The sequence below is a fragment of the Aulostomus chinensis genome, chromosome 15 (assembly GCF_037954235.1).
Source record: "Aulostomus chinensis isolate RoL2024-O1b breed Wild chromosome 15, RoL_Achi_v1.0, whole genome shotgun sequence".
NCBI classification, from domain to species: domain Eukaryota; kingdom Metazoa; phylum Chordata; class Actinopteri; order Syngnathiformes; family Aulostomidae; genus Aulostomus; species Aulostomus chinensis.
In genome coordinates, this window is record NC_141334.1 from 20,950,191 (window position 1) to 21,022,279 (window position 72,089).

Here is a 72,089-nt window from a genome sequence, read left to right on the forward strand (position 1 = left end):
TTTCAAGGCAATCTCAAGTTTCTGCTCAATTCTTCCCAGGAGTGGCTTTTGTAAAGCAATTTACTGCTTGAAGTACACCAGAGAGAACCCATGCAGGCACAGGGAGAACATGCAAACTCCACACACTAAGATCCCATGCCCGAGCTGGGACTCAAACCTTCTTTCTTTGAGGCAACAGTGCTAACCACTGCGCATCCTAGTATATTTTCTGCTATTTCAATTTCTTTTATGTTACATGCATCATTAGGTGTAAAAGATGACAAATCGAAGAAATCTAATAATAAGAAACATATCCACAGAATGATGGGAAGGGGCAGAATTAGAGTTAATTCAACTAAAAAAAATGAGAGTGACAAATAATTATTTGGAAATTTTTAACAGGTCCAAAATGTCATTATATTTGTGACATGAAGGATACTCTTAAGGATATCTGAGCCAGTAGCATAAACACATTGATGTCATGCATTATGTAAGCTAACGTTTGCTACCTAAAAATAGCAATTGCACAAGTGAACAACTTTAGCCTCCAACAGATTTATGTTGTTTTTGTCAGTGTGTGATAAAATCCTGAAATATATTGTGGTAAGATAGCCCACATGAATTGTCTGTCTTATTACTGCTATTCCAACTGTAACCATATGTGGTTAAATTGTGTCAATCTGGCAACCAGTAGAATAGATTAGTGCAGCAAAAGTGGGTTCAACATCTACTGACCAGAAAATGTCAATGCTGTCCAATGCACCTTTGAAAAAAATTACCAAGATATAATTTATTGAGATGTGACAAAGTTAAAAATTTGACTACATTTTCACTGAAACACATAATGAAGCAACGGTTTGTTACAACGATGAAACTACAATACTCTGTTGATGGACTTTTTTGATTTTTCACCTAATTTGTAGTACAAAAAAAGACAATTATCAAGATGGACCTTGAAATAAAAGCTTTTTTTTCATAAATATGAAATGAGCTGATAGTCACATTGTGAATGTTAGCTCACATACATCCTGCCCTGCTATCAATCACATTTATCACATCAATGCCAGAAACAAATGTATGATTCATATATGTACTAAATACCTGCAATGATTCCCTGCTCCTTAATGCGCATTTATGCACGAAGCTTCATTGCTGATTTCATCTTCTGACACACTGCAGTAAAACAACTGCCTTCCTTTCCAGCTCATTTATTTGCTGTTGTTTATTGTTAATGTTTGCTGTTTATCAGGTGATGTCAAGTCAAGTTCAGAGAGGCTGTGTCCATGCGAGCAGTAACATCCCTGCAGACTCAAATATTGCTGGACATTAACTGCAGAAAATAAAACTGTAGTTCTAAAAATGCCCGAGAAAACTACGGCAGACTTTTAGATTCTGAGATTTGTGTGAGATTAAAAAAACATTTTTTTTGTGTGTTTGATTCATTTATATTACAATCACAGATGAACAGAACATGGATTTACATTTGTTAATTGACAAGAAAAAATGCACCTCCCAAAGTCCAAAGACATGCAAGTGGGGATGAGGCTGATTGATACTCCAAATTAACCGTAGGTGTGAGTGTGAATGGTTGTTTGTCTATATGTGTTGGCCCTGCGATGGACTGGTGACCCATCCAGGGTGAACCCCGCCTCACGCCCGAAGGCTGCTGGGATAGGCTTCAGCCCTCCCGCGACCCTTAACAGGATAAGCGGTAGAAAATGGATGGATGGACGGACATAATCATAAATGATTTTATACAAAATGTCCAATAATTCACAAATACTGCAGGAGGACAATCATTTATGAGCTCAACCAACAGACTGACTATGTCAGATATTTATTGATCCCTCCTGGAGTGACTAAAAGCTCAATGAAGAAAACATGAGTTATGTTGACAGTTAGACAGCAATTATGATCTGGATCTTTCATGCTGCTGTTGAGTAAATTTTAAAAAATACCAAAATCATTTATGCCCTCAATCCTCATTTCATGCCCTTCAAAATTTGCTTATACTATTACTTGTATGTAACATTCTTCAGTATATGTGACCCATATATATTTTCTCTGAATGCCTGATGTTTGAAATGCTTAATCTTAAATGGCCTGGTCATAAAGTTAGCAGGACAAACTGGTCACCCTTAAGTGGATTTGTTGACTGAACTTTCATATTCTACTGGGAATTTTGAGAAATGCATTCTTTCAAGTTCATGACTGTGCTGATCATCCACAGAGACAATTTGTAACTCCACAGTCAAGAGACTAATAGTAAATGCCTTTCACTTTCTGACAATGAGGAAGTTGATGTGAGAAATCACTGAGATGACTGTTGATGTCTGTGGGTCCAAACAAAGGACAGAGGGAGGCCAGGTGACATGACTTGCCTCCAGAAGCAACTCTGACCACAGGGGGAGATCCAAGCAGCTTGTCTTAGTCTCAGAAAAAAATGACTTCCCTTTCCCACAAGCTCTTCAGAGAGGGAGGGCATTGGCAGTTGGCAGAGTGACACTGCTAGTTCTCCCCAGCCAGTTTGTAAAACATTTACCCTTGTGCTTATCTGACATGGTAAATATCATCCATGTTCTGTCAGTGTCAGCCAAGATTCCTCAAGCTGAGACTGCTCCTTGGACACCAGGGATTGACACTCATCATGAATATTACATCCTGCCTGCTTACATGTTTACACATAGCCATCTTAAGTATGCTTTGCATTTGCTTGAGCTTCACTGCTGTACTTAAAATGCATGCGTTCATATGACTTATTTTGCAGCACTCCTTCTACAAACAAATCAGTTTTATTAGTCACTTATTACTGAATATGTGTTAAAACTACAAGGAAGCAGTCAGACATGAGAACAACTGACTTAGGTTGTGCTGCTTCTTCACTCCTTTACATAAAACAGTGGATGAAAAACCTTGTGATTGTAATACTGGGGAGGAAGGTCAGTGGTGGGGTACAGCTGCAGGGTAACAGTTGATCCTATCCCCAGCAACAGGATCAGCTCGGTTAGGTCAAGGAAAAGGGGGTGAAAAGGTTGTGACCCCTGTGGTTAAAGAACTGACTTCACAAAAGGCACATCTTCAAAAGCAATAGTCTCATCAGGACAACTGATGTGCAAGGCTGGAAAATAAAGTGACCCCCTTTCTCAGAAAGGAGGTTTCCCCCAGGTGTGTACCCTAACATGTTTGTTGTTGTTCAGCGTTAAGGTGCTTCTCTGTTTGACACTCATCCAGCCATAATAGTAGCACTACTTCAAGGTAACAGATTTTTATTAGCGTCTTTCAGAAATGAAGTCAGCAATTTTGCTTTTTCATTCATATTTTATGCCTATATAACATTCCAGAGGGGACTACACAACCCATAAAATGCAAATTGCATTATCTGTGTGTGTCTTTAAATGGCCCTTTCTTTCAAATGGTGTATGACTTTATTGTGATTAAGCTTAAAATTAGGGTTGAGGGAAGTGGACAGGTACTTTATGTCCTCCAATTTTGTATGTGTGGGGAAGGGTTTTCCACATTGTAGTGTTTTGAAAGCAATACTTGTTCCCTCATTCTGATAAAAAGTTGACCATGAGATCCAAAATATAGCTTGTACTCAATCGATTTTTCGATGCTAGAAGATGTAACCTCTTTCAATTCAGTTAGTTTTCATGTTTGAACAAGTTATCTCTTGTTGCCCCAAAATAAGTAGATTCTGGAAACAAGTTGTTTCTTTTGGCCCCAAATTAATTAAATTGAGGAAATCAGTTATAAATGAAGGCCTAAGAATAACATAATCAAGGGATCAAGTTGTATCACATGGTCTCAGAGTATTTTTTTTTTTTTTTTTACCCATAGCCACTCCAGGGCTCATATTACATGTTTTCATGGAGATGAACTCTCTGAATATATTCAGCGCAGCTAATGAGTTGTTTGTGGGAGACTGTGTTTGTAATGCTGGAAAAATATTTTTTGGAGGCCTCATCATATCCATGTTGTGGGACTTCTGAGTTCTTGGACTGTAGTTGAGTCAATGGCAGTCTGGTGTGCAGGGCTCACATCCTTTTGGCCTCAAGTGAAGGTCAGAAAATCAAAGAAAAAATCCACTGAGACAAATAGCCGATTGTCAAGTTTTACACGTTGACCTCAGGTTAAACTCGAGATTTCTCCCTTTATGTTCGCCGCCGCTTCATTAATCTGAGGAAATCAAGAGGTTGCTGGTGGTTCAGCCTTGATAAGAATTTTGAAATAGAGAAGTTCACAAAGGGGAAAGGTTAGCAAGAGTTTAAAGACAGTGCAGTCAGTCATGGGGAGGATTAAGTAAAAAAGAGAAGTTAGGGCTGAAGGAACTGTGCTGTGATTTCAAAAGTGCACCGCAGACAAAAAGCTGTCTGTTCACTCAGTGGATTTCATATTCAAACCCAGTGCAAAGGAAGTTGAGCTCTTCTCCCTTAGCAAGTCTCACAATACAAGCTCTTTGACTCAAGAAAATAATCACAAAATTGATATCTTTCTAAACTGAACACAGTAATTAAACATGTAAGGCCTGTACAATTTTGGGGTTGCTAAATAAGAGATATGCATTCCATTTCGGAAAAAAAAAATCCTTGGGCATTTATTGTACATCTGGTGACCTCCATGTGTCCTGTCTCCCTTTAGTGTCTTTCCTGCCTTTGTTAAGACTGAGCAGCTAATTCAGAAGCAGACGTTTGGGGCAAATACAGGACAACCTCCCACTCTACTCTAAAAGAGAAATGGTCTTTGAGAACACAAAGTGCTGCTTGACTGTGATGTCTTTTAAGATTACAATAATCTTTCCCATGGATGCAGTTTCCATGTGTACTAGCCTGTCTATGACGCTTAAACATGAACATGTGGCTCCATATTCGTAAATTGGTTGATGGCAATGTATGATTGAAAGCCTCGAGTTTCACATTTCAGTCCTATCAGACAGGGTTCACATTTTTTACCAATACAATTCCATTTTCCCACACCTGTGAGGAAAAATTTCATGACCTGAAATGTCTGTTGTCAAATATGAAAAATCAACCAAAAAAATCAATTTCTATAAAAGCATATATTAATTAAATTATATATTAGAGCAAATCAACATGAACAAGAGCAATTTTTCCTAGTTTATCTTTATTGAACTGAATAGAGTATTTAACTGAAAATATGCAGGTATTTCAAAATCAATTTTCCTAATTGTCTGGCTTTACGAAATTTTTCAAAAATGAATAAACAGCAAACTAGACAAGGAGAAAGACATTCATACTAGGTCATGCATTTTAGTACTTTATTTTTGAGATATCAGTGCAAATGAACACCAAAAATGAAAACATAAAAAAAGAAATTATGTTTCAGGTCTTCACATGAAACACACATTATATATATATATATATATATATATATATATATATATATATATATATATATATACTGCTACAAATGTGTTTTTTAGATGCACAATGCAGATCTGATTGTTCGTCAATCCCCCACTATAGCCCCGAGCTCTTTCACAGAGCTTTTGTTAACCAGTAACAGAAAAAAAAAAAAAAATCACAGATATATTCAATGCACGTTTATTTTTCACACATTTTTACCAACTTGCTCAACAGTCTGTGGTTATTTAAGGACTGTTCATATTCTAAACAAATCTCTCTGTGTGATAAAAAAGAGACCTATTTTAAGACTTGACATTTTTCCCCATCACCAGTAAGGATACACAGGTAGTTCCCATGCGTCTGCATGCAACAGGCAGCAGTGAGGAGATTCAGACATTATTACACAACACAGCGCAGGATAGATTATCATTTACCACATAGAGACACATGCAAAGAACAAACCAACCAAAAAAAGATGGGCATAGCATCCTCTGCGTTTGTATGTACACTTGTATGCATATAATTCATATTTACATATCAGGGCATTAAAAACTAGGGTAATATCTTTGCTTAAACATTACAAAATAGTCATCTTTCATACTGAAAGTACTATTTACACAAATATATTTTACCATTGTGAAAATGTTTTCAGAGTTGAGGACACATACGTCATAGGTATATGTATTAAAAAGATCACAAGACTTAGTGGATAAAGCGGTGTGTGAAATTAAAAGAAAACAGTATATTCAAAGGAAGGAGCTAGACTGTAGATATCCCCCGCCAGACACCATGTCTAAGTGATTATTGGGGGGGCTGGTACAAGTATCCAGTCACTTTAAAAGCAAAGATGTATCTGTGGTCGTATCTTCATCATCATGCAATTATTTTGACATTTTGTGAATTAAGGGATTACCACAAAAATAAAATGTCCATAAACCACAACAATTAAAAAGTCATGGAAAAAAATCACAAACGGTCAGAAGTCTCAAACGGATAACAACACTGACATTTTTATCACATGCCATTGATTTAATTTGAAAAGGAAACCAAGAACTCCAGGAATTCAGTAGTGCAAACACTGGGTGCTCCTTTTTTTAATGAAATGAAAAGAACAAGCCATGTGCTTCATACTTAAAAGTTTTTCCTGTGCATGAAGAAAAGTGGTGTGGGGGTGTTTAACCAGGGTGGTAAGAAAAAATTTCTAACATACTGCAGCTGTTAAACTGTTGCTCTATAAACCTATTTCCACTCTGCTGTAAACACCATACATGGTCTGTTGACCCATATGCTCAAAACTGCAGGATCTGCAATATGTCCCTGATTTTGCACTGTCAAATTTTGGCTTTGAAATTTTACATCAAATGAAAGCAAAATTCATTGAATTATCATCATTTAATCCTCTGTTGATGTTTTGTATCTTCACTGGTATTTATACTACAACATACCACAACTCTCACTGGTAAGTGATTAGTGAATATTGTTTCAAGGTCCTTTGAATGACTCTCTCATGCATATTGTTGTGATTGACCACTGTGACTGCCCTAGAAAATGTTATTAGCAATATTATCTAAAATTGATGGGACTCTATCTGAAAATGTTCAGATGGAGAAAATAAATACATGTCCACGAACTGGGTGCTAACATTTTGGGAATCATAAATAATAAATGTTGCTTGAAATGTTCTTTCTAAATGTTTTATGGCAGGCTACAATGGGGAATGTGGAATAGTGATATCTTAGAATTCACATACAAATTGTAGATGTAAAACAAAAAATGCAAAAGAAGACTTTAAGACAAGCAAAATGAAATACTTAGTAAACAATTATCAATGATGGAAAAGTTACCTTTTAGCAGTATTTATGAGTGATTTAGACCTTTTTTGCACCAGTCATGACCCAACTATTTAACTTTGAGAAAGCAATGCAAGTAAAACTTCTGAATTTGAGCTTCATTTTGTCTTATCTTTTGCAATCTTTGATATTCATCTCTTCCAACCAATTTGGCAAGTCTTTAAAAAAATGAATTGATTATTTTCCACATTGTATTTGTCTGCAGTTGATATAGCTCCTACTCAGATGACTGTCTCAGCCCCTGGTGTTCATGGCTGTGCTTGTCATTGTGGGATGGTGATTGTGGGTTAGAGCTCAGACTTTGATCATAGGCATGCATGTCACTGATTGGTTCTTCTTTAACTCTGACCACAGAATGAGTTCCCTCTGCATGATCCTTCATCTCCCTCCTGAGCTGAAGGCTGCCCTTCTGCAACATGTAGTAAAGGATGGGGTTGGATCGGGATAGCCGTGGAGAGTCTGGATTTGAGTCACAACATTCCTCCTCCTCATTCTCCTGACTACTCCATCGCACAGGGCTCTCAGGCTCCTGTTTGACTAGAGTAGGTGGGTCCCGTTTTTGAGTGACTGGCCATGGTGTTGGATGGTGGCTCCAGGGGCTACAGATTGGGCTGTCACTTCCAGGGGGGGTGGGCAGTGTTCTGAGATTACTCGGAAGCCCTGAGTTGAGTGAACCATGTGGGTGCCAGTGAGGGAGGTGGAGGAAGCTGTGATTATGTGGAGGCTGATTGAGAATACTGCCATTGGCCTTGCCATTGGCCTGCAGTATGGAGGGACTGGGTACCCCACGGGGTTGTTGGGCCAGCTCCTTAAGACAATTGTCAGAGAGTAGTAGCTGCTTGAGCACATTGAAGCCCCTACTCTCTCTCGTGAGGGCTTCTCTTGGTGGGCTTCTAGGTGGAGCCTCCTCCTCCTTCAGACTCCTCTGTTGTTCAGGCTCTTCCTGAACAACAGAAGAGGAAAACAAGTCACCAGTTTCAAATGCTCTTGGAGAGCTGGCATTATTGAAATGATCATTTGGATCAGAACAGAGGCGTCTCTTCTTGGGACTTGGATACTCTCTCTGTTCCTCTTTGACATGTCTGGGCTGGGACTCAGGCGGCACAACAGCACTGGTATAGTAGGTAGCAGTCTGTTGTTTAAGAAGCTGGCTAAGGAGACCATATTTTGCAATGACTTCTGCAGGCCGTGCTTCTGTTTTTAAGTCTGGCTGTGTATCTGACAGGGAGCTATTTCTCTCAAAGCTAATTAGTCTCTTTCTGTTGCTTAAGTCCTCAGAAACAGCAGAGGACGGCCCCACATCTTCAGCAAGCTCTGTTTTGACCCTAACATCTAAAGCAGGCCCATCAGAGCTGTCACATGTGATCGAGGCACCGGGGCTCTTTTGATAACACCCACCTGGAGCAGCCTCCACACTCCTCCTGCCACTACCACCAGGCCTATCATTGTGGCTTATTGCAGCATTAGTTGAGCCTGCTCCTAGAAGGAGCTGCAGCACAGTGCGCCTCTCCAAAAGATTCTCTATCTGTGAGGAAGGAGCAAAAGGTTCCTTCCGACTGAAAGGTGTGCCACTTCCTGAAGGTCCATCAGAGACGGGCGTGGTGGCTGTCTTGTGGATTGGAGCATTGAGCCTTTCCAACAGTGCAAGGGGCCTGCTTCCTTCAAGCTCCTGGCCTAGCCCTTTGCTGGGGGGGCTGGGGGGGGAGGAAGCAATGCCACACTGAGCCAGATTCTGTAACAATTTACTGGCACTGAAGGCTGGCTCTGAAGCCTTCTCAACAGGGAAAGTTTTAGACTTACACAAATCCAATGGGCTGGACTGGACATGAGGGGAGGGGTAGGAGAATGGAGACAGCGCACCACTATTGTCATGACTTAGTGAGTAGAGGGGCTGGGCTGGGGCTACAGACCTATCTATTGGACTTTTTGTCCTGGTCTCCTCCCAGTGCACCATTCCCTTTGGCTGGCCTCGAGACACATTGGCCATGGGTATCTCAATTGGTAGATCCTTGTTATCAATGTTTTTATTGCCTATGTCATTACTTCTGCGCTCAAGAAGAAGCTGCATAAGTGTGACCTTGGAGTGGGATTTTAAGTCTGGGCTCACATCATGCTCCTTGTTCTTAGGCGCCACTGATGCTGATGGCTCTGGCTTCCACTTTTTTATTAAAGATTCGGTTAGTTTGTCCAGGGAGGATGTAGAAACAGAAGAGGAGGAAGATGAAGAGATAGGAGTAGAGACAGAGGAGACAACCATGGAGGCTGGTGAGAAGGCTGTAGAAGTGGGTGGAGCAGAAGTATGAGGACAGAATGCCACTGCAGAGGAGGAAAACACTGTGGTGGAAGAAGAGTGAGTAGAAAATAAAAAAGAGGCAGAAGAGGAAGACGGGGGTGTTGTTTTTGGCCCCGTGTCTTGTGTATTGGCCCGGTTTCTCATGGACAGGTCAATGGGAGAGCAACTTGAATAGGAACTCTCTGCATCACTGCTGTCCTTTGCTACGCTCCTCTCCTGGGTGGAGCATTCGCTGTCTGATGTAACTGAGGAGGAACCACTTTGCGGCAGAATACCACAGCTGTCCTCCACATGTCCATTCTTGGTCAGCTGCTTCTGGTTGTTGTGGTTGTTGAGAAGCAGCAAGAGCAAGCTGCTGCATGTCTGGGGGGGGCGGGTTGGACGTGAGTCTAAGCCTCGTTTCTCCCGAGGTGTTTGGCTGTGAATGTGGCCTGGAGCATGTGGGGGGGTAGGTGAGGAGCTTTGTCTTTGGCCACACAGCAAAGAAGGGCTCCGTGCACTGGACAAGGCTGTTTGGGGGAGTGTTGTTGTTACTGTGGTGGTTGTCATTCCATTTTGGGTTGTTAAGGAGCTTACTGTGTCTTGGGCTCCAGGCCCTACCACACTAGGTGGCCTTTTGTCCTGGCCATGTTGCTGGTTTGCCATAGCAGCAAGTCTTTCACTGGCAGATCGTCCAGTGAGCTGGGCTTTGAGTGCATGCTCCCTGGAGTACTGCTGGAGGTGGGCTTCACTTGACAGCAGCAGAGCAAGCTGACTGCAGGCAACACTGGGCTTGGGTGAAGGTGCTGGACTAGAACGTATTTTCACCATGTTTGCCACTGCCTTCAGACGCTCTGCACAGGACACTGATTCAGAAGCTGTCGGAGCAGAGGGAGGCGTGGCACTGTGTGCTGACCGAGGTGATTCTGGGGGTCTATCTTGACTGTGTCCCCGACGACTGTATGGTGTGTTACTGTGATTCTGAAGTTTGCTCTTTCTCATTAAGCCCTTCAAATGGCTTGAGGCTGTCCCATACACAGGAAGTGGCTCTTTGGCTACAGGTGGTGCTGTGGAGGGAGAGGAGCACTCATTAGGGGGCTTCGTAGAGTGCTGAGACATTGCCACACTCTGAAGCCGTGAGCTGAATGACTGAAGGAGGGAAGCCAACAGAGTGCTCTCCCCAGCATGAGGAGATCCTTCTACTGACCCATTTTGCAGCCCCCCTCCCTGGCCATTCAGTTCCATTGGGGGTGAACTCATCCGCTGGTTCCCTGGATCATTCCAGGCCCCAGAGCGCAGTAGTCGGGCCTTCTTCAGGTGCTGCGAAGACCCTAGGGATGGCCCATTGGTTCCAGCCCTGGGAGCAGTAGGGCCATGACTAGGCAGTTGGAATGGCCCACCCACCTTGTTAGCCTGCTCTTGGTTACTGTGGGCAGCCTCAGACCTCCCACTTGCCGTGGCCCCAGGCCCGGCCACCACTGGATGCATCAGTAAACCTTCCAGATAAGTTAGAACAGCTGAATCCTTGTGTGTCTCAGGGCCAGGCTCCTCCCCATGAGTCATGTTCAATACTAGGATCCCCTCGTATGGTTCAGCACTGCTACAGGGAAACAAATGTCCACTAGGTCATCTGGCTGACAATGGCATACAGTTCCTAAATATTGAAAGGAGGCCAGGCAGTTGTACAAAGTGAGTCTGCAGGGGAGTTTAAAAATGCAATGACTGAATGTAATCCCTCTATGCCAAGGGCACAGTCAACAATTTGGTAAAACACCCACCATGGTTGGAGGCAATCCAGGACAGGTGTGCCTCCAAGGCATTGTTGAATGCCTTTAAACACAGTAGGTTCCCAGAATGACCAGCACAAGGCTTATGTGAGTTGAAGGAGAATCAGAGGAGTGATTTCACCGCAACAATGTTTATGCATTCCCAGGCAGTGGATGTTTGAGATGTCTGACCTAGGGCCCGGCTATGGTTCTGTCAGTAGCTCCCTTCAGCTTTGCAAATCTCATACCTACAGGAGTGAGTGAGATAGAGGAGGGTGTAAGGGAGGGGGAGAGAGAGAGAGAAAGAGAGAGGGGGGGGGGTTGGTAAAGGAAAGGGAAAGAGAAGAAGAAACTGTGAGAAGCAGGGATTTGCACAGTAATATATCACATTCATTTCCCCACCTTTCCTGCCATCTCTGTTACTTAGCAACATTTCAGATTGACTGCACACGGCTCGTTCTCCTCTCTCTACTCTCTCCTTGCAGCCACCAAACAGACGAGAAATGTAGATTAGGTCTGATTGGATCCAAATTGAAAATTCAAGCCCACTACCTTGAAAACATTCAGGTCTTGAGCCGTAAGTCCCTTGTAGCGATGTCTTTCCAAAGTGAAGGACCTTATGATAGCTGTGAGTAATTTCTTATGCAGCTTGTCATTTCAGTGGATTATCCTCCCCTCGCCACCTCCAGCTCCTTATGCACTTGAGCAGCATCTCACAAAATGTGGCACTTGCTTGGTCTATAGAATGCCAGAACCACATGCCAACTCACCCACATGCACAAAAAGAAACATTTATGCTCGTACGCAAATGTGAATGAGTGTATAAGGACCTTTATATATGTGCATTCCTATACTTAAACATTGACATGAGAAAAAATATTTTTAGTGGCTAAACACTATCCCACATTATCATATCAACACCTGGCCCACTGGGAATCTTACATGACAGCAAAACATGAGCCGCCTAAATATGATGAAAATCTTGTGAGTAGCTAAATAAACTCGATTACCAAGTGTGTCTATGTGTGTGTGTGTGTGTGTGTGTGTGTGTGTGTGTGTGTGTGTGCATTGAGGGTAGGAGGTGGCTTTAGAATCAGGTGCACCTGTCACATCACACCACTGTCAGGAGGGCAGAGACAGTGATGCTGAGGTGAGCACTGTGCCAGTTGCCATGACCCTGTCAGTGGTGCTGCCTTAGGAGACCTCTGCATTGAACCCTGTCAGCACCGTTTCCATGGATACAGTACATCACAGACTGTCCCTGGTCACATCTCACAAAGGTTAATGAATACAATATTTCCACCTTGCCTCCTTTGCTGCCCATGTCCTTTGCTGGTGCTGTCCTCACCTTTGGTGTTCGCTGAGTGGACAAACAGCAGGTCACATACCAGGACAACGGCCCTTGATAATGACTTAAAGCTATGACAACCCATGCAGCCTAAATATTTAACAGAGTTCTAGCAAGAGCCAAAAACAACCAGGCAGTGGGCCTCTAATCAGGTTGAAATCCACATCCATGGTCACAGGTTGTCATGACCATAAGGTCAACAAGGTTGTCCTTTTAATTCCACCTTGAAAATGAGCTGGGATTACACGATGGATTTAAGTTGATCAGTGTACAACTAAGTCTGAGCAGCAATAAGAGAACAATCTGGTCAGCCATTTTAAGACCTCTCCAAACCTAAATTCCACAGATTGTTAAGAACACAAGAACACATACTACTGTATAAAAACATATAACTTAACTAACTACATTGGGCCCATCAGCATCAATTACCCTCCAAGGTCATCTTTAAGCTGCTGACCTAAATCTGATAACCACAAAAGCCAACCTGGTCACACTGGGCCATCTGACGTCTGCTTTCATGCTAATCTTAAATGTGCAGGATTAGAACTATTTAACTCCCACTGATTTTAACAAAATTTTAACAAAATTGATTTTAACAAAATTTTAATATAATGCCTAGTAACACAATGGCATTGGCATAATAAACATGTACGCACGTATAATTTACACAAAGCTTGGAGATGGAACCAATAATATGCCATCCAGCCTCACAGTTACTGGGATATAAAACACTGACATGCTTCCAACATCGGAAATATGTTAATCCCTTTGTTGCTGGCAGTGAACCTTTGGAATTACTTTTGACCTTGTCTATGTTTCTGCCCAAAGAGCAGAGTGACACTCTGACATTGCAGCAGTGTCATACTTACATACAACAAAGCTATGGCTTTCTCTAACATAAATATGAATAACACTCCAAACAAAGTAGAGACCCTCGAGCACTTCAGAGACATATAATGACAAAACCACTGTCAGAGAGCCCTGCTATGGCAAGGACGATAGAAAATGGGTTCTCTTTAGTGATATAGAGCCCTCCCTTTCTCTCCCAGATTGTGTGATGTGTGCATTAGTATTACATTATCTCCCCTAGTGTCTATATTGAAAATGACCTTACACATCCGTTAACATGTCAGCTCGGTGGTAGTGGCACCCAAAAAGCCTGACCTCCACCTCCTCCTCCACTGCGGGACACCACATGACCATTGAGCTGCTCTATGGTTTCCGTGGTGATTATCCATTATCCTTGACAATGTCAGCCAATGACAGAGAGAGCAGGCACCATTCTAAAGTGAATTTTACCCCTACAGTTGGCCACGTATGTGCGAGAGGAAGGGCAAGTGATGGGGAAGGGTGAAAGCTTTATCATCCCTGGCTGGTTGACTCTTCATCCATTTCTCTGTCTGTCTACTCTTCATTGCACCCTCCGTCCCATGTTAAGACATGAGGAATTACCTAAACAGCAAACAGGACAATGCCACAGGCCAATCTGGACTTCCTTCATTTCCCCTACTGATCTCTGCATTGCACAAGGAACACAATATCTAGTAATTTTCGCCTCAAAAAATTAAGTTGCAAATGACCTTCATTGTCAGGAAAGTTTATCCATTCAAGCCATTTAAAATGTATGAAACCAAACAGAAGAATAAAAGAGGGTAATGGCCAAAGGAAAGGGACTTGAAGTCAAGGTCATTCATGTCACCAGGGCTTTTCCACTTGATGCAACAGCTGGTGTCCATGCAAAGCTCTGGGCGTTAATAAAAAGTGACAAAGCTGCCTGAGCAGTGTGTATTACTAATGTCTGACACTAGCCTGGCAGATGTGTTCTCCCTTCTTTTTAGGAGAGTCAAGGTTAAAGGAATTTAAAAAGGAAGAGGCAATGCCTAAACGCTATTATATCATGTAATCTGCAGCCCACCCCTGCTTCACATACTCAACGGGATAGCTCACTTACACAAGTAGTGTGACCGCTATTTGTAAATTAGATATGACATGACATTATTAAATAAGACAAAGCATAAGCTTCTTGACCAAATACAGTTGTTCTGAGCTCTTCACAAGTGAATGAGCGCACCAGAGGAAACTTGAATTTAAGCCTCTTGTTCACCTTGAGAGTGGTAAACAAGAGAACAACATGTAGAGCAAGCTGCAAGAGCAGCAAGCAGCAGTGAGCTGGAGCAAGGAAATGTTTTTGGAGATAAGTCAATCAGGACAAAACAACACTGAAATGCAATACACAGACACATGCACGCCTACACAATGAGAACTAGGGCACTCTGACCCACTTCTCAGGATGCATTGACCAAACAAGTCATGCATAGTGCACACGTCCCGATGTGTGATCACAGGAGCCTCTGGAAGTACCCCACATAAAAGAGATGTGATACACTAATGCTGATAACTCAGAACTCCTGTGATAAGTAGCGCAAGTGAACCATGGGATGATCCATTGTGCTCAATGCACTTAAATTTGGGGAACATTGTGTCTTGAATGAATGCTGACATTACAGACTTAAATGGTACTTAAGTACAGACATTCTTGGCCTGCATCTGCCCTTATATGAGGAGTAACGGGGTGGATGTTAAATTCTGTACTTATCAATGCAAAGAGTTCTTGGGATGAGGTTTTTATGCACATACGAGTCATCGAAGTGATTTAGAACACAGCTCAGTAGGGGGGGACCCAGCCAAACCATCCATCTATACATCCATCCATCATCTACCGCTTATCCTGTTAAGGGTCACAGGGGAGGGCTGGAGCCTATCCCAGCAGCCTTCGGGGTGGGTCACCAGTCCATCACAGGGCCAACACATATAGACGGACAACCATTCACACTCACAGTCACGCCTATGGTCAATTTAGAGCATCCAATTAGCCTTGTCCCCTCTTGCATATCTTTGGACTGTGGGAGGAAGCTGGAGTACCCGGAGAGATCCACACAAGCACAGGGAGAACATGCAAACTCCACACAGAAAGATCCCGTGCTCGAGCCGGGGCTCAAACCCGGAACCTTCTTGTTGTGCCGCCTCCAGCCAAACTAGCAACAGTGAAATGGCTGTAGTGTATCACAGCCTTCACCTTTCATAGCCAGGATTGCATGGAATGCTTACAAAAATATTTGTGTCCATAATAAATATTTATTTGCCATTTAGAAAACCCACCCTTGGCCATTTCCTGAGTTGCTGTGAATTAGAGCATCAATTAAACACACACATTCTTTGTTAATGAGTCGTGGCTGCCATAAATCTGTACCTAATTCATTTCTATTGGGCTGAGAGGTAATCTTCTGCTAACATCAGCTATCCAAAATGGTGCTCATTTCCCTGCCAAAACAACACACATTTTCCATTTGTAAACACAAGAGCTGGAAATAGGAACAGCTGATTGCCCCATAGCCAGCACGCCACAAGGCAGAGCTCAGCTTCTGTTGTAGACTGCAGTGGTGATGTCTCAGGGAAATGGGCCACTTTGCAATTGAGATCAAATGTCCCACTGCCAGGCTGCCCTGAAAGCTGGATAAAACCAGCTAAAAAACCTTGGCTTTTAATGAATCATTTCCATAATATCCTTGGCATCAGCCCTAAGAGGGCTATTGCCGTGAGTCAGCAAGATGTCTGTCTTTATTGGGTTAAAAGAGTATTGCCTTTTTTCTTATTACTGTGAGTAATTTGAGATTCGGTGGGGTGATATGATGTATGACAGAGGTCTAAGAGGCAGAAAATGTGGAGGACATATCTCTGCTACCATTTTGCCCTTGGTAATGCTCCCATTGACCTACTTTTTTAGCTTTTAAAATCATCCTAATGCTGTCCCTGAATACGTTGGAAAGTGATTACAGTTGACGGATAGTGATGGCAGATTCCAATGGACTCCTGAAAAACACAAAGTCCCTTTACCAAAGCAAGAATACAGTCACAGTTACACAACTAAAAGAATCTCCTGCATGAATAGAATAAAAGGCATAAAACAATTACATGTAACATTTTCTCAGAAACTGTCTGGTAGCACCAATCCAGTTGGCAGGGCAGAGCTGAGTACATGCCAGTGAGCAGGAGACTTCAATAAGATTAGTCCCGCGTCTGATCCTGATGCCTGACCCAGCACTCACAGAGCAGCAGCTGTTGCCACCAATAACAGCTACACACTCCAAGTATTTCTGACATTTTGAATCTAAATTACGCACCAGGTACATAAGTCCACGTTTAAAGGCAAATCCGTCCGTAACCTGTAGACTCAATTAGTACCTACAATAAGTTTCAACATTTGGAGGAAAGGGTGTATGACAACTAAATAAGAAAATAACACCAGACACACTTTACCCACAATACATGGGTTTTATTTAACACTGATGCATCAAATAACAGTATTCTTTTCATCCCGTCACCTCAAATGAACTCACTCCACCCTGTTGTTGCACAATTTGGAGAAGATCCAAATGTTAGCTCTAAAAAGGCATGTTAGCCATCTCAGCTGATATTACAAGCCTTATATGAGTCCTTTTCAAGCAAAAGACGAGACATAACACACAATTATTAAGCTCGGATAACCCAGGCCAATTACATCAGAGATTAAAATGGAACAGTTGCCAATACATTGCCCTGTGGATAAGGAAATGCATTGTTTAATGGTCAAAAACAGACCTTAATTTTCCTAAATAAATGTCAAATAAAGCCAAAACAACACACATGATTTCCTTAGATGTGACTAGTAAGACTACAAAATCCATATTTAGTTTTCCTTTTCTGTACATTATTGGCAAGGACGGTATCTTGAAAACATTACAATGTCATAGTTAATTTGACTTTTAGTATAAAATTTGTGTTAAATGTCATTGTATGAATGATGAGGAATACATAACAGTGGGTTTTGCGGAGGTCACAGATACCTGTATATAAGATTTTCCACAGATGCGATGCTTCGTATCCACCAAAAGAATTTTATGATTTTTTTTGAAAATGTTGTAACATTTAGAGCCAACTTTAATATAGACTACTCTATAATGTAGTATTTCAAAATAAGCAAAAACTCAGTGATACAGAAGCATCACTAGACAAATGCTCATTTTTACAAAAATAATGAAAAGAGGTTGAGTGTTGCAGGTGAAGTAATAACAATAAATATATGATGCAAATACTTGCATATCATTCTGAGACTTGAAACAATCTGAGATGCATATGAGGTATTTAACAGTAATGTGAAGAATGTATGCAAAGTTTTCTACAAGAATTAACTACAGCAAGAATTTAGGGTTTGAAATGTTTCAGCTCGATGTACTCGAGTCTATCCTTTCTTTTCTAAATGAAGAAATCTCTGTCCGTCTGTCCAAGTCCACTCAACTCCTTGCCGGATGGCCGAATCCAAATGACATTTCACATAGCCACGAAGACTTACCATACACAGATATTGACGTGACCCAAATGTTATTTACTCACTGCCCTTTTGTCTAACAATACTTCATGCATGGTGCCTTTCTATCACAGCACTATACATTGTAGTCAAAGGTTTAACTGTAGTGGATGCAAGAAAGCAACGCAGGCAGATCTAGTGGCTTTGCTCTCAATGTGGTTTTGTTGTTTTGTTTTATTTGTTCTGTCGATCAGCAACACAACATATAACGGACCTGCTAAAGATTGGGACATTGGGTAGTGCTCAGGAACTCACCAGCAACTGCCATTATGCACACATCCCAACATCACAGGAGATCTTTCCGCCAGCTGTGTTGCTGTGATTTAGCATACCAAACACAAGATGCAAGAGGCAGCATTCTGGCCAATGGACGACATGGAGGCAGTGTTATGCCTGTTGCTCAGTCAGTGGTTTTTGCTTAAACTGAAAGTAAGGAATGACAGACAGGCAAGGCTTCAAGCAGTGAAACAGAACACCCCAGAAAAGTACAAAAGACTTTACCAAGCGATGATCAGTATTCCGCAGAGGCCAAGATGATACGAAGTACAGGACATAAGCGGGTAAGCTACCCAATCAATGTTTATGTCGCATTTTAGTCCCCGCTCAGCTTGCTTGGACCCCCAGCATAGCAGGGACCAAAATGGTAATGGTTAGTACCGTGTTGGGGCCAGTGGAAACAGAGCAAAAATGACCAGACCCGGGCCGAAATTAGCCAGTGGAAATGTGCCCTTTCTGACCACAATAAAGAGTGGGGAAAAAGATAAAAAAGCTAAAACTGATCAATGGGGAACAAACATCTGTCCAAAACTGCTCAGTTAAGGTTATCTTCAAAAAAAGTTCCTTATAGATATTGCTTCTCCATACCCTTTAATCCCTAAAATCCCTAAAAAATGATTGACCTATCTTTTTGCTCTCATTCATTTATCTTCTCATCTATCCAGGTTAATACTTTTTTTTTTACACTTTTTATTTGCAATTTTGCTAAAGTCTACTTATATAAAAACATAGGTCTGTAATCTGCAAGTTTGCAACAAGCATATTTCCTCAACTGTGTTTTCTCTGGTCCATATTCGACGATTTGTGCACCACCACTAATGCAATTTTCCCAGTGATAAATCCATATTCACTTAAGATTCACTTTATTCAGCTTGACCTACTCCTTATATTAAAACCACCAAACCAGGAATCCTAGGAGCTTACACACAGCTGCCTGTACTGACGACAGAGGCCACTTTATAAGGAAGCTGTCCATCTCTTAGGAACGCATAATACACAGGTTTGTTCAACTTGATTGGAGAGAAAAATCAGGCTCATCTAATTTCCATAGATTATCATCAACTACACATTGTGCACTTCAGGTTTAAAGATACACCGATCACTATTTCAGATTCTTTCTAATACTGAACTGCTGATTTCTTTCTTTCCGAGAAATACAGCCCAACTGACAACATGCAGAAACATTTTTGTAAGTTTCTTAAAAGTGCCTCTGGTTACTGGACAGAGTTTATACCACTAAAACTAAATGAATAAATAAATTAATAACTAAATATGTGATGCCTATGTGTGGCTGCAGTGCTGCTGTCTGTTTCAGTTTGTTTATGGTGGGAATCAGTGTATTGTCCATGTTCATAAAGTTAGACCAGCAACAAGTTAGTTATCCTGAGATATTCTAATGTCATAAGACAATTACTGTCCAATTCTGGTCACAAGATGATAATTCAGTGCATTTCTTGTCATGTTTAACTGGCCAGAGAATTTGGAATGAATATACATTTTTATAGGTCAAATAAACAATTTGGTACATATACATTTATTTTTGTAACATGCGTTGTATAGCAGTCCTGAGGGGTATCGTTCTGCAGTAATAATCGTATTTGTGGTGTACAACATAAGTCACAAACCGGACACTAGAAAGAATAAAGCTATTTGTGTATTGCGAGACTGGACCCTATCCAAAACAGGTGGCAATAACACCACCCTTAATCAACTTTCAATGGTCACATTCCATCAGTGAATGGAGGGTGCACGATATGGGTCAGGCTGGGGATTACCACTATATATAAAAAACCTTGCAGTGGCTGCTCACTGTTGACTAGATGCGTGCACAACATATAAACTGAATTGATCATGATAAATGGCTTTGAATTATAATCTCGCAATAAAGCGTGGGCTTGAAAAAAATCTATACACATTTAAAAGTAAATATAATTAAAAACAATAGAGCATCAGATATTTAAATCAAGTTATTGACATCATTCAAGGTTGGACTTTCACCAATTTAACTTGTAGTTAGTCAAATTTGTCGTTCAATACTTCATTCATAGTAATTAAGGAAGAAATTCTCTTGCTTGTGTATTATGTATTTGGCTCAGTCATTAATGGAGCTCAACAGTAACTCTTCACCTTCAAAACACATCACACAAGTAAATTCGTCAATCGGTTGCTCCACTGACCTTTGTGCCATGTCTCCCCAATAGTGCTTTACACCAGAACCAAGCAAAACTGTCAGCAGATGAATCTTAATCACAACATATTAATTTCAGGTTACAAAGACTGTGCACTTAATTATCTTAAAAGTTAAGGACCTATTTCCCTGTTCTGTCCATCTCAATTCTGGATTGCATTACTCTAACTCCAGCTGACTTCTATTTAAGCAGGAGTTAACTGCAATTGCACACCTTCACCTGGCCGTTCAGGTATAATCAGTCTCTGGCTTGAGTACCAACCGATTTCAAGAGCCTGATAAACAAAATTCAACCCTCCCTTTTAAACTAACATTTTTTTTATGGAACTTGCTATACAAAACAAACTAATTATTAGGTTTTTTTTCATGCTTATACATTGATCAAGTTGATCTCATTATAGGTAGGAGTCATACAAATTGTCCGCCGGTAGATACAGACTTGTACAGAGCCAAGACTCACAGGAAATGAGTGTGTTCCCTCTGTCAGTCACTGACTATTAAATCAGACAAAGAGGATAGACAGGGCCAGCCCCCAGTTGCAACCAGCCTATTATTTTGTTGTAATGAAGAAGACTGAGTGGAGAAAGAAAACTATCCAGTAGTAATCATAGTTAAAGTGCTCAATTGGGGGAAGAGAAAAATCCATACTAAGCCAAAATGCGAACACACCTATTCTGCTGTGGTTGGGAGGTGAACGGAGACACACATCATGCTCCCATACCTTGTCATCCTTAGCTGTGGAGGCTGATACAGGTAAAGTGCAGTAATCAATTTGCTCTACTGGCAGGAGTGCTCCTTTAGAATACTAATCAGACTTCCACCCTCCCCTCTTCCCTTGCCAACCCTCCACTAAGGCCCCCTCTGCCTTTCTCCTTCCTCGTTCACCTTTCTCATGACTTGACACCGCCTGGTGCCCCAGACCTGACCAAATGCTAAAAGAGGGCGAGCTGTCTTCTACCCAGATAACTGCTACCACTAATCAAGCCTACGTGCTCCAGAGCATGGGATTAAAAGAGCTTGCACAGCTTGACTTAGGCACTGAATAGTGTTAGCATGCACACTCGCACATGCACACGCACATCCATGCCCCCCCCCCCCCCACACACACACACACAGGAAAAGTAAACCTATAGGGAAGGCAGTGGAGTCTTGTCCTAGAAACCACACATACTAGCATCCAAAAACAACACAAGGTCAACTGAAAAGTTGATGTTAGGTGAACATTCTCGGGCTATAAAAGAACACACACGAGAAGATTACATCTAAATATGCTCTGCCACTCAAAACAAGAGTGAGCCACCCTTCTCTATCTATCAGAACACATGACATGCAGCAAGCTGCAGTGTTTTGAGCATCTGAAGCAAAAGGAAAAACAATTTCAGCTGAACTGACAGGCCTTAATTCCTGTTCATTGTTCATTTGGAGAGATTGGGGGTGGGGGGTCTGTGCACCATATCAAACAAACACCGAAGTTGCCTGGAGGCTGTAAAAGAGCGTCCTCAGTGTAACACAGCACACACACATAAATACAGACAAGCAATAGGAGTGTGTCAGACGGGGGGGGGGGGGGGGGGGACAACGCCACCCTATGCATCAGCAGGGATATTTCATTATGTACATAACGAGTGCCATTAATCGCTCTTAACAAGAGGACACAACCTCACCTTGGCAGTCTCACAGAAGGCGGGTGGGTGGGTGTATGGGTTGGTGCGGGACATGGCAATATCTATAGTGCGCACAGAAATTAAAATGCACCACACTCAAGGATCTGCCGCCTCCTTTTGAACGACCACATCGCAGCCCGGGGGTGTATGTGTGGAGGCAAGTCAGCAGTCATACAGAAGCTGCCTGTCTGACAGACACATAAGCACACATTAAAGTACAGAGGGGGGGGGGGTAGATTTATAAATAAAAAGGGGGGGAATGCCGCAGTGGTGGTTGGTAGCGGGGGCTTGTGCCCTTGACATACTGACACGGGCAGAGGGAGGGGAGAGAGGGTACCGTCATGTGACACTTGTCATTTGCCTGATGACCCGCATGCCCACCTAGCCACCTGGTAAACTCCACTCCCACCCAACTAACCCATCACACCATCTCCCCCAACTTTGTACAACCTTATCCTCCACTGGCATGATGCCGCTTGCCCCCCTCACCTATGCTGCCAGCTACCCACTTCCTCTGGCTCCGCCCCTCTGCAGTCCAGGCACCCCCCCACACACACACACATACACACACGCACACACACACACACACACACATAATATCCCCCTTCCTCCCCCACGGCTGTGCAGCAAGGTCAGGCGGGTCACTGTGTCCTCATCTGTAATCCGCTGCCATTCGTCAGCAGCCCCGGCCCAGGCTGGAGGAGAGAGAGAGGAGAGGCAGGCGCTTCGACGAGGGGAGAATGCCCAATTAGGCAGCTGTCACACACACACACACACACACACACACACACACACACACACGTCAGCACAGCAGAGCATTAGAGAGAGAGAAGGAGAGGAAGGGAATGAGGGAGGGAGGCTGCAGATTCAGCCTACTGTCCACAGACGGGGGAAGGGATTGAGGGTTTACATGAATACTTTCTACTGTGAAAGTCTGGGTATTGTTTTGCTGTGTGTGTGTGTGTGTGTGTGTGTGTGTGTGTGTGTGTGTGTGTGTGTGTGTGTCTGCGTGTGTCTGTGTGTGTCTGTGTATATGAGTGTCAGACTGTAGCAGCTGAGGGGGTCAGCTACAGTTTAGACATGTATGAAGACCACTATCTGAGATAGATCTTTCACACTGAAACACACGTGTCAAAGCGGGTTTTTGTACCCACGTTTGCTCGGCATTAGGGCACATTCAAGCTTCCAGAAGACACGTGCCTTTGTTTTTCTCTCTCATACATCACACTGAATACGTCATCATTACACATAAAAGTGCACCGGAACACTGCGAGTTAAACAAACAGCATGGACATAGTTGAGTCGAACATTAGTGTTGTTGTTGCTCTAGGGGTCAGCGCCCCCCGCTGGCGTGCAGGTGCACTCCGGATGGTCATCCCTCTCCACCTCGTGTTCTGCATCATCCGCGATGCTCGGCAACAGAGCGGACAACGCTAAGGGCAACGGAAGCACAGCCAGAGAGCTGGAGACGGTCAGCGGGTTTGCCAGTGCTGAGTGGCCAAATATTTGTTGGCATAGTTTATAATATGGCCAGAAATCTCCCACCAGATCTCCTCTTCACCGCGGATGATGAGCAGCTCATGGACTTAACAATCTTGCCAGTGCGCTGCCATGATTGTTATAAAAAGATGAGCAAGATTGCTATACAAGTTGTTTATAAACACGGTCGCGCTTGCGCAGTTCACGTGAGGGTTCCCCGATTGGTGGAAGTTCCCAAGCAGAGATTAATTCCCGTAAGATCATGCACATGTGAATTGTTTGAAAAAAAAAGTGAAATAGAGTCTCGGGGACATCAACATGAAGACTAATCTTATGGCAGAGGGCCATAACTTTATTGAGAGTGAGTGAGCAGCTCTCGCAGCGCAGCCCAATTTTTTTATGTTTCTTTTTTTCCTGGAGCTTCCACAATGACAGCCTGACAGGCGGCATAGTGACAAAATCAGAATTTGACCAGAAGGTAGATCTACGTCAACGGGTAATATCACAGGAAACCTGAGACAACGCGGGTTGCCTTTTTCACACTGCTGCTAAACACTTGGGTCGCTTGGAGGGTCTGTGGACGCAGGTTGAAACACCGAGTAGACCCTTTCAGAGTACCCAAACACCCATGTTCATCCCCGTTTTTGGTGCAGTGTGAAAGCAGCTTGAGAGGCATGTCAACTGGAGGGGCAGTGAGGTGCTCACACTTTTATAGGCACAATTAAAAAAAACTGTATGGCAAAGTTCCCATTCCAAAATGAACTGTTGAGATTTGTCATGAGATCAGGGTGGTGTGGTGAGCCCTGGGACAGAGACACACCTCTGTCTAATGGCCAGTTGGTCACATAAACAAATCTTAAGGCTGGGGCAACAACTATTTGACCAATGTATCTGGTGACTTGTATGCAGGAGCGCCACACTTTACACCATGGGACTAGAGCAGCAAATATCTAATGAGTGACAAATACTCATCACTTGTGAATAGTTTTGAGTAATGGGAAAACTACTTAACAAAATCGATACAGAAACCACCCCATGCCAGATAAAGGTAGATGTATCCCCAGACAATTCATACCTGGACCTATTTGTTATTCAAGTTTAAATTCAGCGCAGCAAATACAAAGTGTGATGGACTATTCTGGGGCAAGAGATATCGAGGCATGTTTTTCCCCCTCTGGAAAGACTGCTCTTCTCCAGAGCCCCTCACCCACTGAACCCCACTGTACTTGCTAAGGTTCATCAGGGTTCAGTGGTGCTTCAAATCCGGCTTTGAGTGGTTGGTGTTCAAGAGGATTGCATCAAAAGTGCAAGGGACACTTATCCACTAAATCCTGTCTGAGTAGAAAGTACAGTTCATAGGGACTTAGGCTAGATGTCATACCCACTGGATACAGATGTTCCTCCAACACAAGAAAGATTTCTACCATGCTACAGGTGTTAAAATAGATGCAGGCACAGAAAAAAAGTCTGTGCAGCATGCAAACTTAATGAACAATAAAATCTCAAGAGCCACACTGCATTGTTCAGAAATGTAAATTTATTATTCAATACTGGAACTTCATCCAATTTAACAACACTCACATTTCCTATTTGGACATGTCACAAAATGTAAACCATTTTACTAGTATTGACATGGATTATGTGCAATATGAAGTGACTGATATTTCTACAAATAATATTACCCTATTTCTGGACAAACATAAAACATGAACTGTTACCCAAGAAATCCTTTTACAGTATACTAACATGTTACTTGCAAATACCAATTACAGTTACTACACTAATGAGAATTCCAGCATTAGGTGCAGCCAAATCCAGAGCTCACTGTGAAATCCTTATCAAGCCTATGGGAATACTCTGGCCATGTGACAGCAACTCCACCCATCTCTGTGATTGTCATTATAATGACTCAGTGTTTTGTCAGCCAGTCCTCACAGCACTCAACCAGGACTGAGAGTACCTTAAATGTTGCTAAAATCTAAAAATCATAATCTGTGATGCTGTAATAATGCTTGGCCTTGCTGTATTAGTGGTCTGGGAAACTCTTTTGTGGACTTGTACAAAATCTGCTTGTACTTTTACATCTATGATGACATTTCAGTGATAGGAAAGCAATCAGTTTTGTTCCAGAAAACATAGCCTTATCTCTGTCTCCCCCATTACATCCACCTTATACTCCCCAAATTTTTTGCTTATACACAGTACATTGGTATAAAATCACCAAGGTGTTTCAGGTAACAGGTGATAAACACTCAGGGAATCACACATACATAACAGCACCATTAAATGATTTGATAAAAATAATAATTGAGAGATTACTGAAGAAAATCCTCATCACTTTCCCTTTCACTGATGTTAGAGGTCAAGGGGAGCTACAGAGCTGGTAGTAATTCTGCAATTCCTCCAATCTGCACAGCAGATATATGCTGTTTCTAAATGCAGGGAACAGACAGCAGGTCCTCATGCTAAAGGGTAGCCTCTGGGCTCCCAACACCACCCTGCTGCCCTAAGAGCATCCCTGACATCACTGCACCCCTGACAAGATAACATTCTTGCTATGCAACCTCAGTCAGCAGCCCGGGCCAGTTTCATGGGTAACTCAAGGTGGAACAACAATGTAAATAAAAAAAACTGGACTAGCTAGTGAGCTATGGACACTAAACATTTATCTGAATGATATTCAGTCATAAACTTATTATGATATCAAAATGATTAACACTCCTGTACATTCACAACAGATAACACCAATACAAGGTTTCTAGTGATGATTAGATATATCTTTTTGTCACTCTTTTTCTTTTTTTAAGAATAATATCATTCATTGTTGTTGTTTGCAATATTTTTTTTAGGTAACATCATTTCACTGTCACAGAACGTATTATTTAAAAAAAGGACAAAAATACATATAAATGCATTTAATGTGAATGTATTCATTAGTAATTTATGTTAACTGTATGCTACATAATAGTGGTGTCAAGGTCCAGAGAGAACCATGGAGTACAACCTCGATCAGCACTATGGTTCTGATATCTGATCTGAGAATGCCTCTGTGTGCAGCTGATTCAGATATTTCCGATCTAATGACCTTTTTACATATACATAAAAAACAAAGATTTGTCACTTTTTTCCCCAAATAAAATGTAAAATGTAAAAGTGGCTGTCTTGCAACCAAAGTGTCAATGGTTTGATCCTCACTTCCACCGGTGACCATGTCGAAGTATCCTTAAGCAAGATAAGCAAGCCTTAAGTGGAAAAAACCCTAATTACTCCTAATGGCCCTGTGACGGACTGGCAACTTGTCCTGGGTGTACCCCGCCTCTTGCCCAATGTCAGCTGGGATAGGCTCCAGCCCCCCCTCATGACCCTTAACGGATAAGCGGTATAGAAAATGGATGGATGGATGTACAATATCTGGAGAACCCTGACACCCAAGGCAGCAGATTGGAATCCAGCCTCAGCTCATTTTGTTGTTTAGACCTGTGTTTTCCCTGCTTTGCTAAACTCCAGAGTGCATCATACAGGTGAACACACCAATGAGCAGCTCAGGGCCCCACTGACATGCAAGATAACATAGCTTTATGGGCTTGTGATCATTAAATGCAAAGAATTGTACCATACATTTTTACATTCGCAATGCAGCTGTGTAGCTGTCACTGCTACTCATAAGTTTCAGACTTTAACTGCCAGCAACTATGACCACACTTCTACCATCCATGTGAAACCACATTCTGATGCATTAAAATTGTCTTGAAGAGTTCAATATCCTTTTTTTGGAGTGAAGACTGATTGTTAAAAACAGTTCAAATATACTTAACCTATACTGTTGGAAGCAGCTGCCATTGGTTCACTGTCCCTTTAAATAGCTTTAAAACCATTTTCTCTTCTCTACCTCCCTCCTTCCCTGGAGGTTTAGCACTGTGACTTGTCTCTCTTCCCATCTCTCTGTGTCACATGCGCATGAGCTATGTTGTGTGGCTGGCAACTACAAAGCAGCTAGCCAAGCATCTCTTGGCTCTGTTCAGAGAGAATAAGATGCTCTCATTACTTGCTCTCTCAAAATCTACCCAAGACCCTGACACCAGTGAAGAAAGTCTCAGGACAGATTCAAGAAGTTAAAGGCTACCCCCCACCCCACCCTTTCAACGAAGCTTTTTCTGTGGTTGATGGTTTTCTGCCCCTGTCTCTCTCTGTTCTTCTTTCCTATTTCTCTTTAATGTCACAGGACTGGCTCATATGACCTTGAGCAGAAGCTTTGGCACAGCAAGCACAAGAGCTACCTCGCCTGCAGGCGCCCTTGAACTGGATCTGCAAGACAAAAAAAAAACAAAAAAAAAACCAAAACAACCTTCACGCAGCCTGATAGACGACATTTCAGCCTTCCCCCTAGTGCCTCTACCTATCACTACCCTTTCTCCCCAGCTCTTTGATTCAATCTACGCCACTCCTTATCTGTTTCCTTATCTGGGAAGAGATTTATCAGGATGCCATATCTTTAACCTCTCTATCAGATTTGAGATGGAAACAGAATTTCAAAATGTCTGACTATGTGTTATATTTTCAGAAACTAGTCAGACAAGTGTTTCATCAGGTTGACGTTGACCTGCTGAGTCCCAAAGAGGACCTCTGATTTTCCAGAGTGGCCAGTCCAAAGTCTGGCTTGACACTGTCAAACACTTGCATTTGGGGTCATTGTCGTCCACTGTAAGAGCACATAGAATGTCTTTTATCTGCTTGGCAGCAAGGTTCAAGTAATACAGTCAATATTTGCATTGCTCTATTAAAGGCAATGCGTTCAAAACTGGGTGTCTGAAAATTCCTAAACAATATCTGCTTTTAAACATACACATATGTCCTAACTCTGTGTATGCAGACAACATTGGACATGTTGGAAGACCAGACAGTTAGGGACTGGTCCAGACGACCTACTGCTTCTCTTTATGCCTGACCTTTCGAAATCGTAATGTTATCACATGTCATACACAGGCCTGCTGGAAACCATCTGCTAAAGGCTCGGTGGTGGCCCTCCATCATCAAAAAACAAAGACACAAACACAATCCCCACAACACAAGTCAAGTACAGGTTCGGACTGGTTTACTCTCACTGGTTTACACTCACTCACTCACTAACACACACACACACACACACACACACACACACACACACACACACACACACACACACACACAGACTGTTGTTGTTGAGCGACATGAGCCATGAGCAGTCTCCTCAATTAGCGTTAAGGGGCTTTCACACTGCCATGAAGTTCTGGAGCTAAGAATAACATCAGACAGGTCGGCTGCCTGGCAGTGACAGGGCTCAAGAGCTGTGGCACCAAGGAGAGTTGGGTGTGCGGACTAACCTCAGTCTTGCTGCTAATCTGATCCCCCCCACATATTTAGCCCCGCCCAGAGATATTATGTTTGCTAGTTTGACACCTTGACAAATAAGGTTATTTTTATACCGAGTGAAAGCAATATGATTAACATTAGATGAAAATTAAACTTATAAGTATTTACTATGAAATTCAAAAAACTTGTTTTCATATCATGTATATTTGCTGAAATATTAAAAAGGATCACCTTAAATCCCTCCTCATTCTCTTCACTGAGGTTGAGGAGGCACCAGTGTCCAGAGAGATTCATCACAAACAGATAAAAATTGCATTCTCCATAAGCAGACCCCCATGCAAAAACAATCCTCGTATTTTCAGTTCTAAAAGGTCTTAGCTCAGAACAACAGCCATAGCAATTATATATGAGGAAGAGGTAAAGCCCAGTGTTTATCCCACTTTGTCGGTCTGAGACCGGTAGGACTCATAGAGTAGAACAAGCCTTTATCACAGGCTCATATCAAATCAATGTCAAACATCTAATGATACAAATATATTATTTATTTCTAAAAAAAAAACAAAAAAACAAAACCTCAACATCAGGACATAAACATCTATAAAAAGTCTGTCGAATTTAAAATTTTCAAAAAATTATCAAAACCTGCCCCATTTTTGGTTTGGAAAAAAAGAAATCTCTCATGGAGGCGTATGTAAAAAAAAAAAAAAAACTATTCACATGTCTGGATGTCTGGTTTTAGCACAGATGATATGCAAAGAGGTCATTGCAGCTGAATAAGCATCTGTATTGCTCATTTCTAAACCACAGTTGAACTTGGTACAGTAAATAACCTGACCTGAATAAAGTTGAACAAATCTGTGAGGAAGCTGACTATATTTAGCAAACAGCACCCCACGTGTCAGAGAAAGAGAAATGTGAAAAGATCCTTTACATAAAAGAGTGTATGTCTGACTGCAGTAATCAAATGCTATTACTGGAGAATGAGAAGGGCAGGAAGGCACTTATAGAAGGTGGCAGTGCTTCACACACCCTTGTGCAACTGCAAGGCTTCTTGCACTGTTGTGTTTTTGAAGTGTGGGGCTGGGGAGTGAGAGGAGACCTCAGTGCTCAGCTTGAGGCATATAATCTATGGTTCATTTGCAGATTTTCTCCCCAGTATGACAAGCCGTTTACCAGACGTAGCCTCTGCTGCTGACCCAGTTCTGAGTGGCTGCATCTAGCGACAAGGCCCTGCCTCCCCATCAGGCCCTGCTCCTCGTCTAACTGACGATAACACCGCCACCCTCTGCCTCCATGAACTGTGGGAAAAAAATAGGTCACCCTGACCCACTTTTCCTCTCTTCTTTTTTTCCTCCCCTCCCTAAGATCGTGCAAGGAGTTCTATGGAGCATGATCAAGGGAGACAGTAAAAGGGAGAGACACAAGGAGACAAAGGAAGAAAAGAATTTCAAAAAGACAGGCGATGAGACTGTATTTTGGCGATGTTTTCTTGTGGCCTTTGGAAGAGCGGCAACCCTTATCAGCAGGACCGCTGTATGTTTGGCAAAATCCCTCCCACGCCTTAATACAACAACTGCTCACGAGGTTAAATACCTAGCTACAGGAATCACCCCACCTCCCTAGGTCTACATCTTCTTTTCTTGGTAGCCATTATTTCATCTCTTTCTCAGAATGCAAAAAGGGATCCTTTGCCATATTTAAACACAGATGTACACACTGGGTTTTGCAGTCATTTAACACCCATGAAGATATGAGATGTCATCCAGAAAGAAAAGTCTTTCTTGGCTGGGGAGTTGTTAGGAAGATAGCTAAGTTGGGGGGCTGCCCTCACAACTGGTGGCATGACACTGGCCCCTATAACTGCTTCTCTGCCATTTAGGACACCTCATGTTAAATCTCTGATCACGCACATCTCTCTCATGCAAACCCTCTTGTCATTAAGCAGCGCTCACTCATGCATCACTTTTGTAATCTCTCCATACATAAACCACAGCTCTCCTCAACTGGCACATTCCTCTGCGAGTTTCATTCATCTATAAAACATTTTGTGTTGGATTCCAATCTTCAAGCCATTGTGAAATACCAAATCAACACACACCTTTGACTGCCAATTTAAATTCGAAAGTGGCAACAAAAATTCATCACCCAGGGGTACCTTTGTGTCACCTAAAAACCCTTGATCAGCTTTAGTTCAAGACCTATAAATTTGGTAAAAGTGGTGACAACATACCTACTAAATATCATTTATCTTCAAAGAGACAAACTAAACAATTCAATTTCAGGTAAAATGTGCAGTGTGTTGCCTCTTAGAGACATAGTAGACTACTTATCATTGTGCATAACAGTGATTTTACACACAGCAACACTTTAAAACCAAAGCTTGACTTGTGGAAGCACATTTTTAAAAGTTACACTAAAAAATAGCTCTATGAACATTAGCATGCCTTATGCTAGCACCCCAGTGTCACTCACTTAGCCTGTATTAGCACATTCATCATGCCAGATGCTCAGAACTACAAGCGTTTGTGTGTGTACTTATTCGGATCAGCAAGAGTTTGACACTCTGCTTTAAAAAAATGCAGGAGGGTTGACCTCCTGCTAAAATCTCACCAGCCAAGTGCTAAGCCCCTGCGTGCTAATGGTGACCTGGTGTACACAGACATGTTGGTGCCTCTCAGACGAGTCATGAAGCCCTCTGCTCTATTTTCATCTTCTGCCAGACACACTTATGAAAAATGGCAAAACTCTAGTGTATCACACTTTATGTGTAATATGCAGCCATAATGGCAAGAGGCTTAGAGAAAACAACCATAGGAAGAGGTAGATAGGATGCCAGCTCTCTTTAATTCTGCAGGGGCTGACAGAGATTCTAGCTTCAGTTATGGCAGTGGATATAGGTCAAGCCCTGCCTCCTCATAAGCATCAAGGTCAACACTGAATGGAAGAAAAGATGGCTTAGAAAGAAAGAGGTCCTGGATAAACCACATTTGTCTGGTTCTCGTGACAGTGCGAGTCCAAGACATGTAAACACAATTACACAAATATCTGCTCTACTGTTTTTTTGTGCGTTTATTTGTGTGTATTTGTAAAAAAAAAAGTGTTGTTTTGATTCAGATACAAGTGTTAGAAATGCAAAAATTGAAGCATCAGTATTTATGCGAGTAATTGAGTCTAAGTCAAAACAATACCACATTTTACTTCAAGATATATCCCATTCATATTATTAGAAACTGGACCCCATTAGCTCTGCTAAATCCACTTAGGTTTGCAAACAGAAAGCAAACCTTCTTTTTCCCTGCCCCAAAAACCAAAACAGGAAGTTACCTTTGTAAAATACTGTTTAAAAGCAGCGAAGATGAAGCAGCTAGCATTAGCTGTTATGCTAGCATACATTACTGGAAAGTATAGTATATAATATATACAGTTTCATTTTCGCTGCAGTCGAATCAATAGTTGCCAGCAGAAACACAGCGCTGTTAAGAAGCAGCCATTTAGCAATATTTTTCATAAGAAAGCACGAGCAGTAACACAAAGACATGTACACTGGTCAAGGTTTTGAACAAACCTCTTGTTATGTTGACAAACACGGTGAGTTCAAAGAGGCAAATTAACTGCCGCAGCAAAAAGGAGGAGGTAGCGTGGCCCTCTAGCAACCAAAGGGTCACTGGTTTGATTCTCACTTCCCCCAGTGGCCATGCTGAAGTGTCCTTGAGCAAGATGCTGAACCCCAAGCTGCACCTGATGGCCCTGGGACAGACCGGCGGCCCATTCAGGGTGTGCCTGCCCTGCTTGTCACCCAAAGTCAGCTGGGATGGGCTCAAACCCAAACCCCCCAACTCTATCCGTGGATGGTTGGATGGATATTCCCCTTTTTACAGGCTGAATGTTCTTTAGTGAGTGAGTTAAAAGTGTATCCACATGGGCTGCAATTTATTTTTAAAGTCAAACCCAGGTAGGGGGTCACCTTTCATGCAAGTTCAGTCTAACTTTGCACTTAATCAGGGAAGGTTATAAGCAGTTGAGATCAGAAGGGATGCAGGAAATTTGGAGTTTTGTGAACACTAATCATCAATTATGATAAAAGTCGTAGTCAATAAGCGCTAAAAGAAGGGCTGTGCAATACAATGTTGCCTTACATGTTTTTGTAACATCATATCATCAATATTGTGCTGTTACAGTATATTTTAGGGATGCACAATATTGGCGATTTTTCCAACTGATGCGGCTACTAGCCAAGATCTACCAATCTGTATAAACAGAGTTTTATACATTAACATTTACTGAAAACACATTGAATAACAATGTCAATTTTTCTTATCTGCAGGACATTTACAGAAGCGCATAACTGTAATATATATATATATATATATATATATATATATATATATACATATATACATATATATATATACACATATATATGTATATATATACATATATATACATATATATATACATATATATACATATATATACATACGTATATATATATATATATATATATATATATACATATATATGTGTGTATATATACATATACATATACATGCATACACACACACCATATTTTTTCCTTCCTTCCCTCCTATTAAGATGAGGCTTAAGCAGAAACTTTGCTCATTGCATCAATATCGATGATGGATAAATGATCAACACCTTTCGATATCATTGAATTATTATGCATGCCTTATATATTTTGCTAAAATTAATCAGGATTTACACTTTTAAGGGGATAAATACCTTTACAAAATTCCCATGGCTTGTTAGATTATGAATCCTTGAGAGTGCTATTGTTTGAATTTTATGTTTATGACTCAAATTGTATTTCTTTTAAATGATGTAATGGTCATTATTAAGTGGTACTTAACAGTGTTTACATGGCTCTCAAGATTGTATTCTATGATTTATGACCAAAAAGATAGGTTTTACAGTAAATGTTCATATATCTTCAAACCACAGATCGTAGCAAGAAAAAAATTGATGCAATTTTTTTGTCTGTATCACCCCAATTTAATAAAAATTTAAAAATTTGTTGAATATTTTAGTTTTTCATTTAGAAAAAATCTGTATATATGTTAGAGGAACTGCAGAGGAGGTTATGTACTATCCTTGATAAATTATCAAGATTAGACTAGACTAGACTTTGATGCTGGTGGTTTTAGAGGCACTTGGCTTTTAAAGTTCTTCCATTCGCTGCTGCTGCAAGTGTCTGATGATGTGTGTAAATCTTCACAGTGCTCCCAGTTTACATCACTCTGAAAGCAGAGTGAACATAGTGTTACAAAAAAAAAAAAACCCAAAACAAAAAAACCCAACTTGCGGTGCATTTCTGCCCCATCTGATCCAATTGCTTAAAAAAGGCCAGAATTTGCCTGATATCCAATCCCTAAAATGGGATTGGGACATCTCATCATTTTATACTTAAAATGAGCATAAACAATCAGTTATGTGCAAGTAGTTATATGTATATACACCAGAAATGGAAGTGTAGAAAATACATCCATAATATTAAACAACACAGTTATAGTAAAAATAAGATTCACTTGGCTGTCTTTACCACATGGGCTGAAGATACCCAAAATCAGAATTGGATGTATAGTATTCACAACATGGGGAATTTGCCTTGGTATAATGATTGCAAAACACAAAAATAACATTAAAATCAAAGTAGAAAAAACAAAGTACTTAGGTACTTGTTTGAGTGCCAAAAGCCGCCTTGATGTTAAAGTATATAAAATGAAATGAAACTGACAAACTGTGATAGGTATTGGGTCGTCATATCATAACTTAAAATTTAAGCATAGTAGTTTATTACAAAAGCAGTTTTGAATCTGAGGAACATAATTTTCTACAACTACTGTACTATATATATGGAAATTCTACAGTATATTGTAAAAGACTGAAGTACCCTAAAGGAACTGGCAGGAAACAGTGCCTCCCTCTGATTGTTCAATTCCCTAAATACAGTGTCGAGACAAAGTGATTGCCTCCTATACTGACAGACTAGTTTTCCTGCAGATTTAACAATGTAGGCTGGGATCTTGATCTGCCTAGCCATATGGTAAACATATCCAGGGGGCAGAAATGTTAATGTAAAAGCTTAAAAATACTCCTGAACAGAGACAGTGGCATGCTCCAAGTGAGACAGCGAGCCAGCGTGGTTTTAACAGCCAGGCAGCTGTAGGGAGTAAGTGAATGCAACTGCAATAACACAAATCCTAACTGCCAGCTCACTCTGGGCATGAATCACTCTAGACGTGAAACGACCTTTCCTTGACATGTGCTGGTATCAGTGATTGAGCATTGAGAAGATGACTAAACCTGCTCAGTTCGTCACAGCAGTGAAATCAGGGGGGAAACTTGCAGCCTGTCATCCCTACATTCACAAGAGCGCAGGACTCATTGGAGTCACAAGGCTAACTCTGACTCAACCTTGACCCTGAATGACCTTGGAAGTTATTATCCAATTGACTGACAGCACCCTGCAGCTGTATGCCTGAGGCAAGTGTCTCTGCCCCCCTTGTCCTTGTAGACATACAAGGTCAGGGAGACAGGATAGGGTTAAAGAGTGTCACATGATTGGATCTCCTTCTGGAGAGTTACTTAAAACGCCTCTTCTGCAATCAGGTCAAGGTCATGCTCTCACCCTAATGCCATAGGAAAAGAGAGATATGTGTGTGTGTGTGTGTGTGTGTGTGTGTGTGTGTGTGTGTGTGTGTGTGTGTGTGTGTGTGTGTGTGTGTGTGTGTAAGTAAGAGTGCACGAAAGCATAAGAGTGAGAGGAGGGGTGACTACCTCTTCATCAGCAGTCCTGGCTCCTCAATAACTTGAAAACAGAAGCTAGGATTCTATTAGCTGTATTAATGTTCCTGCTTAGTGGACACTTTCATTCAAAGTCACTTACACAATGATCACACTTGCACATCTCTATCTGCTCTTACAGCTGAATATTTACTGGCAGAATCCAGGTTAATTACCTTTACTCAAGGGTAGAGGGTGAGCAGAGTATGAGCCAGCAGTCTCCTGGTCACCAGTCCATTTTCCCAGTAAGTAACATGTTATATGGCTGCCTCAAGACATAAGCCCAGTGTTGTCCATTTCCTCTAAAATGGCCTCTACATGACTAGGAGCCTTCTAACATAGTTCAGGGGAATACTGTCCTTCGGAACTGCAGTCTTTAGATCTGTTTACCTGACTCTGGTGGGGGCACACTGAAATATGCCACTTCATTAATGGATTTATAGGTGGGCTTGAGATTCACAAAAGGAGAGCATTGTTTAAAAATGTAAGAGTGGGAAAAGGAGGACTGGGGTTGTGCCACATGCTATCACTACTTGCTTTCAAGTAGGGGAGTACATTCATCTAATTTAAAGGTGCACGCTTTATTTGACCAAGTTCTTTAAAAAGTGAGCTATTCATTTATAATTTTATTTAATTATTAAACTGGGAGTGAGGGGAACCTGTAGCCATTATAAAAAGTGTGTTACAGAAGACACACTGGTAATGACTATTATGTCATATGAAAGGTGAAACCGACCTATCAGCTGTTAAAAGCAACTTCTCATCAGTTTGTTTTTGAGGAAAAGGGATGTTTTTGCCGAGTAATTTGTTCCTGAGATATCACTTCCTGAGTTCCTGAGGGCAACCTGAAAACTGGGGAACCAAACTTCAAATATGCGTGTCAGCATTCTCACAGCTATTAAAATCTGATTTAATCTGATTGTCCATAAAAACACGTCATGAAGTGGTTATTTATGATGGCATCAGCATGCCAAGCAACTCTGATTTTTGCATAACAATATGGTGCGACTTATATTCATTACAAATATAAGTTTGATTTGAATTTACCGAATAAAACTTGAGGGTGCTGTTCATGTATTTAATTAATATTTCAGTCAACTTCATAAGAAATGCTGCAGGGAGTTTTTTGTATTCTTTAGATAATTTTGAAAAATCTGAGAATGAAATATATGCTAAAAAGCATAACTATAGTTTTGCGAATTTAGACACCAATATTTTCTTTTTTTATGCTGCAAATGTGTATCAGTTCCAAATATCAGTTCTCAGTTCCTATGATAATTTTTTTATCATTACTACTACTACTACCACCACCTCCACCAATAATAACAATAATAATAATAATAATCAGTATTGACATTGTACAGTCAATCAGTTCATCCTAACTAGAAAGACAAGCCACCTATATGAACAGGTATTTCAGGTGGCATTCTGTGATATTCCTTGATAGGAAACCTGAATAACGTGCTGCAGACCTATTCGAACTCAAAGCTCTGACTCTCCTCGGCCACCCTCACCGATCCCTTGTTGCCCGGCAACAATTCAGCTCATCACTTGAAGCCAAGTAGTTACACAATTACAGTTCAGGCTAAAAGAGAATTTAGGGTATGCATCACATTCAGCAGTTCTCTCCACCTGCTGGAAGATGTATGTCTGAATGAAGGAGACAGGGGGGAAAGCCCATCTTTTGCATTTTCTAGCCATCCAGCAAAGCCAGACATTGTGAAAGAATGTGACTGGGTTACAATGACAATAACCCAAATATTGACCGTAGAGGGGTGTACTATGAACTCTGAAGTGTTGTTTACCTGAAGGCATACAAGAGCAGCTCACAGTGCAAAGTTTAATGATGCCTGAATTTCCCTGAAATTCACCCTTTTCACAATAGAAATAAATCTCAGGGATGCAACCTCAAAGCATATTCAGCATATGCATTCCAGCGCCCTCCCTACCTCCCTCCCTCCCTTTCACCCTCCCCCCTGTCATCCTGTGCAATATATCCATCCTTCATTCATAAATTCTAAAAAGTCCTCTTTAGTTAATTGCTTGGGAAAATTTAATTTCAAATGAAAGCTTTTAAAAGAGAAAGATATAATTAAGTTGCAGGGATCTCTCTGCCACCTCCTTGTCAAGGAGGGGCTGAGGGGACATGTGCTGTGAGCTGTGCAGCTCTGTACCGCACTGCTCCGTGTCAGGGAAGTCATACACCCATGTTTAAAGCAGAATGTTACATAAAGCCTCCCCCTCTGCACAGGCTTACTGCACCAGACACTGTGTCCTTGCTTGGGCTTCTCAAGGTTCCCAAAAGGACAGGCTGCTAAGAAGTTGGGAAGGACAGGGCCCTGTGATAGCCGCCAAAGGGAGGGGGAAGGGAGGGAGCTGTTTCCTGTGACAGCCTTGGACTTTGAATTCAGCGCCAGACAGGCTCATGCATCAATTCCTCAACTTACAAAGACAAGCCACTAACCTTGACGAGGCCAGGGACTCTTCAGGAATGAGTGGCATTTTCAGTTAGCCCTCAGCCTCTCCCTTCCACTCCTGCCACACAACCTGGTTAAAATAAAACATGGTTGAATAACAGTCGGCCTCTGTCTCTGGATTTTGTGACCCATTGTGCTAGCCTTCAAACTTCAGACTTCTTAAACCACACAAGTGGCATACAGTATGTATTAATAGAAACTCAAACAAAATATATAAGTACACAAGTAGCCTTGTTAGATGCCCATCAAGAGCTGTTTTGTTTGAGCATAACCGCTCAAGTGAATCCATGCTCACTAGGAACCTGATTCCCACAAACACTACAAGCATGCAGACAGGCATCTGTCATATTTTCTCTTTTATTCTCATGTAAAAAGAAGACAAGGCAGGCAGTCTCTATCACACGTACCTACCAGCTGGGTATGCCTCATATATCTGAGTCTGTCTTTCTTCCCTGTGCAACCTACCCACTCTGTCACAACTGTAACATTGGTCTGTTTGTGGTAATGCATGGAACCGCCCCTTGTCTGGCTGCATCAGCATGGCTGGCACATTCCACACCAGTGGTGAAGAACCCTACCTACTGCACCCCAACAAGCCTGGGGGCAGCAATTCGGCTACAGGTAGGAAAGGAGTGAGGGAGGTAGTCAAATCCACTCTGCTCCTCTGCTGTGATCATACCAACCCAGCCAGGAGGGAAGTCAGCTCCCCTCACATCATCTAGGCGGTCTGCTGCTCCACACTACCTCTCCTCAGTCTTTACTTAAATGTTTCAGAGTAGAGGGGCAGTAGAGATTTAGGGTTGAGCTGATTGGATGGTACAAGACTCAATTCAGTTTCTCAGCTCTGCGTGACTGATTGGCACAGCTACGCTTCCAAAGCTCTCGTTTTCAAATGAAGTGCTGATGCTTCACATGGGTAGCATGTTATTTATCAGACCTGAAATATTATTCTCTTTAAGGCTTCTTCCAATTTAGTGAGCCATTTCAACAAAGTCTAAATAATTCATAGCAATTACAATCAGCAATGATCAATCAGCAGAGAAAATTGAAATTGAAGGGCCTGTCATTGTGCCAAGGCCAAGGTGAAGCATTGGTGAGGGTGAGCAGTGGTGTGTGCGTGCGTGTGTGTGTGTGTGGTGTGTGTGTGTGTGTGTGTGTGGGGGGGGGGGGGTGCATTCTACGGATGAGCTCCAGCAAGTGTGATGGCTCTTCGGAGTAGCAGCAGAAGCGTCCATCTTTCTTCCCAGTATTTCAAGAACACACCCAGGAGCTCTGACTGTAGAAATACATTCAGCTGTTCCTGCCTTATCATCAAAATGAATCCCATTGACTTAGGTTGCCTTCTGTTCATGACAGCAGCACCAACAGAAGCCAGAGTGATCATCTCAGAATGATATAATGCTGCTACAACTGAGAGCCCTGACTAAAACGCCATCTTCCAAGCAGCACACAGTGGGAGTGGGAGTACTCGGAAACTGCCCACACAAGAAAACAACATTCAATTCAGGAGTTTTGTGTCTTATATTCTGATAGTTTTTAATATTAGACAGCACTATAGTGTTATATTGGGGGAGACTATACACTCCGAACAAAGTTTGTGACATGTTCATGAGGTTCTGCACAATATTGCTCCGAAAACAGGGTGTTATTGGATTTTCCGACGCGCATAGATACGTGTTTCTCCCACTTTCTGAGACATATAACCACATCCACGTGCCCCATCGACTATCTAATAATCATCTATCAATGATGATAGTCAATAACCAATTAAATAATAAAACAGCTGCTTGCACTTGATTAATAACCACAATCCATGCAGTGATTTCAATTACGACTACATGTTCTGACTTCCTTTTATTTCACTTTTCAGTCATGTTACATAAAACTAATTGACTCAGTTGACCTGGTGATGTGCACGTTTTAATCTCCAGGTCAGAGAACTTCCTCCACTTAGGCAGATTATGCTTCTCAATATCATAAAATCAAGGGGCGAAGCTTGGAACGCCAGAATATATTGGGATGTGGCATTTAAATGACAACTGTTGTTGGTTACCACAATTATCAAGCTACAACCATTTTCATAACTTACACGAGTCCAGTCATACAATGACTCCTACAATCATATCTGCACTGGTTTCTATGCTTGACTAATAAATGGGGGCTGATGTGTTTGAAATCCACTGAGATAAGAAGTTTAAAGGAGGAGGTAGTACTACATCCTTTAAATAAGTACGATATTTAATAGGGATCATGTCATTCACTTATCACAACGACCAGTTTAATGTTCTTATATTGCGCATTCCACAATGACATTTCCAAGACAGTTTTATGGTGCAAATCTCTGCACAATAACATCAGAAGAAGCAACAGATGGGTTTTTTTTGCCTTTTTTTATGTGAGCATGTACTGAATAAAGGAAGAATATAGAAAACAATAAAATAATTTGGATTAACAGACTCCCTACAAATATTATATAGAGCCCATTCAACTAAAGAAATGTGCTTGACTTAAAAATGTTTGACTCCTCAGTGCCTCTACAAAGTAGTTGACTGCGCTTCTATTCTTTGACATCTTTCAAAGTGCCCTTGAACAATATTTGGTAGCCAACACAAGCGCTGGGCAAGTCCTAGGTCTGTCTATAAAAAAAATCTAAAAAAATTCAAAAACTCTACAGTACATGCATGACACTTGTTCCGGTAAACTACACAATTATTTTCTAGCAGAGCTTCTGCAATCAAAAAGCATGTCGTCATCCTAGGTTTTGCCTTTCGTATGTCTTGCTGCTTGGACTGACAGATTTACAGGCAAGGGAGTTGGCAGGGCAGTGGTAGTCAAAGAGGCTGTAAGTAGAGGTAAGTGCATAACCAGGTGCTCCTGTGTCTGTGGCATCGGCTTGTATAGAAATACACTGTTTTTACATGCACTCAATAGTCCACTATTATTCCAGTTTTTGCCCTTATTCCCAACATCACAATATTCTGACTAAACTGTTCACATGGCTAAGGAGAGATAAATACATAGCTAAGGAGAAATGAATACATGTTTAGATACAGCCATGCAAATTTTGTTCAGCAAGGCTTGACAACAAGATTAGGGTTGGAACTTAACTTTCCTGGTGTTGGCTCCCTCCTGTCTGGTTAAAGTATTTCTACTATGAGGCTTCTCATCAAAAATTCTTCTAATGTGCATTCATGAAAGAAAATTGATTTTAAATGTTGTTCTGTTTTCTTACTCTATTATGTTTCATGGCTGAGGGACTCTGAATACATTTCAGGAAGTTATACCAGTTAGATCACATTAAGCTAGTGCATTTATGCATCTGGCTATACACAGGCAAGAGGCTTTGTGATGCAATGTTGTAACTGCATGTAAATGTACCAACACATCCATGGAAGAACAAATCTATTATGAAGTTACTTCTATGTTTGTTAATTGCAAACAGAGCAGTTCAGTACAGGCAAACACACATCAAAACATGCCACTTCCATACAGCAGCAGTGCAGCAGCAGTGGCAGTATTGTGATGGGAGATATGATTTGCTATCATGAAAGGCAGCCAGTGGATAAGTGAAGAGAGTGCAGTCCTGTCTTGTGGCTATCCAGCAGCCTTGCAATCATTTGCATTTGGCCATTTGAATGACCTTTGTTTCTGTTGCAGGCTACTGCACATCACTCAACAGCAGCTCCCTGGATGACAGGAGGAAGGCTTCCTCAACTCCAAATAGAGGATACTTTTGAGTTACTTGCTGGCCAACCAAACCACTCTGACCAAAGTGCAACCTCAAAGTTGGGATGTAAATGTGAACTTATTAGTTATCAATGTCAACAGAGGACAAGTTGAATTACCTTGAACATCTTGTTAGAGTTCAGGTCAAATAATTAAGCAGCTTAAATGCTCAACAAAAGAAAGGCTAAAAGGCAGCCCCCAGACACAGACAGCATTTAGAGGGCTTTTAGAAAGTTGGACTTTTCTCCAGACTAATTTGATCACTGAGGTTACACTGGTTTTGAGGTGAGTACATCATTTCTTTTTAGCCTTACACAACATCCAGACAGGTTTCTGCTGGGAAGCTTTGAAAAGTTACCCTTTTGCAAACTTGAACTGACGGTGTACTCTGCCCTCTTCCCTGTAACTCGTTCAGCCACCGTGACCTTTTGCCTCTACTCTTATCCAAAGTCAAATGAAGCAATAGGCCAGAGAAAAAGGAACACCTACGCAAAAAACAATCTTACGGCTTTCCTGACTGTTACTGAACACCATTCAGGGCTTTTGAACTCAAACTACATCTAATATGAGGACACAGATGGGCAGGATGGAGTATTTTGATTTGCTCAATTAAATCATATCTTGTCACAATTGGGTATTCCTTGTGGAACCAGCCCATAATCAAATATAAGTTGATTTTTTTTGGGGGGGGGGGGGGGGGGGGCTGTAAGTGCTAACAAGACAAAACAAAGATTGCTATGGATGGGGATCATTACATGAGCCATACATCCTGACTATGGCATGTTTCTAGATTACAAGGCCTAACAGGTATGTTGTAGCAAAAAGGTTATGAAGCAGTTTAAGATACAGTACAGATACAAAGACAGTACTGCTCAGGTTTTATGACCTAATTGGGGCTGCCCCATAAAATTAGATGTTGAATCAATTTAGAAGCTTTAGTTTAACCAAATTCAATTTGGTAAGCCTTACAAAAGGGCTTCATTTTCTATGAAAAATTCTTTTTAAAATGATTTCCAGAGCAGTGCAGCGGTAAAGCCTTCCCATTGGTGGTGCTAAAGCTATTTTTTTTTTTTAAATAGACTTCCCTCTGTTCTGATGAGCTACAGTTGCTCTACTAACATTGCCTTAAACATTCTTTCAAACAGACAGCTCGATAATCTACGTTCTTATTAAATTCGCCTAAGTGGTGACATTAGCTGTTCAGTAAGCTAGGCTTCACGGTTACAGTAACGTTAGCCTGACAAATTAGCAACACGGTTCCATTCATTCGAAAAAAATAAAAAAGATAAAAATAAAAAAAAGAAAAAAAAGAACGGCAGCAAATATGAAGGATTTAGCTTACAAGGGTATTATTTTTAGTCAAATGTACACAGAAAATACGCCTATTGTGTGCTTAACTTAATAGTGACCATTGAATACATACAATGACCGTGTTCATAAAAGGGTTTATGTACTAAAAACATGATAGCACCGTACACAGCTCTCAGGTCGGAATCCTCTACTTCTTCTGCAGCTTTTTCATATGCGTCTCTAATCGACACAAAACAGTCCCTTTGTCCCCCACCCCCACTCCATTTAAACACAACATTAGCTAGACCCCTATACAACTGCGTCTACTGCCGTGTATTTTTACCCAAGGTGGTGGTAACAATAACCCAGATATGACAGTGCGTTTCTGCGTCCCTACCTGCGGTGTCCAGCCCTCAGTCACCCACATAAGCACATCGTGTTTATTCGACACAAGGAGGCATATCCAAAGAAAGCAGCTGGCATCTGTCTTGTCACAAGCGACAGGAAACAAAAGCGTTACCACAGGCGTTCGAAATCAACATGTAGTCCAGAATTGACTCTTTTCTCTTTTAATTGCTGCGCCTGTCGCTGGGCGAAACGAGTTGTGTAGCGGGTCTGTGGGAATTGTTTTCCGCGGAGTCCCCTCACCGTAGAGAAGCCAACGGAGACAATCACACTCCTCCTCCTCCTCTTGCTGCTTCTGACACCACCCTTAAAGGAACAAGCCATTTTCCTCGAAGCACAATTTTGATGATAATAATAATAATACTATTACTACTACTATTACTACTACTACTACTACGAATAATAATAATAATATATAATAATATATATATTACTATAATAATAATATCAAAAAGGAAGTTTGGCAATATTATTTTCTAACTGTTTATTTCGTTTAAAAAGATCTGACGCATATTACAGGGACTGTGTTTTGGATGAGGTATTTCTGTTGGCCATCCAGGAAGTTAGCGTCACGGACATCTTTGCAGGATATTTAGAACTCAACTGTAAATATTTTTAAAGTCATAAAGTATTTGTAATTAAACACTGTATACAAGTAAAATGTCAAAACATCTGCACTTGAGTATTTGCATTTTAGAGGATTCTGTATTTACCCTACCAAATTTCTGGGTAAATGTCTTTCTTTTTCTCCACTTTATCTGAAGCCATCAATTACTTGCTACTTTACAGAAAAAGATTTTGAATTGAAAACACACCAAATTCTGATGGGGTGATGTACTTTGAATATACATAATTACACCCGCATAGCTGGAATACACACCACCTTAGCATGCATGATATTAAGAGGTCATTAATTTGAGGATTGAACACTCCCGGAAACTGGAAAACACATTCAGAATGTTTAGATTGCGTTTTGATAACTAATACCCATTTCACACTTAATCGGTGGGTTTAAGCGGGTTTTTGCACCGCGTCTGCTCGGCATTAAGGCGCATTCAAGCTTCCAGCAGACGGGGTCTGAGCTCCCACTGTGCAAGCTGCGTGCCCTAAGTTTTTCTCTCTCGTATGTCATCACTCTGACAACGTCATCATTACACATAAAAGTGCGCCATGTCTTAAAATGCTGGTGATGTTCCCATAAGTCATCGTGTCCCTTACGGCTCCAGAAATCGCAGTTCATGTTAGGGTTCCCTGGTTGGTGGGAGTTCCCATGCATAGATTAATTCACGTAATATCATACACATGTAAACTGTTTGAAAAAAAGGAGTGAAATAGAGTCTTGGGGAAATCAACAGGAAGACTGATTTTATGGCAGAGGGCCAAAACTTTATTGAGAGATGAGTGAGCAGCCCGGAACCTTTTGCTGTGAGGCGACAATGCTAACCACTGCACCATCACTATGCAGCCCTAGAATAAGCACATATTTTCATAATTGCACTACTACAGTATATTCAATACATTTTAAATGCCATAAAAATCTAAATACAAAATGATCTCAGAGGAGGAGGAGCAGATGGGAATGGGGGAAATGAAAAAATGAAACCAACACAAGAAAAACCACAGCTGCCATAACACTCAGCAATTACAACCCAACTATCAAGAACCTGCGTATCATTAACTAGAAATGAGCAATGAGGATGTTCTATTGTTTATTAGCTCCAAAAACACCTGTCCTCTAATGCCATTATCAGTACGGTGTCAGTGTTGATGTGCAATCCAAAGGACAATGCAGTGTCTATCAGAGTCATCAAAGATTTAGATTTTTTTTTGCAGGAGGTGGGTTTTTTGGTGTATGATTATGATACAGATTTTTTTTTTCTTTTGTTAGTACTTGGCATATGTCATGCAATGAACGATTAGGACAGGTTCACAGGATTAAAACTAGAAAATGGAATGTTAATTTCACAGGACCATTAAATTTCTTCTTTCATAACAATTGTGGCTGGGTTTTGACATAACCCTTTTTATACAATTCACTCATTACACTCACACACAGGCGGGGCACTATTCCCTCACTTCTCTCCAGTGACACTGTTTCATTAAGATATGGTTACCTTTGGTTAGAAAACACCATATCAACCAGATGAACAGTTGTTGAATTAACTGAATCAAAAGCATACAGATATAATACATACAGTCATAAAGAGATTAATTTATTTGCTTAATTATTAGACAAAGACTGATTAAAGTTTAAAATACATTTTTTTTAAACTCCCACCCCAACCCACCAACCCCCTTCCCCTCTTGTTTGTCTCAGTTCTTAAGACTTCACTTACCCGAAACTCCTCACTAGCACACACATTGTCACAGTCAGCACTGTTGCCTCCTGGGTACGGACCCAGGTTGTCAGATCAGTTGTTGGTTTTTGCTGGGTGCTCCTCCCATTATCAAGGATATGCATGCCAGGGCATACATGTCAACTAGCTTCTCATCATAAAACTGTGGGATGCTGCGCCCACAAGACATGATCCCTTATTCGAGTTTCAGCTCCAGTCCACACTAAATTTTACAAGTTAGTTCTAAATTTGTTTTGATGTTTGGTTTCACCTCAGTGACACAAGGATCATCTTAACAAATATGAAAGAACCTTCTCTAATCTACTTTTTTATACCAAATGACTGGTGTGTTTTTTTTGTAGAGATAAATCATGACATGACTATTACCGTAGTAATAGGAAGGTTTTAGTCTACTTTTGGTTTGGCATCAAGTCATCAATGGCCTCATCCATCTCCAGCCTCTTCTCCATCTCAACCAGCACCTTGACACCATCAACCACCAGCTGCACCAGCTCCACCTCAGAGAGGCCCAATCTGTCTGCATTGGAAATATCAAATACACCATCCACAGCTGCTGTGTCCACACCACCAGTTCCACGTTTCTGCAGCCTCAGCCTCTGAACAACCTTTTCAAAGTCAGCATGCTTGCTCATGTTTGGCAGCTTCACGTGCACACCAGCACGTAGGCCAGTGCCTAGGTTGGATGGACAGGTCAAGATGTAGCCCAGGTGCTCATTCCACATGAATTCATGGCCTTTCTCTTTGAACAGGCTCTCAATCTTGGTGAGCCCGGTGCAAAAGTGATCGAAAACCTCCTTCATGTTGCCTCCTTTCTTCATGGAGATGACACGTAGATGGTCCTCCTCATTCACCCATACCAGGAAGGTCTTGCTATCATTGTGCCAGATTCCTCTGGCATCTGGCCAGTCACGGGCCATCCCAGAGGCCAGAAGCAGAGGAGACACTGGCTTGTCAAAAAGGAAGTGGTCATCAATAAGTTGCTGCTGCTGAGCCTCTGTCAGGTTCTTAAGGGCATAGTATGTCCCCTTCAATTCCCCAGTCAGGGATGAGAGGGCTTGGATGGAGAGTTTCTCCACCGCACGTCTCTGTCCTCGGCTGCAGCATGGTGGCAGGCAAAACCCGCGGATGCTGCGGCCTGTTCGGACACGTGAGCTGAGAACATAGTTGGGGTCGAGGTCATCACCTCCCCTCAGGTTTGCTGAGTTGAGGTCAGTCTTGTGTTTGTCTGTGGGCTTGTATCCTCCATGTCTGTCTTCAATCACCAGGTCAAAAAGCTCCTTGAAGACCTCATATGTCTCCTCATCACCAGCCACACAGCCCACAGTCATAATGAAGGGGTGCCCAGGATTATCAACACCTGTCTGAATGGCATCATCTATGGTAAAGCCGTTTGGTGTAGTCAGCTCTCTCAGCTGCTTGTACATGTCCAATGTTAAGAACTTGGCCATGTGGTTGTTGTGCCGAGTGAGATCCGGGAACTCATCCTCAGCTGATAGCCTCTTCTGCTGAATAGATGGCATATTTTTAGAGCAACTGATTACTTTAGTTCACCCATATAACCAATGGCGACATATTCTCCTTTCAAATTCTTCCTTGTCAGTAATGATCAGTGATGTCACTATTTCAATGGTCAGTGATGTCACTATTTCAATGGTCAGTGATGTCACCATGGCAGTCATCAGTCATGTCACCATGGTAATCATCAATCATGTTGCCGTGGCAATGTTTAGATTGTCCAACATTTACACCACAGTGCCTTCATCATTGATTGTATCAAGGGACTATTCTCTTAGTTTTGTATCTTTCATGAATCTCCCTTGTCATTGGAACTGTACCTTGAAATAAAGAGGAGAGAGAGTATTATAATGTTCAGTGATATCACTGTTTTCTATAATACAAAGAATCTCTGAGAGAGATATGACACCTGACAGCCATCTCACAATACTGTCATCCAAAATCAACCATTAGATAAAGAAAGTCAGAAAACAGACTTATACTGTATGGTAGCAATGACAGTGCAGCAGACAGTCCCCTTAATGTGCCTGAACTTGATTAAGTGGCAGGGTTTGTACTGTAGTGGTAATGATATCCCAACCCTTCCAACAACCAACCTTGTGCTAGTCACTCTAATAAAGCAAGGAATCTCTGTCTGCGAGTCTGTATGTTCCACAATTCTTCTCAAAGTGATACTTCACCCAAAAAGTGTGTGTTACGACAATGGATGATGACAAAGAATTTTTTTTAACTCCAAGGATAGAGTTTGTGGCTGTTTTCGAGGAAAATTGTCTTGGTCCCACTCTTGTGTACATTTTTTTTATCCTCTCTGTCTCTCTCTCTCTCCCTCTGATTAGTCGGAGTGCTCGGAGGCGGGGCTCCCGATTTGTCTGATTAGTCCGGCTACTTAAGCCTCCTCCAAACCTTCCTCTCTGCCAGAGTATTACGTTTGCTGCATGAACGCACCCTGCTCTTGAGCTGATTCCCTGCCTTCCTACATTTGTATGCTAAGTATTCCTCTTGTGTTTTCTGTTGATACTTTGTCTGCCAGTTTGAGTTCGCTCCTGGACACTTTCTGTTCTTACACTAACCATAGTGCTTTCTGTTGTTACTTTGTTACCAGTTAGAGTGCACTCCTGGATGTTTTTGTTTTTTCTCTCTATTTACTTTGTCTCTTCTTATTTGTGATTTTCCCTTACAGTGATTTTTCGTTATTTATTAATTTGTCACTTTGTTCCCTTTATGTGATCTTTTGTGGTCTCCTGCCTCAATAAACATTGTCATCCTTTTGAACTCTGTATCTGGGTCCAGACCTCGCACATGACCAGCTTTTTATGCATTCTTGAATCACAAACAAGTGATGCAGGAGAGAAAAATGTATGTGAGCTGAAGACACCTATTTGTGATTCTTGAAAGGTAAGAAACAGTTTTTGGGTGAAGTATAGATTAAATGCATGCTCTGTCTTAAGTGAAGTCAACATTTGATCCGGGGGCACAAACAACAGTAGCAGTTTCCGTTGTTTGTGTGCCTGGACCTCACCAGTCAACTTTCTTGTATCATGATATTGGGGTGACATTTGGAGCATGTTTCCTAAGAGACATTATTAATAGTGAATCTTGTGGTTGTGCTGTTCTCTGACATCTTGTACTAATCTGTGATATCGGATGCACTAATGGCAGTCTGTTATCTTTCCATGGCCTTGAACAAAATGTCTCTAAGGAGCAGGGGAACTTAAATGTTCTCACATGTAAGTATGCAACAACATAACAACTTATACCCAACCCTTTGTCTTTTCAAATACAGCATTGGGGGCACTCTGTGTGTGTGTGTGTGTGTGTGTGTGTGTGTGTGTGTGTGTGTGTGTGTGTGTGTGTGTGTGTGTATGTGTGTGTGTGTGTGTGCTCCCACAGCTCTGCTTTCACCTCATGCTGTGTTATTGGCCACTTATATTCAGCCGCTTGCATTCTGTGCCTTGTAACCTGCTGTAACCCCACAGTGGTATTTAAAGAGTAATCCAGTTCATTGCCAGTAACATAAACAGAGGCGGCACACAACGTGTCACTTAGGGAAATTGGATGGTTTTCTTTTATGAGGCCATTTTTCTCAATAGGTGTTAAATGCAATTTGGATTTTGAGCACAACAGCAGTTCAATTGCTGATGAATATCCTAGTCAAATTATTATTCATTAAAAGCCAATATTGTTGTGTTTTATTGTTGTTGTGTGACTGCACTGCATGTACTGCTAAGGACTTTATATTTGAGCCTGAGACATTAAACTCAGCCTTAAGTTAGATGAGCACGACTCAGCAATTTGAATGGTATTTCACCTTGTAACCTCTGAGCTGGAGTGACCTTTCATCTTTAAACCCTGACCCTGAATGCCACATAAATGGAGATACATTTCCCTCCCTTTCATTCCTTCCCCCACAACCAGAACATGCTGAACTTTGTCCTTGAAGCTTTTCACAGAAATGTGGCTCAGGGAAGTCTGTCCTTTGACCTGACATGTAGGGACAGATTGTGGCAGACAAAAAACTTTTTAAAAACATTTCATTATGATTTTATTTATCTCTGTTATATAGCATAATCTGTCAGAAACAGAGGAGAACACAGCTGGTTACAAATGTTAACAGACTAGTTGCAGTGTTTGTTTTAATTAGACTGCAGTCAGCAACAAAAGAATGGAAGAAAAAGGGTGTATTATAGAAGGGGACGTTCACAGGTGGTTAAAAGTCACTGACTTTTTTTACAGGAGGCTTTTTCTGTCTTCTTCACAGTTTCGTATCAGAACAGTTTTGGAATGGAATTGTAACAACAAAGTCATCAAAAGGTTTTGAATACAGTGAAAAAATATGAGAAATCCATTAAGTTCTCCTGTTGAATGTTGGTTTCGTAAGTAAAATAGCATTTGAAATGTTTTCTGAAGCAGCGACAAGCAGAAATTTCCATGTTGAAACAGAAATATTTTAAAGCTGCACCGCAGAGCACTGTAGTATAACCTACTCATCAGCAAATCACCTTTCATTTTAGCTGGAGTTCACTCAAAGGTTACTGGAGCAGATTATCATTCAAATCTTTGGATGTGATGTGAAGATTTCATTCCTTCCTCCATCCAGTAGTGGAGTAACCTGACCTTGGCCCTCTCTCAGTCAGCTTTTCTATACACACATACTGTATTCTATTGAATATTTCAAGGTAAAAGAAAAAGAGATGGAAAACATATGAATGCAAGGGCAAAGGTCAGCTCTGCAGTGGTGTTCTCTTTGCTCAGCAGTGCAAACAGTGGAGAGTTTAGACTCAGACGCCTGATTGTCTCAGAGGGAGGGAGCCACAGTGTCACTAGTCATTAACCTTCCACCTTGGACCTTTTACTCCCCAATTTAAGCCATAGTAACTCCCAAGGTTTGGAGTGAAGGAAGGGCCTCTTGGGGAGGAGGCAGGTGCAAGATGCAATGGGAGGAGCCCTCTACAAGTCACACCATACCGTAACCTTTGAACTGGAATGACTATGGGATGGTTGTTACTTTCCCCATGTTTACAACTATGGGGAAAGGATCTAATAAAACTATATGAGATTAGCAAAATATGTGCCGTGAAAGACATGAGATGAGGCACTCCTACATTTTTATCTGGTTTCCTTCTGAAAAAAACAAACACTGGCATGGCTACAGTGTGTATTTACTTCTTTGGGGCAATTAAATGTATAAGTGAGTTGATTCACATTTTAAACTTATTTCAACAAGGTTATTGTGACTGTGTTGAATTCTTCCCTTTTTTATTGACAACACAAGCCCTGTGATGAGTGGATTATTCATTAACAAGTGAAACTGTCTTTATTGGTGCAACAAGCTATGGATGGAGAAGAAAATGCCTGACCTCTGTGCAAAGTAAACAGACAAGAGTGATTATGACTGGATTATGGCAGACATGCTAAACAGCATTTCAGTCATCTCAGTAAATATTCTGCTTTTGTCCTTGAAGTGTGTCAGAGGGATGAGTGTTATAGGAAGGATAGAAAGGAGACAGTGTACATGAAAGGTGTCCAAACTACTGATTTATTGTGATGACCCGTTCTCCCAACTCACATTATTCCCCCATCTGAAATGCAATCAGTATAATCTGCAAGTTATTTTTCTCCTGTTAGGAAAAGTACTCAAGGTAAGTAAACAGAGTATTTGACTAAGGTCATGGTGGGATATAGAAAAATGTCTTCTGGGGTTCTGACACTCAACAGTGGATACTACAGTCCAGGTATGTCAATGTTATTTAATGCAGCAGCTTTGTATCAAGTTTCTCTAGAGAGCCAGTGACTTGAAATGATCCATGCTTGACGCAGTGCTCTCTGCAAAAGGATATCATCATGTCTCCTCACAAAGGGGATGGTGTCTGCTTTCCCATTCAACTTTTGGCTGCTGGCAAATGGAACAATAGGCTTCTGAAACACTCTGGTGTAAAAAAAAAAACTCATCTTGCCTCGAGATGTTTCGTTAAGGTGTGGCTATGATATTGCAGAGAAGCTATTCAACTGTCCGTCTGACATAAACATAAAAGGTTTAGAGTTGAAATAAGTATGTTGCCCACACAAGAACACCCCCACTTATAGAAAGGGCAGATTTCCATCAATTTTCCCCTGCTTATCCTATTAAGGGTCGTGGGGGGCCTGGAGCCGACCCCAAGTGCCTTCAGGCAAGAAGTGGGGTACACCCTGGATAGGTCGCCAGTCCATCGCAGGGCCAACACATATTGACAGACAACCATTCACTCTCATAGCCACACTTATGGTCAATTTAGAGTATCCGATTAACCTAGTCCCCTCTTTTCTGTCTGGATTGTGGGAGGAAGCCAGAGTACCTGGAGAGAACCCATGCAGGCAAAGGAAGCACATGCAAACTCCTTGTTGCTGTGAGGTGCCACACGGTACATTTAATCATTTTTATCAAATGTTCTGCCAAGGAATCAATTGTAAGAGTGCTGACTAACAATGGAATGTTTATATCTCCCTACACATTTCCTCATATTTACTGCTTGCTGCTTCCACTTGCTCTGAAACAGAAAAGTCAAGAGGAATGTTGGAGTTGTTTTTGGATAACTGTCAAATATAGGAAAGCAGGTCACTGTATACGCGTACCTGCCTCTGCGTGTTTTTGTGTGAGCAACCCAGGTCACACGTGTGAATAGGAAAACAGGTAAGACAAGGCCGGCTCCTGTGTGGTTGAGCATGTCTCCCTCTACATGCAGTGGCCCTGCATCTTGTTGACCTAGTTGGTGCTCTTTTCCTAGCAATTCTGAGGGTGGTCTGGGAGGAAGTCTCTTTCAGTTTCCTCTGCATTTGAATGTCAGATGGCAAAGGCGGGGCCTTGGAACTGCCAAGGGATTTGAACAGAATGCCTGCCAACACAACACAGAATGTTTTTTCAGCGCTCCCTGCACCTCCCCTCTCCCTCCATTCGCGCGCTATCACACATCTTTTATCCACTTGTCAAACACAAAAGGGCCCCATATTTTTTGCCCATATTGACCTGATGGGTCTAATGACATTGTTACATTCATTCTATTTGTGTTTCATTGTATTTATGGTTGTTGGTTTGAGTGTGTGTATGTGTGTGTGTGTGTGTGTGTCTGTGTGAGTTTTCTAAGCAATCAGGAGCCTTGTTGTACTCCCGATCATGCTGCCATCCGCTCTATTCAGCTATCCGTGCTACTTTATCAGCTTATGTATGTAGCACAAGTTCTCCCACTGACCCACAACTGACACGCTGTCTTCTTGTATGAGGTTTTATTACTTATGTTTGGGTGATCCAATTACTCTTTCACCTTGTGGTTTATGGCTCCTCTAACCTGTTCATTCCCTCAGTATGGGCCATTTGCAAGCTTAATGAGTCACAGATATGCTGTAAAAGCACAAGCACTGATAGATTTCAGGGAAAACAACCCCTCACTTGGAGGGTATTATTAAGTTTTGAGCTTTTTTCCTAATATAAATGTGAAGATATAATGTACATATTTGTTTTACATGTGTGGTGGGATAGCAAAGACTAATCCATTGTCAAAGCTGCCATGTTGATGTTAGTTTTACACTGGATACACTGCTTTGTTTGACAGAGGCTTTGCTGGGAGGACACAGCAGGGGTTGAGCTAAAGAGTCAAATATTGGGTACAGAGGTACCTTATACCCCCCCCCCCCCGCTCTCTCTGTCTCTTTCTTTGAGAAACACAGCTTAGTGTCCCTTGGTCTTCATCCTTCCTCCACCCATCCACCACCAACCGTTCCCACGGGGCTGTTAACATCCTATTGACCCTGCTCACTCATTATCAGATCATCATGGAACACGCTGGGACACTTAACTCACACACACACACACACACACACACACACACACACACACACACACACACACACACACACACACACACACACACACACACACACACACACTGCAGATTACTCCGCTAACAGATCAGTTTTGGTCTGCTGTTTATAGCAATACTTCTCCAAACACACAGGATGGCATTAAGCTAGTTTCAGTGATCACTCCTCAGAAGTGTGTTCCAATGCAGTGATCTACCAGGAGCTCAGCACCCATTGTCTCATTTACAGATGCTCTTGGGTCCCTTGGGATGGCCTCAGCTTCCCAGCATCCCCCTGCTGATTGTCGGTAAATGTGTTGACATCAGTGTACTGTGGCTACTAATGAGCTGCCAACCTGAAGACTTGTCAGTGTTAGGCGCAAGCTGATTTTTGCTCGTTACTCTTTTGAGATGTCTCATCATAATTAAAGCATAAAGCAGAATACTTTATTCATTTGAAGGCCAAATCATCTTACATACATTAGGATGCAATGTGGATGCTGTGTTTGACGGTCCCTCCCAGCAATTGAAATTCATGACAGATCTGAGGCAGTGTGATACACATGTAGGCATCGAGCCTGCACATGTAATGTTTATTGATAGCAAAGCCTACATAGGCTATTATTATTTCAAAGCAGTACAGGAAGGCTTTGTTTCACCGTGGTTGTGCGAGCACGCGTGTGTGTGTTTGTGTGTGTGTGCTGCTTGTGTACAAGCAGCCTTAGTGTTTGTTTGTGTCACACAAAAAACAGATTAGTGAAAACACTGAGGTAAAATAAGCAGTCTGACCTTGGTCTGAAACTGAAAGGCAATCCTCTGAATGATCCGTGGGTCAGTAGCTTTGTCCTTCAGACAGTTTAAGTCTATCCCTCTCATCCCCTCCCTGCAACCCCCACCTGTCTCACTGCTTCCTTCTCCATCCCTCCCTCTTTTTGCTTCTCTCCTACGATATGTACATTCACTTTAAATATCTAATTTCCTGTACCTAATGTAACGCTTATTCTCCTTGATGTTCTATCCCTCTAAAACTGTCTTCATATGGCATGCGTGCACACATGCACGCACAAACACAAACACACACACACACACACACACACACACACAGAAGAACTGCATTCAGTATGTTTGATATGCATGTCATCTTTTGATGTCTGCTCTTTGAACACGGCTGTTTGTATTATTTCAAGACATGATTGTTCCTCATGATGAGCTATGATGGCAATGATGTGTGTGATCTGCCGCTATGCCTCAAAGGCAGACGAGTGAGATGAGAAGGCGGCAGCAGATACTACCAGCCATATTAAAGACTTCCCCCGCAAACTCTTTGAGCTGTGAAATATTTGACACATAAAGAGCGCAGTCAAAGTGGGTTGCCAGGTGAGTGCGAGCAACTCCCCCAACCCCCATCCCTCTATTTAGAAGATGCCTCAAGAATTGGTGCATCCAGTTTGAATTGCAAGTGTGTCAGCAAGTTCCAGATATCAGTTATGTAATATCTAATTTCAGTGGGAAATGTGGATTAATTGTTGTGTTAATTGTGTTGAAGGTCTATGTGTTTCTTTGTGTGTTGGTTTCTATATGTATGGTATTTTTAAAAAAACCTTTTTAATTTGCAGAAAGGTTTTTTTGTTAAATTGTTAAAGCTTTACAAAGCTTTTAAATGTGACTTGCTCACCCCCATTTTGTTCAGTTAAGCAAAAGAATGTCAATCATATTTTGCCCTGGAAAAGAAGACTCTCCTCAGACAATCTGTCATGATCATCTGATCACAAATGGACAGCCTGGGCCACATTGAAGGACCACCTCATTCGCTGATGTTCTTGCTTTCAGTGAAATACGTAAGTAAAACTTCCATGGCTGTTTTGACATAAACCACAGCAAAAGTGAACATATCATGGATACTTTGTAATTTCTGCTTGATTTGAGTGAATGATTTGCTTGTGTAAAATGGTGATATAAAGCACTGCAAATGGAAGTAATGTCAGTGTTTATTTGCATACAGAGTGGGGAAGTGAGACGCAATCACAAGTGATCACATGAAGAACCACATTGAAGTGGGAGCTCTCGACCTCAGAGCTAACCGCTAGTGATCAGCTCACCCAGGATGGATTTTAATTCTAGATCTGAATAACAACATTGGAATATAATGGAGGATTGACATTTGGTTTAGTTTTTCTGTTGTTAATCTTGAACAATGACGAGAGCACTGCATTTGAGTAGGATGAGATGGGATAGAAGGCAGCGAGTGTTTGAATGAATGGGACACAGACTCTGCCTGAGGAAAGAGGAGAGGCTGGATATGCCGTATTCTTACCCTGATGCAAGACAAAAACATAAGATGAGAGACCTATCAGAGTGGATGGAGGATATGCATGTGGATGAGGCCTATCTACCTAATGTCATAATGATGTGAGGAGAAATACTGCTACAGCTGCAGTGGAAGCTGGACCAATAAAAAGGAGTGAAATAAGAATCTTGAGAGTAAAAGGTGAGTGGCTGAAAATACTAAGTTGTAGGGGTGTAACCATTTATTTTAACAACAATTCGATTCAAATCACAATTCATGGTTGCCGATTCAATTCAAGGACAATTTTAATTCATTTAGAACAATACGATTCAATTCAATGCGATTCAGTGTCTTGAAATCGATTCAGTAACTTTTTGCCAAAACTTCAACTATTGTGACTGTGAAATAAATACCTGGATACTGGACAGTTCAGGTGAAGTTTCACAGATCTCTGCTATCTAATGTAAGGGAATCAGGTTTAAAAGAGATATTGGAATGGATGAATAGATATTTGGATTTTTAGTGTAACTTCTTTTGCCCGAGCTGAGTTTCCGCGGAGTTTCTTTGTAAACATGCTAGCGACACTCAAGCTTCCTGCAGAGCTGGTGCTACTTTGCTCTGCAAAGCTGTGCAAAGTGTTACACTGGAGGAACTGCCTGGACAGTCCCAGTCAGCCGGCCGGTGCGAAATCCCATGGCGCCTCAGTAGATGGTTGAACAAAATAGTCGTGTTGCCGTTGTTTTTTAATTTCACATTTACATAGTCTACAAAAGGCGCTGCAGTTGTTAGCACTGTCGCCTCACAGCAAGAGGGTTCCGGGTTCAAGTCCCGGCTCGGGCTTGGAATCTTTCTGTGTGGAGTTTGCATTTTCTCCCCGTGCCTGCGTGTGTTCTCTCCGGGTACTCCGGCTTCCTCCCACCGTCTAAAGACATGTAATTTGGGGACTAGGCTGATTGGATTCTCTAAATTGACCGTAGGTATGAATGTGAGTGTGACTGGTTGTTCGTCTCTGTATGTTGGCCCTGCGATGGACTGGCGACCTGTCCAGGGTATTGGATACTCTAAAAATTAGGACAATTTAGAGTCTAAATTGGCCATAGGTGTGAATGGTTGTCTGTCTATCTGTGTTGGCGACCTGTCCAGGGTATACACTGCCTCTTGCCCCTAGCTGCTGGGATAGGCTCCAGCACCCCCGCAACCCTTAACAGGAATAAGCGGAAGAAGATGGATATTCTAAAAAAAGCAGTCAACTTATTTAAAGCTCCACCGTCTTTATAAAAGCCAAAGTGTTTCCATACACTTGATCAAAACAATGGCTGGAAAATTTCTTTCTCTCCTCTGCCATCCACCATGCTGTGTTGTTGCTGAGATTCGCGCTTCTGCCGGCATGTCCTGCTGAAGTCACAGACAGGCAGACTCAAACAAGTAACGTTTAACGTGTCTAAAAGTGCCAAAAACACACAATCTCTCAAGTTTGCCATGCTTAAATCCAATGAACATTTACACAGCATTGATTTAATCGATTCTTTAACATTTGAAACGATTTTTAATTGATATATGTCATTTGGAAGGCCAATTTTCTGCAGTCGAATTGTAGGAATAGAAATCGATTCATCAATCTGTGTCACATGATTATACCTACAAATATATAAACATTACTGTGATATGCAGATAACAATCACGTGTATGTGTCTACAAGTTTTTCCTGAAGAGTTTGACATAAAATATGTTTACAGATGTTCTGAACAAGTAAACTTGAAGGTGAAATTAGGGGGAAGACACAACATGGTTTTACATACAGGGATTATAATGCATGTTTCTACTGGAAGGCTTTCCCCAATCTCAGAAACATATGAATTGACAATGAAAATTATCCCTTTACTCCATGGTGGTGCCAGCACCACAGAACACTGCCAACAGAAAGTGTTTCTAGGACTTTTTTTCTTAGTGGTGGACATATGAAATCTCTGTTATAATAACATAGGGCTATGGGAGATGGTTAATTTTGTTTCAAAAACTTAACTTCATTGTTTAGAATTGACAACAAACCTTGATAATTTCCTATGTATCAAATGATTTTCAGTGTTTCTCACTCTCATATTTACAAATACATTACAATCTTGAAGAACTGATACTAATGACGATAACTCCGATTCAATTAGTGGCCCCTTCCTATGTGTCCCAGCCTGGCAGTGATGCAGAAACAGACTTCCTTCTTCTAAGTGTGACCTTTCGCTGCGTTGCATCTGCGTCTGGCTCACAAGGTTAAATGCAAAACTAATAATTTAAGGTATTTGGAAACAAAAGAAGATTAAACTCCCTGTAATTGTATTCCAACATAATTGGCTGATCAACTACAGACTGTCATTATGGTTATAAACAGAGTGTGTGTGGCGTTATGTTAACTGACCCACCCCTCTCCCCAGTTTCTCCTGGCCAACCCCCACCACCACTGCCATTGGGTTAGGGGGTTTAGGTTGAATGAAGAGTGACAGCAGTGAGGAGAGATTCAGAATTTACATCATCCTCTGACACACTCATATAAATGTCCCAAATGATAAAGAGATGTCCCTTCTCCTGCAACCACATTTAAAGATCCCCCCACTCACTGTCTTTCTTTCTTTTTGCCGATTCCAGTGTGAAGCATATAACCTTTGTGAATTATTTAGTTTATTGACCTCTGTGGGGATTTAATATGAAGGTCGTTTCCTGCTGGCAGAGCAAGCGCCGGCGGGGTCCTCAGGTGACACAACCAAGGTCGCTTGTCTCCCTCCAGTTAATAATATATTTGTCACACACGGTGTGTTAGTCCCCGACACAGCGCTTCTGCCTTCCACTTGATTAGTGCAACCAATAAGGACTGCCAAAGATAATAAAGTAGACATTGGCTTAAGGAGATGTGTCAAATGTCCACGGCATCTCTCTCCATCTCCCCACACAGATACACAAAACACACACACAACTTCACACCGTCTCTTTCCCTCCTCCACCTCCTCCTTTCTGTTCTTGTTTTATTGTTTCCTAGATGAAGGTTAAAGGGAGATGCTGAACAGACAGAATAGCCTTCGGGCTGGCTGCACCAAACCCACCAACACACACACACAGAGGAATGCACTGGTGTGTCAGAGGGGCAAGAGGGCAAGTTGGCTGTGGCCACAGGGGCAAATAGGTTAGTGGCTGATGTAGAGGGGGGAAGTAGAGAGCTACTGTTCCCTGACTGTGACTGTCGCTAATTATAATCACTGAGTGGTATGGTGTCTTATTAGCGGGGAAGTTTGGCCTAGACAAAATGGCACCCCATAGGTGAGAGCCAGGTGAATTATGGTGAAGGGAATGAGAGAAATACAGCAGGAGTGGCAAATATTTTCTAGCCCAGTGCTATAACGAAATTGTTGGAGTCTATGGGGATGTAAAGCAGTGGATTGAAATCATCAAGGGGTGAACACACTTTAAGTGCAGTATTATTGATTTGTTTGCATGAGTACTGTTGATAATGGAGAACACAGCAATGTCAAGTAGATGAAAGGTGGGAGGAAAGAGGTGCAGCTGTCAAGGCTGAGCTGCTGGCTGCCTCCTGCTTGTCCTTTTTTTGCAATAGTTTGCATCAGGTCACTGGAAGGTGAGTATGACAGCCATAGAGGACCAACACCTGTGAGATAGCAGCCGACAATTATAACGGTCGGGTATGTGCAGCTACTACATGTACCTTAGGCATACATACAGACACACTTACATGCAGAGGTTGGACAGAATAACATCTAAAACAATGCAGTTCAATAAAAATAGAACAAAAAGCAGCATAACCTTAAAGATAAACACCCACAAATTCCGGTCATGTTTTATATTCACAACACCCTAGCTCAAGTGAAACAATTAGAAATGCAATTTTTTCAGCCAAAGTACAGGTTGATAAGTGCCTCTGTCATGCTGACAAGCAAAAAAACTGTGTCATTGAAATCCCTAATAGCTGCATAGACCGCTCAAAATATTCTACAAACACGAACTGTCCAAGAGCAACAAATAACATTACTTCTCTTATTTAAGCATTCTCCAATGTGCAAAAGCAACACTAATAATTACACTAGTGATTTTATCTGAAGCATCCACTCAGCTAACATTTCTTTGACGTTTCCTCATCTAAGCCAGCTTAAGCTCCATTCTAATGTCACCATTGGTGCCCCCTTCAGCTCTTGCCAAACTTTGTATGGTGACATAAAACACATCACTACAGACACAAGAACTTTCCAGATATGCTATTAGCATTTGCAGGAACTACTTTTTAAAGTGTTTTATTGAAATGTTTCTTCTATCTTCCAAACATTTTCTAAATTTACAGGATTGCCCTTTTTATCATTTGGAATTCTAAGTCTGATACAGACCAAAGTAATTATACTTCAGATAATTCCTACTCACATTTTTTTGTGTAATCTTGAAAAGTTGTTTTGTCTATGTCAAAATTTTGTTTTACTGTTGTTATCTGTGAATCATGTTTTGGGGGATTTGGCTGTTTGTGCATGTCCTTGTTACCTGCCTCACGGCTGTTGCGTGCAATGCATCAAAAAAGTACGTCAGTCAATGAGTGGCACAGTGGTGCAGTGGTTAGCACTGTCACCTCACAGCAAGAAGGTCCGGATTCAAGCCCTGGCTGGACCACGGGATTTTTCTGTGTGGAGTTAGCATGTTCTCCTTGTGCCTGCGTGGATTATCTCCGGGTACTCCAGCTTCCTCCCATGGTCCAAAGACCATGCAATTACTGTAGGCATGACTGTGAGTGTGAATGGCTGTCTGTCTATATATGTTGGCTCTGCAATGGACTAGCAACCTGTCCAGGGTGAACCCCACTTCATGACCGAAGGCTGCTGGGATAGGTTCCAGCCCCCCCCGTGACTCTTAACAGGATAAGTGGTAGAAAATGGATGGATGGATGTCAGTCAATTTAATTTTTCCAAATGCATTTGTACCTGTAATTTTCAGAGGATCAAACATAATCAGTATTTGGAATAAGCACAGTTAAACAGGGTTCCCACAGGTCCTTAAAAAGTCTTAAATCAAAATCTGGGTAATTAAGGTCCTAAATTGTCTTAAATTTACTGTAAATTTGCTGTAGGTATAAAATTTCCAGACGGTGCGTTTAATGCTGATGGGAAAGCACTTTGGCCCGCCGTAAAACTTCTAATAGTTTGTATTTGTTTCATTAACTTACCGTGCAGTTAATAGGAGACTAAAGCCCCTTTCAAGCTCCTTTCACACTGCACCAAAAACGTGGGTCCACAGGATTTTGGGTACTCTGGAAAAGGTCGACAACATTTCAACCTGTGTTGACCGACCTGCCAAGTGACCCAGGTGTTTAGTGGCTCGGCTCGCCTGCAGTGTGAAAAAGGCAACCCCCACTGTCTCAGGTTTCACGCGACCTTCCTGTCGCATCCTGATTGTGTCACTGTGCGGCCTGTCAGGCTTCTTGCCTATAAGCTTCTTCAGGTCCCTTTCAGACTAGCCAAAAGCTCCATCCTCCTTCGCTGCATTAGCGCTCAAAGATTTTCCAATGTACGCCTAGTTTGTACGCTATGCAAAAGAGACAACATTGCAATTCACGCAACAACAACGCTAACGTTTGACTCAACGACGTCCATGTTGTCGTTTGTTCACCTCTCAGTGTTCCGGCGCACGTTTATGTGAAATGATGATGATGTCAGCGCGATGATGTATGAGAGAGAAAAACACAGGCAAGCAGCCCTCACAGCGGGAGTTCAGACCCAGGTCTTCTGGAAGCTTGAATGCGCCCTAATGCCAAGCAAAAAGGGTCCAAAAACTCGCGTTGACACGCATTTTTCCGTGTGAAAAGGTTCTTAGCGATTAATAGATGTTATGCTTACAGTACGTCGCTGACGGTACCGCCAGCGTCGCGCTACTTGACATGTCACCTTTCGTAGTTGTCAAGGTGAGCGGAAAGATGCAAAAATGGGGAAGTATAAATTCAATGAAAAATGGATGGAAGGTAATTTATTTAAGAGGTGGTTGGCCCCTTCTGAAAACAACAACAATGCCATGTGCAAATTCTGCAAAAATACTTTTTCTTTAGAGACTATGGGGCTCAAAGCTGTTGAGTCGCACACGAGAGGAGAAAAACACCAACAGTATGTGGTAGAAGTTAGCAGGACCAGGCTAATCCCTGCATTGCTTTTAGCACAACCTAACATTAGTTCAGACGCCACCTCTCAGTCGGCTATGACAAGCTTCATTTCACCGCCCGAGATCCAAAAGGCAGAGGTACTGTGGGTACTCCATACTGTTGTGAGGCACAGTTCCTTTAAATCTAACGAAGAAAAAAAAAAGAAAAAAAGAAAGAAAATGCCAACTGTTAAATCTGTGTCTGAGTGTAGCTGATGACACTTGGATTGCTCAAATCATATAGTTAGTTGAGATGGGAGGGGAAATCTTGAAGAGCAATAGCATTGTCACAACCCGGCTCCCAGTGGAAAGGGAAGCAACACAAACAAACAAACAAAAAAACCCAGTTGTTGTGAAGTAAGGCAGTTTACTGTATTGATAAAAGTTTTGCATAAGGTTACAGATAATATGTTTGCACTCCATCGTACAGTGGTGTGGCAGTAATACACATTGGTTGCCACTTGCAAAAATGTTTACAGGAAGGAGGAGAAGACATCTGGCAAATGTTTTGAAGCTGGACATTCTTAAAGTCTGATTTTGAGAAGTGGTCATTCTACCAGTGTCACAAAGACATCACAAACATTGTGGAGGATTACACTGGCCTTAAATTCAGTGTTCAGTCATATAATGTGGAATTTTGAAGCCTCCAGGTCACAATCATTGAAAAATGACTTTATAGACAAGTAAGGCAAGGCAATTTTATTTGTATAGCCCGTTTTCACAAACAGTTTGTCTAAAAGGGCTTCACATGGCATCATAACAACATCCTCTGCCCTTAGACCCTCACATCGACTGAGGAAAAACTCCATAGAAAACCCTTTTAACAGGGAAAAATCTGAGAAACCTCAGGGTGAGCAACAGAGGAGGGATCCCTCACCCAGGACGGACAGATGTGCAGTAGATGTTGTTACAGACAAGAAAACAGTTTACAATACAAAATGTGGGAGACATGGAAATGTTAGTAACAGTTGAAGAAGGAAGTAAGCAAAGTACAGGAGAAGACATCGCTTGTACAGGCTTTAAGCACATTTGTGGTAATTTCAGACACACAATATGGTATATGTTTAGAGTATTTTTGTACACTTTTGTACTTGTGTGAAGGAGATCTTTACATGAATTACTGTCACATCGATTTCAGTTTCACTTGGTCTTCATGCCCCTGCAAGAAACTGTGAGTCAATGGATAAGGGAAGTAACCTTTATAAAGACTTTGGAGCAAAAGCTAACCATACCCAAACAATAAAATAAGCAATAGGTCTCTCTTTTTTAACATTTTAACATAGGAAAGAAGAGAAACTAAAGTTATATATGTTGTTATATATTACTTGTTGCACTTTGTAGTTTGGCCTTGGTGTCTCGCAGTCTCTCTGTGTTTCCACAGATCCACCAGAGCCCCAACTGCCGCCTGCATTGCCCCCCCCCCCCCCCCCTCTTATTCCCTACTGTTACACCGGCCTGCGCTCCCCTTCCATGAACCAGTCTGCCATCCAGTCCCCCATCAAGCTGGCTTGCTCTCCCTGCCTCCCCTACCAGAAGCTTCCTTCTTCAGCTGTTATTAACATTTCCGTGTTTCCCACATTTTGTATTGTAAACTGTTTTCTTGTCTGTAACAACATCTACTGCACGTCTGTCCGTCCTGGGTGAGAGATCCCTCCTCTGTTGCTCACCCTGAGGTTTCTCAGATTTTTCCCTGTTAAAAGGGTTTTCTATGGAGTTTTTCCTCAGTCGATGTGAGGGTCTAAGGGCAGAGGATGTTGTTATGATGCCATGTGAAGCCCTTTGAGACAAACTGTTTGTGAAAACGGGCTATACAAATAAAATTGCCTTGCCTTGCCTTGCCTTGCCTTGTCATATAAGTAAATTTGTCCTCTAAAAAAGCAAGGACGTTGTTTAATGATGCATTCATCTATACAAACAAATAAACAATTCATTGGTGGTGACACAAGTGGCATCTTTGCTGCCATGTTCCCCAATTCCCAGCTTGCCAAGTCATTCACCTGTGGGGAAAAAAAACACGCATACATCGTTTAATGTGGCATTGCTTCATTCATCAAGAAGGAGCTATCACGCAGCGTCAGTGAGAGGACATACGTTGTCATGTTTGATGAGAACATGAACAAAACTACAAAAACTAAACAAATGGACCTTCGTTTGCAGTTCTGGAGCACAGATGTCTCCTTATTTGGAAAAAAAGTCTTTTTGCAGGATTAACAAATGTCTCCTATTGAGCCATGACAGAGACTGCTTTAAATGTTATTGTTTTATTATTGTGCATGGTTCCTAAATGCAATGCAGTGTATTGTTTAACATAATGAAACTTGTGTATGTTATGTTGTCTCTGTTCTGCATCACAATGGGAAAAAAAATTGAAAAAAAGAAAGAAAATGCCAACTGTGAGCTTTGATTGTGTTTACAATAAAATAAATAGTATTTTCTACCACCGAAATTGTTGTGACTTTTTTGGGTCTTAAATTATATTTGTTAAGGTCTTAAAAGCTTTAAATGTGACTTTTAAAATGGTGCAAGAACCCTGTTAAAACTGCGTCTGAGTGTAGCTGATGACACTTGGATTGCTCAAATCATATAGTTAGTTGAGATGGGAGGGGAAATCTTTAAGAGCAATAGCATTGTCACAACCCGGCTCCCAGTGGAAAGGGAAGCAACACAAACAAACAAACAAAAAAACCCAGTTGTTGTCAGGTAAGGCAGTTTATTGTAACTTCAGATTCTAAGAATAATGGTTAACAAAGATTCGAACAAACCCAGGACCAGGGCTTGAGGATACTGTTCAAAACAACAACAGAATATAACAAAAAGGAGGACTCTCTAGGAGGTAATGATTTACAAATCACTAATTCAAAGTAAAAGGAAAACAAACACGGGCTGTCCAAGCTAACTAAAAACCAAACACAGCAGAAACAGCCCCCTTGAATCTAGTGATCCTAACAAAGGTACGGATCTACATGTAAGGAGGAATCAACAACATCAGTCATTAGTGTTTTCAGGCTCAAGCCTGGCCTCACATTGGGTTTTAAAAGGTTACAGTTGCTACCAAGACAAAAACCCACTACACACCACAATACAGTTCAACAAGGTCCCAACAGAGAGGCAAGCTACAATTCTACAATTTCATTTAGCAGACACTTTTTTCCAAAGCGACGTACAACACAAGCAAGAATTCAAGCTGGCACTAACAGTCAGCTGCCTGGGCTGACAGGCTGAGAGAGGTTTTGTATCTTCTGGCTCCTGATTGGGCGGCTGGGATTTGACCAGTTGCATACAGGCCGCACCAATCAGGAACCCAGGTGAGCTGAAGGCTGGGCGGTCAGGAGCCTGGAGGCTGCACCAATCAGGATAGCAGGACGGAGCCTTTGGGGTGGACTGTGCAGCTTGGTAGACAGAGGAAAATTAGACACAGAAAAAGTGGGAAGAGTAGCGGCCGTAACAAGCATGATCTACAGTTCAACTGTTAGGAGAATTCAATACCTTTTCTCTGAATGAGTGGATTTGTTACTTCAATTGATGACCTTCTATTCTTGAACTTTTACTTTATTATCTGTACTGCCAAGTGCCATCCATAACCCAGCCAGCTCCCATCATATAAATCATTGTTCCTATCCCTATCTTTTCTCTATCAGGACAATTAGGCTCCATGCTGGGAACCATGTTTGCCAAATCCAGATTAAATCATCTTGCTTCTATATAGAACATATGGGGAGGATTAATGGCTACACTGCACTCCATTATGTTTGAGACAGGTTTATGTCAGATGGAATTAACATTAGAAAGACCTTGATCTCTGCAGTTAGGTCTCATGTTTAAATGTGATACTTTTTATATTACTTTAACTTTAAACCACAATTCATTGAAGAATTAAAAAAGTGCTGTAATAGATACAATAGTCGGTTTGAGGATGTTGCATCCCAGTTTGGACGTATAAACAGATAATAACACCAACTGCACACACACATCCCCACCCCGCCCCCACAAACAACTGATTGTAGTTGTCAACAGTTCAGACAATTCTTTAAGACAGACTAGAGCAGAAGTCGAGGGTAAGGTCTCTACTTCCAAAGTAACTTTGTGGCTCAGACCTCATTTGCAACCAGACAAGCCTATTGTAACAGCAAATAAAACAATATTGATTTTGCAAGTGGCAACCAGGGTGTGCATCTTATTGATTAGGATCAAGCACTTATCACTCTCAAGACCCAGAGTTTGCTGATGTTAAGCACAGGTCTCAGGTCTTAATTACAATTGTAGCCTTTACACGGTTCCTCACCTAATGATGCTTAGGCAACACAGCAGCATTTGACCTTCCCTATCAACAGGGTGGACAAATGGACAGCTTCTCTGACACAGGATACTATTTTACTCTCTAAAGATTTTCCTTTCCATATTTACTTGCTCTCTCAAGCTCTATTAATTAGAAGTTCCATAGATTTTTATGAGGAGTGTCAGGATGACTTTATAGGCAAAATGACTGCTCTGCTAATGAAAAGTTGCTGTTTGCATTCGTCCATCCATCCATTTTCTATACCACTTATCTGTTAAGGGTTATGGGGGGGGGGGGGCAACATGGTTCAGTGGTTAGCACTGTTGCCTCACAGCAAGAAGCACGGGGTCTTTCCGTGTCAAGTTTGCATGTTCTCCTTGTGCCTGCGTGGACTATCCTCCCAGAGTCCAAAGACATGCAAGTGGGGACTAGGTTGATTGCATACTTTAAATTGACTGTAGGCATGGCTGTGAGTATGAATGTTTGTCTGTCTGTCTATGGCCCTGCGATGGACGAGCAACCCATCGAGGGTGAACCCTGCCTCTGGCCGGAAGGCTGCTGGGATAGGCTCCAGCCCCTCTGGGACCCTTGACAGATTAAACAGTAGACAGTGGTTGGGTGGATATTTCCATACTAGAAAACTATTCTAAATTGAAATTAGATTTCAAAAATAAGAGCATTTACTTCACTCCAATATGCAAATCAACTTTTAGTGTCAACAGAACTCCAAAAATTCAGATAGGCTTGAACAAAAACTCCGTTAATCCGATTGAGTAGATTTTTCAGGTATCTACTTTACTGATAACATTTTAATGTAAATATACGTTCTCAGCATTCATTAAATTTTAAAAGCAGATTCATTACTTTAATTTTGATGAATGACAGACTAAATAATGGAAAAGACATAAAAATAAGATAAAAGTTTTGCATACGGTTACAGATATGTTTGCCCTCCAGTGTACAGTGGTGTGGCGGTAATACACATTGGTTGCCACTTGCAAAAATGTTTACAGGAAGGAGGAGAAGAAATCTGGCCAATGTTTTGAAGCTGGACATTCTTAAAGTCTGATTTTGAGAAGTGGTCCTACTACCAGTGTCACAAAGACATCACAAACATTGTGGAGGATTACACTGGCCTTAAATTCAGTGTTCAATCATATAATGTGGAATTTTGAAGCCTCCAGGTCACAATCATTGAAAAATGACTTTATAGACAAGTAAGGCAAGGCAATTTTATTTGTATAGCCCGTTTTCACAAACAGTTTGTCTAAAAGGGCTTCACATGGCATCATAACAACATCCTCTGCCCTTAGACCCTCACATCGACTGAGGAAAAACTCCATAGAAAACCCTTTTAACAGGGAAAAATCTGAGAAACCTCACGATGAGCAACAGAAGAGGGATCCCTCACCCAGGACGGACAGATGTGCAGTAGATGTTGTTACAGACAAGAAAACAGTTTACAATACAAAATGTAAGACATGGAAATGTTAGTAACAGTTGAAGAAGGAAGTAAGCAAAGTACAGGAGGAGACATCGCTTGTACAGGCTTTAAGCACATTTGTGGTAATTTCAGACACACAATATGGTATATGTTTAGAGTATTTTTGTATACTTTTGTACTTGTGTGAAGGAGATCTTTACATGAATTACTGTCACATCGATTTCAGTTTCACTTGGTCTTGAGGTTGGGAAGGTATGCCCCTGCAAGAAACTGTGAGTCAATGGATAAGGGAGGTAACCTTTATGAAGACTTTGGAGCAAAAGCTAACCATACCCAAACAATAAAATAAGCAATAGGTCTCTCTTTTTTAACATTTTAACATTGGAAAGAAGAGAAACTACAGTTATATATGTTGTCATATAAGTAAATTTGTCCTCTAAAAAAGCAAGGACGTTGTTTAATGATGCATTCGTCTATACAAACAAATAAACAATGCATTGGCGCTGAATGAGTAATCAGGTTGATATGTATTAATATTAAATGACTTGACACTCTTTATACTATATGCTAGAATGCCATCTCTGAAATAATTGAAATGTTGCCATGTATATATATATATATATATATAAAATTACAATAATCCCATAAGAAACAGCAAAGAGTAAAACAGTGCTGCTGAATCAACTCACTTTGCATCCATTCAATTTAGAGCCAAAATCAAGTTGTTTCATGATGTGGCTATCCAGTGTGGTTGTAGATTCTGCTAGACTTGGCCTTGTGACTCATTTGTCACTTTGCTATTACTGAAGCCTTAGCAGACAATCAACCCCCAGGCTGAACTAAACACCATGGCAAAAAAAAAAAAGTAATTATCCTTTCATTGACAGTTAGGCATTATGTGTACAATACAGCTTATTTATGACATGTACCTTTTGCACAGTGTTTATGTTACCTGCCTATGAAAATAAAATAAACTACTCAAAATCTCATGAATATATTCACCCAGCCTTGCCAGGTCAACAAACCTTGAAAAACCATGAGTGAAACAAACATTCTGCACACACCCAACTGTAATGTGCAGGGAGTAGAATATCTCGCTAATAAGGCAAAGTATTAGACATGGTTAAGATGTTCTAAACAGCATTCAGTATGACAGTGATGGGCTTTCACTTGTCACCTCATGTTCGAGTGGGAAGAGATTTGGCCTCCTTCTGTAAGGATTTATAAAACAGAGCTCCCTTGATGTAAGAGGGATCTCTGTCCTCGATTAGAAGGCTAAGAGGGAGCATCACCACTCAAGAATTTAGCTGTCGATTGTTGAATCTCTGTACTAGGTCAATCAATGCACCCCCCCCCCCCCCCATGATCTTCTCAGATCAGTGGAGGAGGGAGAAAAATCAATGAAGTAAAGTAATCACTTGGCGGAAGATACAGCGAAGGCCCAAGGCCCACCCAGCTACCTGAGTTCCATTTCACACATCAGCAGCTGCAACAGAAACACACAGCACTAGCCTGTACTCCCATCTTGGACAACATGAGCAGCTCCGACACTACAGGCCCATTGTGACCTACTCCTCCCCAGAGGAAACTCCCAGATTGCACTGCAGCACACTGCACTGTCTGCCCACTCATAGGCTATTGATCTTACACAGTATGGCAGGACTGGCCATACCACATTTCAAAAATGTCAAGTGAAAAAACTTTGCCTCTCTGCCTCTGATATCAGGCCAATGCACACACGGACAATGAGAATTTTGCAGCACTACCTCTACAGAATGGTGTAATGAGCCATTTAATAAATTACCTAAAATGGCTCCATTTAAATGGAGTCATTTATGATCATACACTCACATACCTTATGTGGCATATTCCTTATTCAAACTCTGACCTCACTCTCTAGACCATAGTATTGGTGTTACCTTTGGCCAGTTTGAGAGAAGGGAGCATCACAGTGCGTGGCTGGGAGAGGAGCCATTGGTGGGAATTTATTTAAAAGTTAAAAAATGCAAATGACTGCATACTCTTTGGATCTGCTGCAGAGCAAAGAACCCGAGGGAGAGGTCGGCAGTATTTGTAAGGGTCATGCAAAGGAGGGCAGATTCCATGTTGTTGGCTTGACACCCGAAGCTGCAAGCCCTATAACAGCTGTGGTCACTGAAATACTGACTGGCTGACTGATTGAGTGGAGAAGTTTAAATGCACCTGCATCACATCTTGAGTGGAGTCATCTCTTATGTTCATCGAGGGTGATACAGTATCAGGAAAAGAATTGCTCATTCACATTTTTCTTGCACTAAAATTGCTCCAAAATATGGGATATTGTTTTTCTTTTTCTATTGAGTTTTACTGCTACTGGACTTTATGAACTGAAATACTGTAAGGTAATTCTAATGAAGGGAGGTACTCCGTTGTGTCTAGTTGACTCTGCCAGTTTATTGGCATTTGGCCGCCCACACTACTGTGTTCTCACTCATCTTATCCTTAGATTGTTTTACATTAATATCGTAATTTATAAAATAAAGAGGAACTGATATTCGGTAGCATCGGTGTGTTTCTCATCTTTCAGCTTTCCACAGTACCCAGGGTAAATGGTGGTACGTACACTTGGACTAGTGCGCATTCAAATTATAACCCATTTAATACACAAATCAGATCTCTTAAATATGAGTTACAAGTGGTGTTCATGAAACCAGATTTTCAACATCTCCAGCTTAACCATGTTATGCATTCTGCTGCTTCAGTACTTCTCATAGACTCATATCACTGAACCACAACAGAAAACAGATCAACATATGATATCCAGGAAAATGCCCTAGAATCCAAATACAAACTCACATACTGTTCGGGTCAAATTTGACCCGTTTTGACTTTTGACAGCAGTAAAAACACCCAAAACGGCATTCTTTAAGCCTGAAACTTGATGACTTTTCCTGAAGTGGCCCAAAATACATGAAAATAATTTAAAAATATTGATACATAATTTTGTATATGTGCTCCACATTTTTGTCCTTTTGAGGCTGTTATGGGTCAAATTTGACCCATATCTATTTAGATGGATTTTACATCTCATTTTACATCATCATTGAAACATTCAGGAAGGACTAATCAATCATTTTTCGAAGTAGCATAGGTCATTGAAACATTATGAATAGGTTTGGGGTTATAACTTTATTGAAAATACTTGATACAAGGGCAATTCTTGGGCCGGGTCAAAATACTGTGATGGTAAGGGATTTGAACAGTATGTGAGGGTTATTTATGCAACGATCTGCATTTCAGCTCTCTGACAAGGCATCAAACCATATACTAGATTTCAGCTTGTCTTGTTTATGTATGGGGTCAATATGGACATGTCATGGTGGGGTTTACCATTTAAACCTGTCCTTGTTCAACTCTGGTAGCTCCATTCGTTTACAGGCAGGCTGTATGATGCTTATAAGTGTTTGTTTTGGCACAGAATTGACTTATACATTTATCAGAAATGTAAAATAGTCCATTTTCAACCGCTTATCCTGTTAAGGGTTGCAGGGGGCTGGAGTCTATCCCAGCTACCTTTGGGCAAGAGGTGGGGTTCACCTTGGACGGGTCGCACAGTCCATGGCAGGGCCAACACACATTGACAGACAACCATTCACTCTCATAGCCACACTTATAGTCAATTTAGTGTATCCAATCAACCTAGTCCCCTCTTGCATGTCTTTGGACTGTGGGAAGAAGCTGGAATATCTGGAGAGAACCCACGCAGGCACAGGGACAACATGCAAACTCCACACAGAAAGATCCCATGCTCTAACCCTAAACCTTCTCATTGTGAGGCGACAGTGCTAACTACTGCCCAACTGTGCTGCTCAGAAAATATTGCTTAAAGCAAAATAATCCAATGCAAAATGTTCTACATATATGGCTGCATTTACATGCACAGCAATACTCTGAGATTAATCTAATTAAGACAACACTCTGAATAAGAATAATTTACCCGAAGCTGAATGTGGTAAGCAATGAACTCATAAAGACACAAGAAGTGCCATGTGTTGTAGACATGTATACTCCTTCATAGTGGAAGCATTTTTGCAGTG

The 72,089-nt window shown here is 41.5% G+C and overlaps 1 protein-coding gene and 1 pseudogene across 2 annotated transcripts; both read right to left on the minus strand.

Annotated features, from left to right (window-relative positions):
- Positions 1-5,241: 5,241 nt before the first annotated feature.
- Positions 5,242-43,904, minus strand: nrip1b (nuclear receptor interacting protein 1b). 2 transcript variants are annotated; one of them, XM_086227260.1, is made up of 3 exons: positions 43,630-43,904; positions 38,204-38,286; positions 5,242-11,478 (listed from the first exon to the last, which is right to left on the minus strand). In XM_086227260.1, the coding sequence occupies exon 3, from the start codon at positions 11,025-11,027 to the stop codon at positions 7,410-7,412; it is 3,618 nt and encodes a 1,205-aa protein (XP_086083386.1). In that variant the 5' UTR covers positions 11,028-11,478; positions 38,204-38,286; positions 43,630-43,904; the 3' UTR covers positions 5,242-7,409. The 2 variants fall into 2 exon arrangements, with proteins under 2 accessions (XP_086083386.1, XP_086083385.1); XM_086227259.1 differs by lacking the exon at positions 38,204-38,286.
- A 2,037-nt stretch (positions 43,905-45,941) lies between these two features.
- On the minus strand, positions 45,942-47,950 carry LOC147249147 (creatine kinase, testis isozyme pseudogene; annotated as a pseudogene).
- Positions 47,951-72,089: the final 24,139 nt, after the last annotated feature.

Excerpts from the sequence above, each read along its gene's own strand:
- nrip1b (XM_086227259.1), bottom strand. The coding sequence starts at position 11,027 with ATGACTCATGGGGAGGAGCCTGGCCCTGAGACACACAAGGATTCAGCT.